The sequence below is a fragment of the Schistocerca cancellata genome, unplaced genomic scaffold, assembly GCF_023864275.1.
Source record: "Schistocerca cancellata isolate TAMUIC-IGC-003103 unplaced genomic scaffold, iqSchCanc2.1 HiC_scaffold_1151, whole genome shotgun sequence".
NCBI lineage: Eukaryota > Metazoa > Arthropoda > Insecta > Orthoptera > Acrididae > Schistocerca > Schistocerca cancellata.
Window position 1 is genome coordinate 4,095,201 of NW_026047150.1, and position 72,089 is coordinate 4,167,289.

Genomic DNA, 72,089 nt, shown 5'->3' on the forward strand with positions numbered 1-72,089 from the left:
AGTAAAAACCTAAGAAAATCTCCCGTTTCCGTCATTTACTATCGAATCGACATAACGCCAGATCGTCACATTGGTCGCTTTTCTCTCTGAAACGGTTACATTTATCGTCTGCAAGCCCTTGTCGCGTGATGCGGTATGCAGACACAGTACAAGCAGCACACTAGAACACAGAATAAGAATCTACGTTGATGCAATCGGCCAGGAAGTAGAGCTACATTTCAAGTTTTAGTTATCGATTAATGAATTATTGGGCGGTTTGGTGCCTTGGACCCGACCGAGAATCTTAAGATTTTGCATGAACCGAGGACTGGCAGCCAGGTAACATGAGAAATTGTGTAAAGTGTTAATATGTAGTAAAAACCTAAGAAAATCTCCCGTTTCCGTCATTTACTATCGAATCGACATGACGCCAGATCGTCACAGTGGTCGCTTTTCTCTCTGAAACGGTTACATTTATCGTCTGCAAGCCCTTGTCGCGTGATGCGGTATGCAGACACAGTACAAGCAGCACACTAGAACACAGAACAAGAATCTACGTTGATGCAATCGGCCAGTAAGAAGAGCTACATTTCAAGTTTTAGTTATCGATTAATGAATTATTGGGCGGTTTGGGGCCTTGGACCAGACCGAGGACCTTACGATTTTGCATGAACCGAGGACTGGCAGCCAGGTAACACGAGAAATTGTGTAAAGTGTTAATATGTAGTAAAAACCTAAGAAAATCTCCCGTTTCCGTCATTTACTATCGAATCGACATAACGCCAGATCGTCACAGTGGTCGCTTTTCTCTCTGAAACGGTTACATTTATCGTCTGCAAGCCCTTGTCGCGTGATGCGGTATGCAGACACAGTACAAGCAGCACACTAGAACACAGAATAAGAATCTACGTTGATGCAATCGGCCAGTAAGAAGAGCTACATTTCAAGTTTTAGTTATCGATTAATGAATTATTGGGCGGTTTGGTGCCTTGGACCAGACCGAGGACCTTAAGATTTTACTTGAACCGAGGACTGGCAACCAGGTAACACGAGAAATTGTGTAAAGTGTTAATATGTAGTAAAAACCTAAGAAAATCTCCCGTTTCCGTCATTTACTATCGAATCGACATAACGCCAGATCCTCACAGTGGTCGCTTTTCTCTCTGAAACGGTTACATTTATCGTCTGCAAGCCCTTGTCGCATGATGCTGTATGCAGAGTCACTACAAGCGGCATAGTAGAACACTGAAGAAGCATCTATGTTTATGCAATCGCCCAGTAAGAAGAGCTACATTTCAAGTTTTAGTTATCGATTAATGAATGATTGGCCGGTTTGGTGCCTTGGACCAGACCGAGGACCTTACGATTTTGCATGAACCGAGGACTGGCAGCCAGGTAACACGAGAAATTGTGTAAAGTGTTAATATGTAGTAAAAACCTAAGAAAATCTCCCGTTTCCGTCATTTACTATCGAATCGACATAACGCCAGATCGTCACATTGGTCGCTTTTCTCTCTGAAACGGTTACATTTATCGTCTGCAAGCCCTTGTCGCGTGATGCGGTATGCAGACACAGTACAAGCAGCACACTAGAACACAGAATAAGAATCTACGTTGATGCAATCGGCCAGGAAGTAGAGCTACATTTCAAGTTTTAGTTATCGATTAATGAATTATTGGGCGGTTTGGTGCCTTGGACCAGACCGAGAATCTTAAGATTTTGCATGAACCGAGGACTGGCAGCCAGGTAACATGAGAAATTGTGTAAAGTGTTAATATGTAGTAAAAACCTAAGAAAATCTCCCGTTTCCGTCATTTACTATCGAATCGACATAACGCCAGATCGTCACAGTGGTCGCTTTTCTCTCTGAAACGGTTACATTTATCGTCTGCAAGCCCTTGTCGCGTGATGCGGTATGCAGACACAGTACAAGCAGCACACTAGAACACAGAATAAGAATCTACGTTGATGCAATCGGCCAGTAAGAAGAGCTACATTTCAAGTTTTAGTTATCGATTAATGAATTATTGGGCGGTTTGGGGCCTTGGACCAGACCGAGGACCTTACGATTTTGCATGAACCGAGGACTGGCAGCCAGGTAACACGAGAAATTGTGTAAAGTGTTAATATGTAGTAAAAACCTAAGAAAATCTCCCGTTTCCGTCATTTACTATCGAATCGACATAACGCCAGATAGTCACATTTGTCGCTTTTCTCTCTGAAACGGTTACATTTATCGTCTGCAAGCCCTTGTCGCGTGATGCGGTATGCAGACACAGTACAAACAGCACACTAGAACACAGAATAAGAATCTACGTTGATGCAATCGGCCAGTAAGAAGAGCTACATTTCAAGTTTTAGTTATCGATTAATGAATTATTGGGCGGTTTGGTGCCTTGGACCAGACCGAGGACCTTAAGATTTTGCATGAACCGAGGACTGGCAGCCAGGTAACACGAGAAATTGTGTAAAGTGTTAATATGTAGTAAAAACCTAAGAAAATCTCCCGTTTCCGTCATTTACTATCGAATCGACATAACGCCAGATCGTCACATTGGTCGCTTTTCTCTCTGAAACGGTTACATTTATCGTCTGCAAGCCCTTGTCGCGTGATGCGGTATGCAGACACAGTACAAGCAGCACACTAGAACACAGAATAAGAATCTACGTTGATGCAATCGGCCAGTAAGAAGAGCTACATTTCATGTTTTAGTTATCGATTAATGAATTATTGGGCGGTTTGGGGCCTTGGACCAGACCGAGGACCTTACGATTTTGCATGAACCGAGGACTGGCAGCCAGGTAACACGAGAAATTGTGTAAAGTGTTAATATGTAGTAAAAACCTAAGAAAATCTCCCGTTTCCGTCATTTACTATCGAATCGACATAACGCCAGATCGACACAGTCGTCGCTTTTCTCTCTGAAACGGTTACATTTAACGTCTGCAAGCTCTTGTCGCGTGATGCGGTATGCAGACACAGTACAAGCAGCACACTAGAACACAGAATAAGAATCTACGTTGATGTAATCGGCCAGTAAGAAGAGCTACATTTCAAGTTTTAGTTATCGATTAATGAATTATTGGGCGGTTTGGTGCCTTGGACCAGACCGAGGACCTTAAGATTTTGCATGAACCGAGGACTGGCAGCCAGGTAACACGAGAAATTGTGTAAAGTGTTAATATGTAGTAAAAACCTAAGAAAATCTCCCGTTTCCGTCATTTACTATCGAATCGACATAACGCCAGATCGTCACAGTGGTCGCTTTTCTCTCTGAAACGGTTACATTTATCGTCTGCAAGCCCTTGTCGCGTGATGCGGTATGCAGAGTCACTACAAGCGGCATAGTAGAACACTGAAGAAGCATCTATGTTTATGCAATCGCCCAGTAAGAAGAGCTACATTTCAAGTTTTAGTTATCGATTAATGAATGATTGGCCGGTTTGGTGCCTTGGACCAGACCGAGGACCTTAAGATTTTGCATGAACCGAGGACTGGCAGCCAGGTAACACGAGAAATTGTGTAAAGTGTTAATATGTAGTAAAAACCTAAGAAAATCTCCCGTTTCCGTCATTTACTATCGAATCGACATAACGCCAGATCGTCACATTGGTCGCTTTTCTCTCTGAAACGGTTACATTTATCGTCTGCAAGCCCTTGCCGCGTGATGCGGTATGCAGACACAGTACAAGCAGCACACTAGAACACAGAATAAGAATCTACGTTGATGCAATCGGCCAGGAAGAAGAGCTACATTTCAAGTTTTAGTTATCGATTAATGAATTATTGGGCGGTTTGGTGCCTTGGACCAGACCGAGGACCTTAAGATTTTGCATGAACCGAGGACTGGCAGCCAGGTAACACGAGAAATTGTGTAAAGTGTTAATATGTAGTAAAAACCTAAGAAAATCTCCCGTTTCCGTCATTTACTATCGAATCGACATAACGCCAGATCGTCACAGTGGTCGCTTTTCTCTCTGAAACGGTTACATTTATCGTCTGCAAGCCCTTGTCGCGTGATGCGGTATGCAGACACAGTACAAGCAGCACACTAGAACACAGAATAAGAATCTACGTTGATGCAATCGGCCAGTAAGAAGAGCTACATTTCAAGTTTTAGTTATCGATTAATGAATTATTGGGCGGTTTGGTGCCTTGGACCAGACCGAGGACCTTAAGATTTTACTTGAACCGAGGACTGGCAACCAGGTAACACGAGAAATTGTGTAAAGTGTTAATATGTAGTAAAAACCTAAGAAAATCTCCCGTTTCCGTCATTTACTATCGAATCGACATAACGCCAGATCCTCACAGTGGTCGCTTTTCTCTCTGAAACGGTTACATTTATCGTCTGCAAGCCCTTGTCGCATGATGCTGTATGCAGAGTCACTACAAGCGGCATAGTAGAACACTGAAGAAGCATCTATGTTTATGCAATCGCCCAGTAAGAAGAGCTACATTTCAAGTTTTAGTTATCGATTAATGAATGATTGGCCGGTTTGGTGCCTTGGACCAGACCGAGGACCTTACGATTTTGCATGAACCGAGGACTGGCAGCCAGGTAACACGAGAAATTGTGTAAAGTGTTAATATGTAGTAAAAACCTAAGAAAATCTCCCGTTTCCGTCATTTACTATCGAATCGACATAACGCCAGATCGTCACATTGGTCGCTTTTCTCTCTGAAACGGTTACATTTATCGTCTGCAAGCCCTTGTCGCGTGATGCGGTATGCAGACACAGTACAAGCAGCACACTAGAACACAGAATAAGAATCTACGTTGATGCAATCGGCCAGGAAGTAGAGCTACATTTCAAGTTTTAGTTATCGATTAATGAATTATTGGGCGGTTTGGTGCCTTGGACCAGACCGAGAATCTTAAGATTTTGCATGAACCGAGGACTGGCAGCCAGGTAACATGAGAAATTGTGTAAAGTGTTAATATGTAGTAAAAACCTAAGAAAATCTCCCGTTTCCGTCATTTACTATCGAATCGACATAACGCCAGATCGTCACAGTGGTCGCTTTTCTCTCTGAAACGGTTACATTTATCGTCTGCAAGCCCTTGTCGCGTGATGCGGTATGCAGACACAGTACAAGCAGCACACTAGAACACAGAATAAGAATCTACGTTGATGCAATCGGCCAGTAAGAAGAGCTACATTTCAAGTTTTAGTTATCGACTAATGAATGATTGGCCGGTTTGGTGCCTTGGACCAGACCGAGGACCTTAAGATTTTGCATGAACCGAGGACTGGCAGCCAGGTAACACGAGAAATTGTGTAAAGTGTTAATATGTAGTAAAAACCTAAGAAAATCTCTCGTTTCCGTCATTTACTATCGAATCGACATAACGCCAGATCGTCACATTGGTCGCTTTTCTCTCTGAAACATTTACATTTATCGTCTGCAAGCCCTTGTCGCGTGATGCGGTATGCAGACACAGTACAAGCAGCACACTAGAACACAGAATAAGAATCTACGTTGATGCAATCGGCCAGTAAGAAGAGCTACATTTCAAGTTTTAGTTATCGATTAATGAATTATTGGGCGGTTTGGGGCCTTGGACCAGACCGAGGACCTTACGATTTTGCATGAACCGAGGACTGGCAGCCAGGTAACACGAGAAATTGTGTAAAGTGTTAATATGTAGTAAAAACCCAAGAAAATCTCCCGTTTCCGTCATTTACTATCGAATCGACATAACGCCAGAACGTCACAGTGGTCGCTTTTCTCTCTGAAACGGTTACATTTATCGTCTGCAAGCCCTTGTCGCGTGATGCGGTATGCAGACACAGTACAAACAGCACACTAGAACACAGAATAAGAATCTACGTTGATGCAATCGGCCAGTAAGAAGAGCTACATTTCAAGTTTTAGTTATCGATTAATGAATTATTGGGCGGTTTGGTGCCTTGGACCAGACCGAGGACCTTACGATTTTGCATGAACCGAGGACTGGCAGCCAGGTAACACGAGAAATTGTGTAAAGTGTTAATATGTAGTAAAAACCTAAGAAAATCTCCCGTTTCCGTCATTTACTATCGAATCGACATAACGCCAGATCGTCACATTGGTCGCTTTTCTCTCTGAAACGGTTACATTTATCGTCTGCAAGCCCTTGTCGCGTGATGCGGTATGCAGACACAGTACAAGCAGCACACTAGAACACAGAATAAGAATCTACGTTGATGCAATCGGCCAGTAAGAAGAGCTACATTTCAAGTTTTAGTTATCGATTAATGAATTATTGGGCGGTTTGGGGCCTTGGACCAGACCGAGGACCTTACGATTTTGCATGAACCGAGGACTGGCAGCCAGGTAACACGAGAAATTGTGTAAAGTGTTAATATGTAGTAAAAACCTAAGAAAATCTCCCGTTTCCGTCATTTACTATCGAATCGACATAACGCCAGATCGACACAGTCGTCGCTTTTCTCTCTGAAACGGTTACATTTATCGTCTGCAAGCCCTTGTCGCGTGATGCGGTATGCAGACACAGTACAAGCAGCACACTAGAACACAGAATAAGAATCTACGTTGATGCAATCGGCCAGTAAGAAGAGCTACATTTCAAGTTTTAGTTATCGATTAATGAATTATTGGGCGGTTTGGTGCCTTGGACCAGACCGAGGACCTTAAGATTTTGCATGAACCGAGGACTGGCAGCCAGGTAACACGAGAAATTGTGTAAAGTGTTAATATGTAGTAAAAACCTAAGAAAATCTCCCGTTTCCGTCATTTACTATCGAATCGACATAACGCCAGATCGTCACAGTGGTCGCTTTTCTCTCTGAAACGGTTACATTTATCGTCTGCAAGCCCTTGTTGCGTGATGCGGTATGCAGACACAGTACAAGCAGCACACTAGAACACAGAATAAGAATCTACGTTGATGCAATCGGCCAGTAAGAAGAGCAACATTTCAAGTTTTAGTTATCGATTAATGAATTATTGGGCGGTTTGGTGCCTTGGACCAGACCGAGGACCTTAAGATTTTACTTGAACCGAGGACTGGCAGCCAGGTAACACGAGAAATTGTGTAAAGTGTTAATATGTAGTAAAAACCTAAGAAAATCTCCCGTTTCCGTCATTTACTATCGAATCGACATAACGCCAGATCCTCACAGTGGTCGCTTTTCTCTCTGAAACGGTTACATTTATCGTCTGCAAACCCTTGTCGCATGATGCGGTATGCAGAGTCACTACAAGCGGCATAGTAGAACACTGAAGAAGCATCTATGTTTATGCAATCGCCCAGTAAGAAGAGCTACATTTCAAGTTTTAGTTATCGATTAATGAATGATTGGCGGATTTGGTGCCTTGGACCAGACCGAGGACCTTAAGATTTTGCATGAACCGAGGACTGGCAGCCAGGTAACACGAGAAATTGTGTAAAGTGTTAATATGTAGTAAAAACCTAAGAAAATCTCCCGTTTCCGTCATTTACTATCGAATCGACATAACGCCAGATCGTCACATTGGTCGCTTTTCTCTCTGAAACGGTTACATTTATCGTCTGCAAGCCCTTGTCGCGTGATGCGGTATGCAGCCACAGTACAAGCAGCACACTAGAACACAGAATAAGAATCTACGTTGATGCAATCGGCCAGGAAGTAGAGCTACATTTCAAGTTTTAGTTATCGATTAATGAATTATTGGGCGGTTTGGTGCCTTGGACCAGACCGAGGACCTTAAGATTTTGCATGAACCGAGGACTGGCAGCCAGGTAACACGAGAAATTGTGTAAAGTGTTAATATGTAGTAAAAACCTAAGAAAATCTCCCGTTTCCGTCATTTACTATCGAATCGACATAACGCCAGATCGTCACAGTGGTCGCTTTTCTCTCTGAAACGGTTACATTTATCGTCTGCAAGCCCTTGTCGCGTGACGCGGTATGCAGACACAGTACAAGCAGCACACTAGAACACAGAATAAGAATCTACGTTGATGCAATCGGCCAGTAAGAAGAGCTACATTTCAAGTTTTAGTTATCGATTAATGAATTATTGGGCGGTTTGGTGCCTTGGACCAGACCGAGGACCTTAAGATTTTACTTGAACCGAGGACTGGCAACCAGGTAACACGAGAAATTGTGTAAAGTGTTAATATGTAGTAAAAACCTAAGAAAATCTCCCGTTTCCGTCATTTACTATCGAATCGACATAACGCCAGATCCTCACAGTGGTCGCATTTCTCTCTGAAACGGTTACATTTATCGTCTGCAAGCCCTTGTCGCATGATGCTGTATGCAGAGTCACTACAAGCGGCATAGTAGAACACTGAAGAAGCATCTATGTTTATGCAATCGCCCAGTAAGAAGAGCTACATTTCAAGTTTTAGTTATCGATTAAAGAATGATTGGCCGGTTTGGTGCCTTGGACCAGACCGAGGACCTTACGATTTTGCATGAACCGAGGACTGGCAGCCAGGTAACACGAGAAATTGTGTAAAGTGTTAATATGTAGTAAAAACCTAAGAAAATCTCCCGTTTCCGTCATTTACTATCGAATCGACATAACGCCAGATCGTCACATTGGTCGCTTTTCTCTCTGAAACGGTTACATTTATCGTCTGCAAGCCCTTGTCGCGTGATGCGGTATGCAGACACAGTACAAGCAGCACACTAGAACACAGAATAAGAATCTACGTTGTGGCAATCGGCCAGGAAGTAGAGCTACATTTCAAGTTTTAGTTATCGATTAATGAATTATTGGGCGGTTTGGTGCCTTGGACCAGACCGAGAATCTTAAGATTTTGCATGAACCGAGGACTGGCAGCCAGGTAACATGAGAAATTGTGTAAAGTGTTAATATGTAGTAAAAACCCAAGAAAATCTCCCGTTTCCGTCATTTACTATCGAATCGACATAACGCCAGATAGTCACATTTGTCGCTTTTCTCTCTGAAACGGTTACATTTATCGTCTGCAAGCCCTTGTCGCGTGATGCGGTATGCAGACACAGTACAAACAGCACACTAGAACACAGAATAAGAATCTACGTTGATGCAATCGGCCAGTAAGAAGAGCTACATTTCAAGTTTTAGTTATCGATTAATGAATTATTGGGCGGTTTGGTGCCTTGGACCAGACCGAGGACCTTAAGATTTTGCATGAACCGAGGACTGGCAGCCAGGTAACACGAGAAATTGTGTAAAGTGTTAATATGTAGTAAAAACCTAAGAAAATCTCCCGTTTCCGTCATTTACTATCGAATCGACATAACGCCAGATCGTCACATTGGTCGCTTTTCTCTCTGAAACGGTTACATTTATCGTCTGCAAGCCCTTGTCGCGTGATGCGGTATGCAGACACAGTACAAGCAGCACACTAGAACACAGAATAAGAATCTACGTTGATGCAATCGGCCAGTAAGAAGAGCTACATTTCAAGTTTTAGTTATCGATTAATGAATTATTGGGCGGTTTGGGGCCTTGGACCAGACCGAGGACCTTACGATTTTGCATGAACCGAAGACTGGCAGCCAGGTAACACGAGAAATTGTGTAAAGTGTTAATATGTAGTAAAAACCTAAGAAAATCTCCCGTTTCCGTCATTTACTATCGAATCGACATAACGCCAGATCGTCACATTGGTCGCTTTTCTCTCTGAAACGGTTACATTTATCGTCTGCAAGCCCTTGCCGCGTGATGCGGTATGCAGACACAGTACAAGCAGCACACTAGAACACAGAATAAGAATCTACGTTGATGCAATCGGCCAGGAAGAAGAGCTACATTTCAAGTTTTAGTTATCGATTAATGAATTATTGGGCGGTTTGGTGCCTTGGACCAGACCGAGGACCTTAAGATTTTGCATGAACCGAGGACTGGCAGCCAGGTAACACGAGAAATTGTGTAAAGTGTTAATATGTAGTAAAAACCTAAGAAAATCTCCCGTTTCCGTCATTTACTATCGAATCGACATAACGCCAGATCGTCACAGTGGTCGCTTTTCTCTCTGAAACGGTTACATTTATCGTCTGCAAGCCCTTGTCGCGTGATGCGGTATGCAGACACAGTACAAGCAGCACACTAGAACACAGAATAAGAATCTACGTTGATGCAATCGGCCAGTAAGAAGAGCTACATTTCAAGTTTTAGTTATCGATTAATGAATTATTGGGCGGTTTGGTGCCTTGGACCAGACCGAGGACCTTAAGATTTTACTTGAACCGAGGACTGGCAGCCAGGTAACACGAGAAATTGTGTAAAGTGTTAATATGTAGTAAAAACCTAAGAAAATCTCCCGTTTCCGTCATTTACTATCGAATCGACATAACGCCAGATCCTCACAGTGGTCGCTTTTCGCTCTGAAACGGTTACATTTATCGTCTGCAAGCCCTTGTCGCATGATGCTGTATGCAGAGTCACTACAAGCGGCATAGTAGAACACTGAAGAAGCATCTATGTTTATGCAATCGCCCAGTAAGAAGAGCTACATTTCAAGTTTTAGTTATCGATTAATGAATGATTAGCCGGTTTGGTGCCTTGGACCAGACCGAGGACCTTAAGATTTTGCATGAACCGAGGACTGGCAGCCAGGTAACACGAGAAATTGTGTAAAGTGTTAATATGTAGTAAAAACCTAAGAAAATCTCCCATTTCCGTCATTTACTATCGAATCGACATAACGCCAGATCGTCACATTGGTCGCTTTTCTCTCTGAAACGGTTACATTTATCGTCTGCAAGCCCTTGTCGCGTGATGCGGTATGCAGACACAGTACAAGCAGCACACTAGAACACAGAATAAGAATCTACGTTGATGCAATCGGCCAGGAAGTAGAGCTACATTTCAAGTTTTAGTTATCGATTAATGAATTATTGGGCGGTTTGGTGCCTTGGACCAGACCGAGAATCTTAAGATTTTGCATGAACCGAGGACTGGCAGCCAGGTAACATGAGAAATTGTGTAAAGTGTTAATATGTAGTAAAAACCTAAGAAAATCTCCCGTTTCCGTCATTTACTATCGAATCGACATAACGCCAGATCGTCACAGTGGTCGCTTTTCTCTCTGAAACGGTTACATTTATCGTCTGCAAGCCCTTGTCGCGTGATGCGGTATGCAGACACAGTACAAGCAGCACACTAGAACACAGAATAAGAATCTACGTTGATGCAATCGGCCAGTAAGAAGAGCTACATTTCAAGTTTTAGTTATCGATTAATGAATTATTGGGCGGTTTGGTGCCTTGGACCAGACCGAGGACCTTACGATTTTGCATGAACCGAGGACTGGCAGCCAGGTAACACGAGAAATTGTGTAAAGTGTTAATATGTAGTAAAAACCCAAGAAAATCTCCCGTTTCCGTCATTTACTATCGAATCGACATAACGCCAGATAGTCACATTTGTCGCTTTTCTCTCTGAAACGGTTACATTTATCGTCTGCAAGCCCTTGTCGCGTGATGCGGTATGCAGACACAGTACAAACAGCACACTAGAACACAGAATAAGAATCTACGTTGATGCAATCGGCCAGTAAGAAGAGCTACATTTCAAGTTTTAGTTATCGATTAATGAATTATTGGGCGGTTTGGTGCCTTGGACCAGACCGAGGACCTTAAGATTTTGCATGAACCGAGGACTGGCAGCCAGGTAACACGAGAAATTGTGTAAAGTGTTAATATGTAGTAAAAACCTAAGAAAATCTCCCGTTTCCGTCATTTACTATCGAATCGACATAACGCCAGATCGTCACATTGGTCGCTTTTCTCTCTGAAACGGTTACATTTATCGTCTGCAAGCCCTTGTCGCGTGATGCGGTATGCAGACACAGTACAAGCAGCACACTAGAACACAGAATAAGAATCTACGTTGATGCAATCGGCCAGTAAGAAGAGCTACATTTCAAGTTTTAGTTATCGATTAATGAATTATTGGGCGGTTTGGGGCCTTGGACCAGACCGAGGACCTTACGATTTTGCATGAACCGAGGACTGGCAGCCAGGTAACACGAGAAATTGTGTAAAGTGTTAATATGTAGTAAAAACCTAAGAAAATATCCCGTTTCCGTCATTTACTATCGAATCGACATAACGCCAGATCGACACAGTCGTCGCTTTTCTCTCTGAAACGGTTACATTTAACGTCTGCAAGCTCTTGTCGCGTGATGCGGTATGCAGACACAGTACAAGCAGCACACTAGAACACAGAATAAGAATCTACGTTGATGTAATCGGCCAGTAAGAAGAGCTACATTTCAAGTTTTAGTTATCGATTAATGAATTATTGGGCGGTTTGGTGCCTTGGACCAGACCGAGGACCTTAAGATTTTGCATGAACCGAGGACTGGCAGCCAGGTAACACGAGAAATTGTGTAAAGTGTTAATATGTAGTAAAAACCTAAGAAAATCTCCCGTTTCCGTCATTTACTATCGAATCGACATAACGCCAGATCGTCACAGTGGTCGCTTTTCTCTCTGAAACGGTTACATTTATCGTCTGCAAGCCCTTGTCGCGTGATGCGGTATGCAGAGTCACTACAAGCGGCATAGTAGAACACTGAAGAAGCATCTATGTTTATGCAATCGCCCAGTAAGAAGAGCTACATTTCAAGTTTTAGTTATCGATTAATGAATGATTGGCCGGTTTGGTGCCTTGGACCAGACCGAGGACCTTAAGATTTTGCATGAACCGAGGACTGGCAGCCAGGTAACACGAGAAATTGTGTAAAGTGTTAATATGTAGTAAAAACCTAAGAAAATCTCCCGTTTCCGTCATTTACTATCGAATCGACATAACGCCAGATCGTCACATTGGTCGCTTTTCTCTCTGAAACGGTTACATTTATCGTCTGCAAGCCCTTGCCGCGTGATGCGGTATGCAGACACAGTACAAGCAGCACACTAGAACACAGAATAAGAATCTACGTTGATGCAATCGGCCAGGAAGAAGAGCTACATTTCAAGTTTTAGTTATCGATTAATGAATTATTGGGCGGTTTGGTGCCTTGGACCAGACCGAGGACCTTAAGATTTTGCATGAACCGAGGACTGGCAGCCAGGTAACACGAGAAATTGTGTAAAGTGTTAATATGTAGTAAAAACCTAAGAAAATCTCCCGTTTCCGTCATTTACTATCGAATCGACATTACGCCAGATCGTCACAGTGGTCGCTTTTCTCTCTGAAACGGTTACATTTATCGTCTGCAAGCCCTTGTCGCGTGATGCGGTATGCAGACACAGTACAAGCAGCACACTAGAACACAGAATAAGAATCTACGTTGATGCAATCGGCCAGTAAGAAGAGCTACATTTCAAGTTTTAGTTATCGATTAATGAATTATTGGGCGGTTTGGTGCCTTGGACCAGACCGAGGACCTTAAGATTTTACTTGAACCGAGGACTGGCAGCCAGGTAACACGAGAAATTGTGTAAAGTGTTAATATGTAGTAAAAACCTAAGAAAATCTCCCGTTTCCGTCATTTACTATCGAATCGACATAACGCCAGATCCTCACAGTGGTCGCTTTTCGCTCTGAAACGGTTACATTTATCGTCTGCAAGCCCTTGTCGCATGATGCTGTATGCAGAGTCACTACAAGCGGCATAGTAGAACACTGAAGAAGCATCTATGTTTATGCAATCGCCCAGTAAGAAGAGCTACATTTCAAGTTTTAGTTATCGATTAATGAATGATTAGCCGGTTTGGTGCCTTGGACCAGACCGAGGACCTTAAGATTTTGCATGAACCGAGGACTGGCAGCCAGGTAACACGAGAAATTGTGTAAAGTGTTAATATGTAGTAAAAACCTAAGAAAATCTCCCATTTCCGTCATTTACTATCGAATCGACATAACGCCAGATCGTCACATTGGTCGCTTTTCTCTCTGAAACGGTTACATTTATCGTCTGCAAGCCCTTGTCGCGTGATGCGGTATGCAGACACAGTACAAGCAGCACACTAGAACACAGAATAAGAATCTACGTTGATGCAATCGGCCAGGAAGTAGAGCTACATTTCAAGTTTTAGTTATCGATTAATGAATAATTGGGCGGTTTGGTGCCTTGTACCAGACCGAGGATCTTAAGATTTTGCATGAACCGAGGACTGGCAGCCAGGTAACATGAGAAATTGTGTAAAGTGTTAATATGTAGTAAAAACCTAAGATAATCTCCCGTTTCCGTCATTTACTATCGAATCGACATAACGCCAAATCGTCACAGTGGTCGCTTTTCTCTCTGAAACGGTTACATTTATCGTCTGCAAGCCCTTGTCGCGTGATGCGGTATGCAGACACAGTACAAGCAGCACACTAGAACACAGAATAAGAATCTACGTTGATGCAATCGGCCAGTAAGAAGAGCTACATTTCAAGTTTTCGTTATCGATTAATGAATGATTGGCCGGTTTGGTGCCTTGGACCAGACCGAGGACCTTAAGATTTTGCATGAACCGAGGACTGGCAGCCAGGTAACACGAGAAATTGTGTAAAGTGTTAATATGTAGTAAAAACCTAAGAAAATCTCCCGTATCCGTCATTTACTATCGAATCGACATAACGCCAGATCGTCACAGTGGTCGCTTTTCTCTCTGAAACGGTTACATTTATCGTCTGCAAGCCCTTGTCGCGTGATGCGGTATGCAGACACAGTACAAGCAGCACACTAGAACACAGAATAAGAATCTACGTTGATGCAATCGGCCAGTAAGAAGAGCTACATTTCAAGTTTTAGTTATCGATTAATGAATTATTGGGCGGTTTGGTGCCTTGGACCAGACCGAGGACCTTAAGATTTTGCATGAACCGAGGACTGGCAGCCAGGTAACACGAGAAATTGTGTAAAGTGTTAATATGTAGTAAAAACCTAAGAAAATCTCCCGTTTCCGTCATTTATATGCCGCCGTTGGATAAGCAGCTGCAGCAGCAAGTCGTATACTCCTAGCTCACTCATTTGTTACATAGTTTAATTCTTAATTTCTTTGCGTGTTTTTGGTACTTGCATTGTTTAATTCATAAATTTCGGGCGTATTATAGTATTTGAGAGTTGTAGCATCGCGTTTTAGTACTCGAATAGTGTGAAATCGCGTAGTCTCCTTCCGCCGCCGAGCAGTGTGTCAGCAGTGCACAAGTGGCAGCATTACTGCATTTACTAGGCAATCTTGTATTTTAATAACCGTTTCAATTTTGTGTCGTTTTGTTTGCGCTCTCTGTAGATTAGTTCAGACGTTCTTTGCACAACAGTTTTTAGCATGGATAGGGACTGCAACTGCTGTGTTCGGATGCAGGCTGAGTTGGCATCCCTTCGCTCCCAGCTTCAGGCAGTGTTGGCTTCGGTCACACAGCTTGAGGCTGTTGCCAATGGGCATCACTGTGGGGGTCCGGATGGGGGTTTGTCGGGGACGGCCAGCTCGTCCCACGCATCCCCCGATCGGACTACGACTGTGGTTGCCCGGGATACTGCCCGCATTGAGGCTGATCCCTCACCTGTGGTAGAGTGGGAGGTCGTTTCAAGGTGTGGCAGGGGGCGAAAGACATTCCGGAGGGCTGAACGGAAGGCCTCTCCAGTTTGTCTGACGAACCGGTTTCAGGCTCTGTCTCAGGCTGATACTGATCTTCGGCCTGACATGGCTGCTTGTCCTGTTCCAGAGGTTGCCCCTCAGTCTGCAAGATCCGGGCAGTCGCAGAGGGTGGGCTTACTGGTAGTTGGGAGCTCCAACGTCAGGCGCGTAATGGGGCCCCTTAGGGATATGGCAGCAAGGGAGGGGAAGAAAACCAAAGTGCACTCAGTGTGCATACCGGGGGGAGTCATTCCAGATGTGGAAAGGGTCCTTCCGGATGCCATGAAGGGTACAGGGTGCACCCATCTGCAGGTGGTCGCTCATGTCGGCACCAATGATGTGTGTCGCTATGGATCGGAGGAAATCCTCTCTGGCTTCCGGCGGCTATCTGATTTGGTGAAGACTGCCAGTCTCGCTAGCGGGATGAAAGCAGAGCTCACCATCTGCAGCATCGTCGACAGGACTGACTGCGGACCTTTGGTACAGAGCCGAGTGGAGGGTCTGAATCAGAGGCTGAGACGGTTCTGCGACCATGTGGGCTGCAGATTCCTCGACTTGCGCCATAGGGTGGTGGGGTTTCGGGTTCCGCTGGATAGGTCAGGAGTCCACTACACGCAACAAGCGGCTACACGGGTAGCAGGGGTTGTGTGGCGTGGGCTGGGCGGTTTTTTAGGTTAGATGGCCTCGGGCAAGTGCAGAAAGGGCAACAGCCTCAACGGGTGCGGGGCAAAGTCAGGACATGCGAGGACCAAGCAGCAATCGGTATTGTAATTGTAAACTGTCGAAGCTGTGTTGGTAAAGTACCGGAACTTCAAGCGCTGATAGAAAGCACCGAAGCTGAAATCGTTATAGGTACAGAAAGCTGGCTGAAGCCAGAGATAAATTCTGCCGAAATTTTTACAAAGGCACAAACGGTGTTTAGAAAGGATAGATTGCATGCAACCGGTGGTGGAGTGTTCGTCGCTGTTAGTAGTAGTTTATCCTGTAGTGAAGTAGAAGTGGACAGTTCCTGTGAATTATTATGGGTGGAGGTTACACTCAACAACCGAGCTAGGTTAATAATTGGCTCCTTTTACCGACCCCCCGACTCAGCAGCATTAGTGGCAGAACAACTGAGAGAAAATTTGGAATACATTTCACATAAATTTTCTCAGCATGTTATGGTCTTAGGTGGAGATTTCAATTTACCAGATATAGACTGGGACACTCAGATGTTTAGGACGGGTGGTAGGGACAGAGCATCGAGTGACATTATACTGAGTGCACTATCCGAAAATTACCTCGAGCAATTAAACAGAGAACCGACTCGTGGAGATAACATCTTGGACCTACTGATAACAAACAGACCTGAACTTTTCGACTCTGTAAGTGCAGAACAGGGAATCAGTGATCATAAGGCCGTTGCAGCATCCCTGAATATGGAAGTTAATAGGAATATAAAAAAAGGGAGGAAGGTTTATCTGTTTAGCAAGAGTAATAGAAGGCAGATTTCAGACTACCTAACAGATCAAAACGAAAATTTCTGTTCCGACGCTGACAATGTTGAGTGTTTATGGAAAAAGTTCAAGACAATCGTAAAATGCGTTTTAGACAGGTACGTGCCGAGTAAAACTGTGAGGGACGGGAAAAACCCACCGTGGTACAACAACAAAGTTAGAAAACTACTGCGAAAGCAAAGAGAGCTTCACTCCAAGTTTAAACGCAGCCAAAACCTCTCAGACAAACAGAAGCTAAACGATGTCAAAGTTAGCGTAAGGAGGGCTATGCGTGAAGCGTTCAGTGAATTCGAAAGTAAAATACTAGGTACCGACTTGACAGAAAATCCTAGGAAGTTCTGGTCTTACGTTAAATCAGTAAGTGGCTCGAAACATCATGTCCAGACACTCCGGGATGATGATGGCATTGAAACAGAGGATGACAAGCGTAAAGCTGAAATACTAAACACCTTTTTCCAAAGCTGTTTCACAGAGGAAGACTGCACTGCAGTTCCTTCTCTAAATCCTCGCACCAACGAAAAAATGGCTGACATCGAAATAAGTGTCCAAGGAATAGAAAAGCAACTGGAATCACTCAACAGAGGGAAGTCCACTGGACCTGACGGGATACCAATTCGATTCTACACAGAGTACGCGAAAGAACTTGCCCCCCTTCTAACAGCCGTGTACCGCAAGTCTCTAGAGGAACAGAAGGTTCCAAATGATTGGAAAAGAGCACAGGTAGTCCCAGTCTTCAAGAAGGGTCGTCGAGCAGATGCGCAAAACTATAGACCTATATCTCTGACGTCGATCTGTTGTAGAATTTTAGAACATGTCTTTTGCTCGAGTATCATGTCGTTTTTGGAAACTCAGAATCTACTATGTAGGAATCAACATGGATTCCGGAAACAGCGATCGTGTGAAACCCAACTCGCTTTATTTGTTCATGAGACCCAGAAAATATTAGATACAGGCTCCCAGGTAGATGCTATTTTTCTTGACTTCCGGAAGGCGTTCGATACAGTTCCGCACTGTCGCCTGATAAACAAAGTAAGAGCCTACGGAATATCAGACCAGCTGTGTGGCTGGATTGAAGAGTTTTTAGCGAACAGAACACAGCATGTTGTTATCAACGGAGAGACGTCTACAGACATTAAAGTAACCTCTGGCGTGCCACAGGGGAGTGTTATGGGACCATTGCTTTTCACAATATATATAAATGACCTAGTAGATAGTGTCGGAAGTTCCATGCGGCTTTTCGCGGATGATGCTGTAGTATACAGAGAAGTTGCAGCATTAGAAAATTGTAGCGAAATGCAGGAAGATCTGCAGCGGATAGGCACTTGGTGCAGGGAGTGGCAACTGACCCTTAACATAGACAAATGTAATGTATTGCGAATACACAGAAAGAAGGATCCTTTATTGTATGATTATATGATAGCGGAACAAACACTGGTAGCAGTTACTTCTGTAAAATATCTGGGAGTATGCGTGCGGAACGATTTGAAGTGGAATGATCATATAAAATTAATTGTTGGTAAGGCGGGTACCAGGTTGAGATTCATTGGGAGAGTCCTTAGAAAATGTAGTCCATCAACAAAGGAGGTGGCTTACAAAACACTCGTTCGACCTATACTTGAGTATTGCTCATCAGTGTGGGATCCGTACCAGATCGGGTTGACAGAGGACATAGAGAAGATCCAAAGAAGAGCGGCGCGTTTCGTCACAGGGTTATTTGGTAACCGTGATAGCGTTACGGAGATGTTTAACAAACTCAAGTGGCAGACTCTGCAAGAGAGGCGCTCTGCATCGCGGTGTAGCTTGCTCGCCAGGTTTCGAGAGGGTGCGTTTCTGGATGAGGTATCGAATATATTGCTTCCCCCTACTTATACCTCCCGAGGAGATCACGAATGTAAAATTAGAGAGATTAGAGCGCGCACAGAGGCTTTCAGACAGTCGTTCTTCCCGCGAACCATACGCGACTGGAACAGGAAAGGGAGATAATGACAGTGGCACGTAAAGTGCCCTCCGCCACACACCGTTGGGTGGCTTGCGGAGTATAAATGTAGATGTAGATGTAGATGTAGATTTACTATCGAATCGACATAACGCCAGATAGTCACATTGGTCGCTTTTCTCTCTGAAACGGTTACATTTATCGTCTGCAAGCCCTTGTCGCGTGATGCGGTATGCAGACACAGTACAAGCAGCACACTAGAACACAGAATAAGAATCTACGTTGATGCAATCGGCCAGTAAGAAGAGCTACATTTCAAGTTTTAGTTATCGATTAATGAATTATTGGGCGGTTTGGGGCCTTGGACCAGACCGAGGACCTTACGATTTTGCATGAACCGAGGACTGGCAGCCAGGTAAAACGAGAAATTGTGTAAAGTGTTAATATGTAGTAAAAACCTAAGAAAATCTCCCGTTTCCGTCATTTACTATCGAATCGACATAACGCCAGATCGACACAGTCGTCGCTTTTCTCTCTGAAACGGTTACATTTAACGTCTGCAAGCTCTTGTCGCGTGATGCGGTATGCAGACACAGTACAAGCAGCACACTAGAACACTGAATAAGAATCTACGTTGATGTAATTGGCCAGTAAGAAGAGCTACATTTCAAGTTTAAGTTATCGATTAATGAATTATTGGGCGGTTTGGTGCCTTGGACCAGACCGAGGACCTTAAGATTTTGCATGAACCGAGGACTGGCAGCCAGGTAACACGAGAAATTGTGTAAAGTGTTAATATGTAGTAAAAACCTAAGAAAATCTCCCGTTTCCGTCATTTACTATCGAATCGACATAACGCCAGATCGTCACAGTGGTCGCTTTTCTCTCTGAAACGGTTACATTTATCGTCTGCAAGCCCTTGTCGCGTGATGCGGTATGCAGAGTCACTACAAGCGGCATAGTAGAACACTGAAGAAGCATCTATGTTTATGCAATCGCCCAGTAAGAAGAGCTACATTTCAAGTTTTAGTTATCGATTAATGAATGATTGGCCGGTTTGGTGCCTTGGACCAGACCGAGGACCTTAAGATTTTGCATGAACCGAGGACTGGCAGCCAGGTAACACGAGAAATTGTGTAAAGTGTTAATATGTAGTAAAAACCTAAGAAAATCTCCCGTTTCCGTCATTTACTATCGAATCGACATAACGCCAGATCGTCACATTGGTCGCTTTTCTCTCTGAAACGGTTACATTTATCGTCTGCAAGCCCTTGCCGCGTGATGCGGTATGCAGACACAGTACAAGCAGCACACTAGAACACAGAATAAAAATCTACGTTGATGCAATCGGCCAGTAAGAAGACCTACATTTCAAGTTTTAGTTATCGATTAATGAATTATTGGGCGGTTTGGGGCCTTGGACCAGACCGAGGACCTTACGATTTTGCATGAACCGAGGACTGGCAGCCAGGTAACACGAGAAATTGTGTAAAGTGTTAATATGTAGTAAAAACCCAAGAAAATCTCCCGTTTCCGTCATTTACTATCGAATCGACATAACGCCAGTTAGTCACATTTGTCGCATTTCTCTCTGAAACGGTTACATTTATCGTCTGCAAGCCCTTGTCGCGTGATGCGGTATGCAGACACAGTACAAACAGCACACTAGAACACAGAATAAGAATCTACGTTGATGCAATCGGCCAGTAAGAAGAGCTACATTTCAAGTTTTAGTTATCGATTAATGAATTATTGGGCGGTTTGGTGCCTTGGACCAGACCGAGGACCTTAAGATTTTGCATGAACCGAGGACTGGCAGCCAGGTAACACGAGAAATTGTGTAAAGTGTTAATATGTAGTAAAAACCTAAGAAAATCTCCCGTTTCCGTCATTTACTATCGAATCGACATAACGCCAGATCGTCACATTGGTCGCTTTTCTCTCTGAAACGGTTACATTTATCGTCTGCAAGCCCTTGTCGCGTGATGCGGTATGCAGACACAGTACAAGCAGCACACTAGAACACAGAATAAGAATCTACGTTGATGCAATCGGCCAGTAAGAAGAGCTACATTTCAAGATTTAGTTATCGATTAATGAATTATTGGGCGGTTTGGGGCCTTGGACCAGACCGAGGACATTACGATTTTGCATGAACCGAGGACTGGCAACCAGGTAACACGAGAAATTGTGTAAAGTGTTAATATGTAGTAAAAACCTAAGAAAATCTCCCGTTTCCGTCATTTACTATCGAATCGACATAACGCCAGATCGACACAGTCGTCGCTTTTCTCTCTGAAACGGTTACATTTATCGTCTGCAAGCCCTTGTCGCGTGATGCGGTATGCAGAGTCACTACAAGCGGCATAGTAGAACACTGAAGAAGCATCTATGTTTATGCAATCGCCCAGTAAGAAGAGCTACATTTCAAGTTTTAGTTATCGATTAATGAATGATTGGCCGGTTTGGTGCCTTGGACCAGACCGAGGACCTTAAGATTTTGCGTGAACCGGGGACTGGCAGCCAGGCAACACGAGAAATTGTGTAAAGTGTTAATATGTAGTAAAAACCTAAGAAAATCTCCCGTTTCCGTCATTTACTATCGAATCGACATTACGCCAGATCGTCACAGTGGTCGCTTTTCTCTCTGAAACGGTTACATTTATCGTCTGCAAGCCCTTGTCGCGTGATGCGGTATGCAGACACAGTACAAGCAGCACACTAGAACACAGAATAAGAATCTACGTAGATGCAATCGGCCAGTAAGAAGAGCTACATTTCAAGTTTTAGTTATCGATTAATGAATTATTGGGCGGTTTGGTGCCTTGGACCAGACCGAGGACCTTAAGATTTTACTTGAACCGAGGACTGGCAGCCAGGTAACACGAGAAATTGTGTAAAGAGTTAATATGTAGTAAAAACCTAAGAAAATCTCCCGTTTCCGTCATTTACTATCGAATCGACATAACGCCAGATCCTCACAGTGGTCGCTTTTCGCTCTGAAACGGTTACATTTATCGTCTGCAAGCCCTTGTCGCATGATGCTGTATGCAGAGTCACTACAAGCGGCATAGTAGAACACTGAAGAAGCATCTATGTTTATGCAATCGCCCAGTAAGAAGAGCTACATTTCAAGTTTTAGTTATCGATTAATGAATGATTAGCCGGTTTGGTGCCTTGGACCAGACCGAGGACCTTAAGATTTTGCATGAACCGAGGACTGGCAGCCAGGTAACACGAGAAATTGTGTAAAGTGTTAATATGTAGTAAAAACCTAAGAAAATCTCCCATTTCCGTCATTTACTATCGAATCGACATAACGCCAGATCGTCACATTGGTCGCTTTTCTCTCTGAAACGGTTACATTTATCGTCTGCAAGCCCTTGTCGCGTGATGCGGTATGCAGACACAGTACAAGCAGCACACTAGAACACAGAATAAGAATCTACGTTGATGCAATCGGCCAGGAAGTAGAGCTACATTTCAAGTTTTAGTTATCGATTAATGAATTATTGGGCGGTTTGGTGCCTTGTACCAGACCGAGGATCTTAAGATTTTGCATGAACCGAGGACTGGCAGCCAGGTAACATGAGAAATTGTGTAAAGTGTTAATATGTAGTAAAAACCTAAGAAAATCTCCCGTTTCCGTCATTTACTATCGAATCGACATAACGCCAGATCGTCACAGTGGTCGCTTTTCTCTCTGAAACGGTTACATTTATCTTCTGCAAGCCCTTGTCGCCTGATGCGGTATGCAGACACAGTACAAGCAGCACACTAGAACACAGAATAAGAATCTACGTTGATGCAATCGGCCAGTAAGAAGAGCTACATTTCAAGTTTTAGTTATCGATTAATGAATGATTGGCCGGTTTGGTGCCTTGGACCAGAGCGAGGACCTTAAGATTTTGCATGAACCGAGGACTGGCAGCCAGGTAACACGAGAAATTGTGTAAAGTGTTAATATGTAGTAAAAACCTAAGAAAATCTCCCGTATCCGTCATTTACTATCGAATCGACATAACGCCAGATCGTCACAGTGGTCGCCTTTCTCTCTGAAACGGTTACATTTATCGTCTGCAAGCCCTTGTCGCGTGATGCGGTATGCAGACACAGTACAAGCAGCACACTAGAACACAGAATAAGAATCTACGTTGATGCAATCGGCCAGTAAGAAGTGCTACATTTCAAGTTTTAGTTATCGATTAATGAATTATTGGGCGGTTTGGTGCCTTGGACCAGACCGAGGACCTTAAGATTTTGCATGAACCGAGGACTGGCAGCCAGGTAACACGAGAAATTGTGTAAAGTGTTAATATGTAGTAAAAACCTAAGAAAATCTCCCGTTTCCGTCATTTACTATCGAATCGACATAACGCCAGATAGTCACATTGGTCGCTTTTCTCTCTGAAACGGTTACATTTATCGTCTGCAAGCCCTTGTCGCGTGATGCGGTATGCAGACACAGTACAAGCAGCACACTAGAACACAGAATAAGAATCTACGTTGATGCAATCGGCCAGTAAGAAGAGCTACATTTCAAGTTTTAGTTATCGATTAATGAATTATTGGGCGGTTTGGGGCCTTGGACCAGACCGAGGACCTTACGATTTTGCATGAACCGAGGACTGGCAGCCAGGTAAAACGAGAAATTGTGTAAAGTGTTAATATGTAGTAAAAACCTAAGAAAATCTCCCGTTTCCGTCATTTACTATCGAATCGACATAACGCCAGATCGACACAGTCGTCGCTTTTCTCTCTGAAACGGTTACATTTAACGTCTGCAAGCTCTTGTCGCGTGATGCGGTATGCAGACACAGTACAAGCAGCACACTAGAACACTGAATAAGAATCTACGTTGATGTAATTGGCCAGTAAGAAGAGCTACATTTCAAGTTTAAGTTATCGATTAATGAATTATTGGGCGGTTTGGTGCCTTGGACCAGACCGAGGACCTTAAGATTTTGCATGAACCGAGGACTGGCAGCCAGGTAACACGAGAAATTGTGTAAAGTGTTAATATGTAGTAAAAACCTAAGAAAATCTCCCGTTTCCGTCATTTACTATCGAATCGACATAACGCCAGATCGTCACAGTGGTCGCTTTTCTCTCTGAAACGGTTACATTTATCGTCTGCAAGCCCTTGTCGCGTGATGCGGTATGCAGAGTCACTACAAGCGGCATAGTAGAACACTGAAGAAGCATCTATGTTTATGCAATCGCCCAGTAAGAAGAGCTACATTTCAAGTTTTAGTTATCGATTAATGAATGATTGGCCGGTTTGGTGCCTTGGACCAGACCGAGGACCTTAAGAATTTGCATGAACCGAGGACTGGCAGCCAGGTAACACGAGAAATTGTGTAAAGTGTTAATATGTAGTAAAAACCTAAGAAAATCTCCCGTTTCCGTCATTTACTATCGAATCGACATAACGCCAGATCGTCACATTGGTCGCTTTTCTCTCTGAAACGGTTACATTTATCGTCTGCAAGCCCTTGCCGCGTGATGCGGTATGCAGACACAGTACAAGCAGCACACTAGAACACAGAATAAGAATCTACGTTGATGCAATCGGCCAGGAAGAAGAGCTACATTTCAAGTTTTAGTTATCGATTAATGAATTATTGGGCGGTTTGGTGCCTTGGACCAGACCGAGGACCTTAAGATTTTGCATGAACCGAGGACTGGCAGCCAGGTAACACGAGAAATTGTGTAAAGTGTTAATATGTAGTAAAAACCTAAGAAAATCTACCGTTTCCGTCATTTACTATCGAATCGACATAACGCCAGATCGTCACAGTGGTCGCTTTTCTCTCTGAAACGGTTACATTTATCGTCTGCAAGCCCTTGTCGCGTGATGCGGTATGCAGACACAGTACAAGCAGCACACTAGAACACAGAATAAGAATCTACGTTGATGCAATCGGCCAGTAAGAAGAGCTACATTTCAAGTTTTAGTTATCGATTAATGAATTATTGGGCGGTTTGGTGCCTTGGACCAGACCGAGGACCTTAAGATTTTACTTGAACCGAGGACTGGCAACCAGGTAACACGAGAAATTGTGTAAAGTGTTAATATGTAGTAAAAACCTAAGAAAATCTCCCGTTTCCGTCATTTACTATCGAATCGACATAACGCCAGATCCTCACAGTGGTCGCTTTTCTCTCTGAAACGGTTACATTTATCGTCTGCAAGCCCTTGTCGCATGATGCTGTATGCAGAGTCACTACAAGGGGCATAGTAGAACACTGAAGAAGCATCTATGTTTATGCAATCGCCCAGTAAGAAGAGCTACATTTCAAGTTTTAGTTATCGATTAATGAATGATTGGCCGGTTTGGTGCCTTGGACCAGACCGAGGACCTTACGATTTTGCATGAACGGAGGACTGGCAGCCAGGTAACACGAGAAATTGTGTAAAGTGTTAATATGTAGTAAAAACCTAAGAAAATCTCCCGTTTCCGTCATTTACTATCGAATCGACATAACGCCAGATCCTCACAGTGGTCGCTTTTCTCTCTGAAACGGTTACATTTATCGTCTGCAAGCCCTTGTCGCGTGATGCGGTATGCAGACACAGTACAAACAGCACACTAGAACACAGAATAAGAATCTACGTTGATGCAATCGGCCAGTAAGAAGAGCTACATTTCAAGTTTTAGTTATCGATTAATGAATTATTGGGCGGTTTGGTGCCTTGGACCAGACCGAGGACCTTAAGATTTTGCATGAACCGAGGACTGGCAGCCAGGTAACACGAGAAATTGTGTAAAGTGTTAATATGTAGTAAAAACCTAAGAAAATCTCCCGTTTCCGTCATTTACTATCGAATCGACATAACGCCAGATCGTCACATTGGTCGCTTTTCTCTCTGAAACGGTTACATTTATCGTCTGCAAGCCCTTGTCGCGTGATGCGGTATGCAGACACAGTACAAGCAGCACACTAGAACACAGAATAAGAATCTACGTTGATGCAATCGGCCAGTAAGAAGAGCTACATTTCAAGTTTTAGTTATCGATTAATGAATTATTGGGCGGTTTGGGGCCTTGGACCAGACCGAGGACCTTACGATTTTGCATGAACCGAGGACTGGCAGCCAGGTAACACGAGAAATTGTGTAAAGTGTTAATATGTAGTAAAAACCTAAGAAAATCTCCCGTTTCCGTCATTTACTATCGAATCGACATAACGCCAGATCGTCACAGTGGTCGCTTTTCTCTCTGAAACGGTTACATTTAACGTCTGCAAGCTCTTGTCGCGTGATGCGGTATGCAGACACAGTACAAGCAGCACACTAGAACACAGAATAAGAATCTACGTTGATGCAATCGGCCAGTAAGAAGAGCTACATTTCAAGTTTTAGTTATCGATTAATGAATTATTGGGCGGTTTGGTGCCTTGGACCAGACCGAGGACCTTAAGATTTTGCATGAACCGAGGACTGGCAGCCAGGTAACACGAGAAATTGTGTAAAGTGTTAATATGTAGTAAAAACCTAAGAAAATCTCCCGTTTCCGTCATTTACTATCGAATCGACATAACGCCAGATCGTCACAGTGGTCGCTTTTCTCTCTGAAACGGTTACATTTATCGTCTGCAAGCCCTTGTCGCGTGATGCGGTATGCAGAGTCACTACAAGCGGCATAGTAGAACACTGAAGAAGCATCTATGTTTATGCAATCGCCCAATAAGAAGAGCTACATTTCAAGTTTTAGTTATCGATTAATGAATGATTGGCCGGTTTGGTGCCTTGGACCAGACCGAGGACCTTAAGATTTTGCATGAACCGAGGACTGGCAGCCAGGTAACACGAGAAATTGTGTAAAGTGTTAATATGTAGTAAAAACCTAAGAAAATCTCCCGTTTCCGTCATTTACTATCGAATCGACATAACGCCAGATCGTCACATTGGTCGCTTTTCTCTCTGAAACGGTTACATTTATCGTCTGCAAGCCCTTGCCGCGTGATGCGGTATGCAGACACAGTACAAGCGGCACACTAGAACACAGAATAAGAATCTACGTTGATGCAATCGGCCAGGAAGAAGAGCTACATTTCAAGTTTTAGTTATCGATTAATGAATTATTGGGCGGTTTGGTGCCTTGGACCAGACCGAGGACCTTAAGATTTTGCATGAACCGAGGACTGGCAGCCAGGTAACACGAGAAATTGTGTAAAGTGTTAATATGTAGTAAAAACCTAAGAAAATCTCCCGTTTCCGTCATTTACTATCGAATCGACATAACGCCAGATCGTCACAGTGGTCGCTTTTCTCTCTGAAACGGTTACATTTATCGTCTGCAAGCCCTTGTCGCGTGATGCGGTATGCAGACACAGTACAAGCAGCACACTAGAACACAGAATAAGAATCTACGTTGATGCAATCGGCCAGTAAGAAGAGCTACATTTCAAGTTTTAGTTATCGATTAATGAATTATTGGGCGGTTTGGTGCCTTGGACCAGACCGAGGACCTTAAGATTTTACTTGAACCGAGGACTGGCAGCCAGGTAACACGAGAAATTGTGTAAAGTGTTAATATGTAGTAAAAACCTAAGAAAATCTCCCGTTTCCGTCATTTACTATCGAATCGACATAACGCCAGATCCTCACAGTGGTCGCTTTTCGCTCTGAAACGGTTACATTTATCGTCTGCAAGCCCTTGTCGCATGATGCTGTATGCAGAGTCACTACAAGCGGCATAGTAGAACACTGAAGAAGCATCTATGTTTATGCAATCGCCCAGTAAGAAGAGCTACATTTCAAGTTTTAGTTATCGATTAATGAATGATTAGCCGGTTTGGTGCCTTGGACCAGACCGAGGACCTTAAGATTTTGCATGAACCGAGGACTGGCAGCCAGGTAACACGAGAAATTGTGTAAAGTGTTAATATGTAGTAAAAACCTAAGAAAATCTCCCATTTCCGTCATTTACTATCGAATCGACATAACGCCAGATCGTCACATTGGTCGCTTTTCTCTCTGAAACGGTTACATTTATCGTCTGCAAGCCCTTGTCGCGTGATGCGGTATGCAGACACAGTACAAGCAGCACATTAGAACACAGAATAAGAATCTACGTTGATGCAATCGGCCAGGAAGTAGAGCTACATTTCAAGTTTTAGTTATCGATTAATGAATTATTGGGCGGTTTGGTGCCTTGGACCAGACCGAGAATCTTAAGTTTTTGCATGAACCGAGGACTGGCAGCCAGGTAACATGAGAAATTGTGTAAAGTGTTAATATGTAGTAAAAACCTAAGAAAATCTCCCGTTTCCGTCATTTACTATCGAATCGACATAACGCCAGATCGTCACAGTGGTCGCTTTTCTCTCTGAAACGGTTACATTTATCGTCTGCAAGCCCTTGTCGCGTGATGCGGTATGCAGACACAGTACAAGCAGCACACTAGAACACAGAATAAGAATCTACGTTGATGCAATCGGCCAGTAAGAAGAGCTACATTTCAAGTTTTAGTTATCGACTAATGAATGATTGGCCGGTTTGGTGCCTTGGACCAGACCGAGGACCTTAAGATTTTGCATGAACCGAGGACTGGCAGCCAGGTAAAACGAGAAATTGTGTAAAGTGTTAATATGTAGTAAAAACCTAAGAAAATCTCTCGTTTCCGTCATTTACTATCGAATCGACATAACGCCAGATCGTCACATTGGTCGCTTTTCTCTCTGAAACGGTTACATTTATCGTCTGCAAGCCCTTGTCGCGTGATGCGGTATGCAGACACAGTACAAGCAGCACACTAGAACACAGAATAAGAATCTACGTTGATGCAATCGGCCAGTAAGAAGAGCTACATTTCAAGTTTTAGTTATCGATTAATGAATTATTGGGCGGTTTGGGGCCTTGGACCAGACCGAGGACCTTACGATTTTGCATGAACCGAGGACTGGCAGCCAGGTAACACGAGAAATTGTGTAAAGTGTTAATATGTAGTAAAAACCCAAGAAAATCTCCCGTTTCCGTCATTTACTATCGAATCGACATAACGCCAGATAGTCACATTTGTCGCTTTTCTCTCTGAAACGGTTACATTTATCGTCTGCAAGCCCTTGTCGCGTGATGCGGTATGCAGACACAGTACAAACAGCACACTAGAACACAGAATAAGAATCTACGTTGATGCAATCGGCCAGTAAGAAGAGCTACATTTCAAGTTTTAGTTATCGATTAATGAATTATTGGGCGGTTTGGTGCCTTGGACCAGACCGAGGACCTTAAGATTTTGCATGAACCGAGGACTGGCAGCCAGGTAACACGAGAAATTGTGTAAAGTGTTAATATGTAGTAAAAACCTAAGAAAATCTCCCGTTTCCGTCATTTACTATCGAATCGACATAACGCCAGATCGTCACATTGGTCGCTTTTCTCTCTGAAACGGTTACATTTATCGTCTGCAAGCCCTTGTCGCGTGATGCGGTATGCAGACACAGTACAAGCAGCACACTAGAACACAGAATAAGAATCTACGTTGATGCAATCGGCCAGTAAGAAGAGCTACATTTCAAGCTTTAGTTATCGATTAATGAATTATTGGGCGGTTTGGGGCCTTGGACCAGACCGAGGACCTTACGATTTTGCATGAACCGAGGACTGGCAGCCAGGTAACACGAGAAATTGTGTAAAGTGTTAATATGTAGTAAAAACCTAAGAAAATCTCCCGTTTCCGTCATTTACTATCGAATCGACATAACGCCAGATCGACACAGTCGTCGCTTTTCTCTCTGAAACGGTTACATTTAACGTCTGCAAGCTCTTGTCGCGTGATGCGGTATGCAGACACAGTACAAGCAGCACACTAGAACACAGAATAAGAATCTACGTTGATGCAATCGGCCAGTAAGAAGAGCTACATTTCAAGTTTTAGTTATCGATTAATGAATTATTGGGCGGTTTGGTGCCTTGGACCAGACCGAGGACCTTAAGATTTTGCATGAACCGAGGATTGGCAGCCAGGTAACACGAGAAATTGTGTAAAGTGTTAATATGTAGTAAAAACCTAAGAAAATCTCCCGTTTCCGTCATTTACTATCGAATCGACATAACGCCAGATCGTCACAGTGGTCGCTTTTCTCTCTGAAACGGTTACATTTATCGTCTGCAAGCCCTTGTCGCGTGATGCGGTATGCAGAGTCACTACAAGCGGCATAGTAGAACACTGAAGAAGCATCTATGTTTATGCAATCGCCCAGTAAGAAGAGCTACATTTCAAGTTTTAGTTATCGATTAATGAATGATTGGCCGGTTTGGTGCCTTGGACCAGACCGAGGACCTTAAGATTTTGCATGAACCGAGGACTGGCAGCCAGGTAACACGAGAAATTGTGTAAAGTGTTAATATGTAGTAAAAACCTAAGAAAATCTCCCGTTTCCGTCATTTACTATCGAATCGACATAACGCCAGATCGTCACATTGGTCGCTTTTCTCTCTGAAACGGTTACATTTATCGTCTGCAAGCCCTTGCCGCGTGATGCGGTATGCAGACACAGTACAAGCAGCACACTAGAACACAGAATAAGAATCTACGTTGATGCAATCGGCCAGGAAGAAGAGCTACATTTCAAGTTTTAGTTATCGATTAATGAATTATTGGGCGGTTTGGTGCCTTGGACCAGACCGAGGACCTTAAGATTTTGCATGAACCGAGGACTGGCAGCCAGGTAACACGAGAAATTGTGTAAAGTGTTAATATGTAGTAAAAACCTAAGAAAATCTCCCGTTTCCGTCATTTACTATCGAATCGACATAACGCCAGATCGTCACAGTGGTCGCTTTTCTCTCTGAAACGGTTACATTTATCGTCTGCAAGCCCTTGTCGCGTGATGCGGTATGCAGACACAGTACAAGCAGCACACTAGAACACAGAATAAGAATCTACGTTGATGCAATCGGCCAGTAAGAAGAGCTACATTTCAAGTTTTAGTTATCGATTAATGAATTATTGGGCGGTTTGGTGCCTTGGACCAGACCGAGGACCTTAAGATTTTACTTGAACCGAGGACTGGCAGCCAGGTAACACGAGAAATTGTGTAAAGTGTTAATATGTAGTAAAAACCTAAGAAAATCTCCCGTTTCCGTCATTTACTATCGAATCGACATAACGCCAGATCCTCACAGTGGTCGCTTTTCGCTCTGAAACGGTTACATTTATCGTCTGCAAGCCCTTGTCGCATGATGCTGTATGCAGAGTCACTACAAGCGGCATAGTAGAACACTGAAGAAGCATCTATGTTTATGCAATCGCCCAGTAAGAAGAGCTACATTTCAAGTTTTAGTTATCGATTAATGAATGATTAGCCGGTTTGGTGCCTTGGACCAGACCGAGGACCTTAAGATTTTGCATGAACCGAGGACTGGCAGCCAGGTAACACGAGAAATTGTGTAAAGTGTTAATATGTAGTAAAAACCTAAGAAAATCTCCCATTTCCGTCATTTACTATCGAATCGACATAACGCCAGATCGTCAAATTGGTCGCTTTTCTCTCTGAAACGGTTACATTTATCGTCTGCAAGCCCTTGTCGCGTGATGCGGTATGCAGACACAGTACAAGCAGCACACTAGAACACAGAATAAGAATCTACGTTGATGCAATCGGCCAGGAAGTAGAGCTACATTTCAAGTTTTAGTTATCGATTAATGAATTATTGGGCGGTTTGGTGCCTTGGACCAGACCGAGGATCTTAAGATTTTGCATGAACCGAGGACTGGCAGCCAGGTAACATGAGAAATTGTGTAAAGTGTTAATATGTAGTAAAAACCTAAGAAAATCTCCCGTTTCCGTCATTTACTATCGAATCGACATAACGCCAGATCGTCACAGTGGTCGCTTTTCTCTCTGAAACGGTTACATTTATCGTCTGCAAGCCCTTGTCGCGTGATGCGGTATGCAGACACAGTACAAGCAGCACACTAGAACACAGAATAAGAATCTACGTTGATGCAATCGGCCAGTAAGAAGAGCTACATTTCAAGTTTTAGTTATCGATTAATGAATGATTGGCCGGTTTGGTGCCTTGGACCAGACCGAGGACCTTAAGATTTTGCATGAACCGAGGACTGGCAGCCAGGTAACACGAGAAATTGTGTAAAGTGTTAATATGTAGTAAAAACCTAAGAAAATCTCTCGTTTCCGTCATTTACTATCGAATCGACATAACGCCAGATCGTCACATTGGTCGCTTTTCTCTCTGAAACGGTTACATTTATCGTCTGCAAGCCCTTGTCGCGTGATGCGGTATGCAGACACAGTACAAGCAGCACACTAGAACACAGAATAAGAATCTACGTTGATGCAATCGGCCAGTAAGAAGAGCTACATTTCAAGTTTTAGTTATCGATTAATGAATTATTGGGCGGTTTGGGGCCTTGGACCAGACCGAGGACCTTACGATTTTGCATGAACCGAGGACTGGCAGCCAGGTAACACGAGAAATTGTGTAAAGTGTTAATATGTAGTAAAAACCCAAGAAAATCTCCCGTTTCCGTCATTTACTATCGAATCGACATAACGCCAGATAGTCACATTTGTCGCTTTTCTCTCTGAAACGGTTACATTTATCGTCTGCAAGCCCTTGTCGCGTGATGCGGTATGCAGACACAGTACAAACAGCACACTAGAACACAGAATAAGAATCTACGTTGATGCAATCGGCCAGTAAGAAGAGCTACATTTCAAGTTTTAGTTATCGATTAATGAATTATTGGGCGGTTTGGGGCCTTGGACCAGACCGAGGACCTTAAGATTTTGCATGAACCGAGGACTGGCAGCCAGGTAACACGAGAAATTGTGTAAAGTGTTAATATGTAGTAAAAACCCAAGAAAATCTCCCGTTTCCGTCATTTACTATCGAATCGACATAACGCCAGATAGTCACATTGGTCGCTTTTCTCTCTGAAACGGTTACATTTATCGTCTGCAAGCCCTTGTCGCGTGATGCGGTATGCAGACACAGTACAAACAGCACACTAGAACACAGAATAAGAATCTACGTTGATGCAATCGGCCAGTAAGAAGAGCTACATTTCAAGTTTTAGTTATCGATTAATGAATTATTGGGCGGTTTGGTGCCTTGGACCAGACCGAGGACCTTAAGATTTTGCATGAACCGAGGACTGGCAGCCAGGTAACACGAGAAATTGTGTAAAGTGTTAATATGTAGTAAAAACCTAAGAAAATCTCCCGTATCCGTCATTTATACGAATCGACATAACGCCAGATCGTCACAGTGGTCGCTTTTCTCTCTGAAACGGTTACATTTATCGTCTGCAAGACCTTGTCGCGTGATGCGGTATGCAGAGTCACTACAAGCGCCATAGTAGAACACTGAAGAAGCATCTAAGTTTATGCAATCGCCCAGTAAGAAGAGCTACATTTCTAGTTTTAGTTATCGATTAATGAATTATTGGGCGGTTTGGTGCCTTGGACCAGACCGAGGACCTTAAGATTTTGCATGAACCGAGGACTGGCAGGCAGGCAACACGAGAAATTGTGTAAAGTGTTAATATGTAGTAAAAACCTAAGAAAATCTCCCGTTTCCGTCATTTACTATCGAATCGACATAACGCCAGATAGTCACATTGGTCGCTTTTCTCTCTGAAACGGTTACATTTATCGTCTGCAAGCCCTTGTCGCGTGATGCAGTATGCAGACACAGTACAAGCAGCACACTAGAACACAGAATAAGAATCTACGTTGATGCAATCGGCCAGTAAGAAGAGCTACATTTCAAGTTTTAGTTATCGATTAATGAATTATTGGGTGGTTTGGTGCCTTGGACCAGACCGAGGACCTTAAGATTTTGCATGAACCGAGGACTGGCAGCCAGGTAACACGAGAAATTGTGTAAAGTGTTAATATGTAGTAAAAACCTAAGAAAATCTCCCGTTTCCGTCATTTACTATCGAATCGACATAACGCCAGATCGTCACATTGGTCGCTTTTCTCCCTGAAACGGTTACATTTATCGTCTGCAAGCCCTTGTCGCGTGATGCGGTATGCAGACACAGTACAAGCAGCACACTAGAACACAGAATAAGAATCTACGTTGATGCAATCGGCCAGTAAGAAGAGCTACATTTCAAGTTTTAGTTATCGATTAATGAATTATTGGGTGGTTTGGTGCCTTGGACCAGACCGAGGACCTTAAGATTTTGCATGAACCGAGGACTGGCAGCCAGGTAACACGAGAAATTGTGTAAAGTGTTAATATGTAGTAAAAACCTAAGAAAATCTCCCGTTTCCGTCATTTACTATCGAATCGACATAACGCCAGATCGTCACATTGGTCGCTTTTCTCTCTGAAACGGTTACATTTATCGTCTGCAAGCCCTTGTCGCGTGATGCGGTATGCAGACACAGTACAAGCAGCACACTAGAACACAGAATAAGAATCTACGTTGATGCAATCGGCCAGTAAGAAGAGCTACATTTCAAGTTTTAGTTACCGATTAATGAATTATTGGGCGGTTTGGTGCCTTGGACTAGACCGAGGACCTTAAGATTTTGCATGAACCGAGGACTGGCAGCCAGGTAACACGAGAAATTGTGTAAAGTGTTAATATGTAGTAAAAACCTAAGAAAATCTCCCGTTTCCGTCATTTACTATCGAATCGACATAACGCCAGATCGTCACAGTGGTCGCTTTTCTCTCTGAAACGGTTACATTTATCGTCTGCAAGCCCTTGTCGCGTGATGCGGCATGCAGAGTCACTACAAGCGGCATAGTAGAACACTGAAGAAGCATCTAAGTTTATGCAATCGCACAGTAAGAAGAGCTACATTTCAAGTTTTAGTTATCGATTAATGAATTATTCTGCGGTTTGGTGCCTTGGACCAGACCGAGGACCTTAAGATTTTGCATGAACCGAGGACTGGCAGCCAGGTAACACGAGAAATTGTGTAAAGTGTTAATATGTAGTAAAAACCCAAGAAAATCTCCCGTTTCCATCATTTACTATCGAATCGACATAACGCCAGATAGTCACATTTGTCGCTTTTCTCTCTGAAACGGTTACATTTATCGTCTGCAAGCCCTTGTCGCGTGATGCGGTATGCAGACACAGTACAAACAGCACACTAGAACACAGAATAAGAATCTACGTTGATGCAATCGGCCAGTAAGAAGAGCTACATTTCAAGTTTTAGTTATCGATTAATGAATTGTTGGGCGGTTTGGTGCCTTGGACCAGACCGAAGACCTTAAGATTTTGCATGAACCGAGGACTGGCAGCCAGGTAACACGAGAAATTGTGTAAAGTGTTAATATGTAGTAAAAACCTAAGAAAATCTCCCGTTTCCGTCATTTACTATCGAATCGACATAACGCCAGATCGTCACAGTGGTCGCTTTTCTCTCTGAAACGGTTACATTTATCGTCTGCAAGCCCTTGTCGCGTGATGCGGTATGCAGACACAGTACAAGCAGCACACTAGAACACAGAATAAGAATCTACGTTGATGCAATCGGCCAGTAAGAAGAGCTACATTTCAAGTTTTAGTTACCGATTAATGAATTATTGGGCGGTTTGGTGCCTTGGACCAGACCGAGGACCTTAAGATTTTGCATGAACCGAGGACTGGCAGCCAGGTAACACGAGAAATTGTGTAAAGTGTTAATATGTAGTAAAAACCTAAGAAAATCTCCCGTTTCCGTCATTTACTATCGAATCGACATAACTCCAGATCGTCACAGTGGTCGCTTTTCTCTCTGAAACGGTTACATTTATCGCCTGCAAGCCCTTGTCGCGTGATGCGGTATGCAGAGTCACTATAAAAGGCATAGTAGAACATTGAAGAAGCATCTAAGTATATACAATCGCCCAGTAAGAAGAGCTACATTTCAAGTTTTAGTTATCGATTAATGAATTATTGGGCGGTTTGGTGCCTTGGAACAGACCGAGGACCTTAAGATTTTGCATGATCCGAGGACTGGCAGCCAGGTAACACGAGAAATTGTGTAAAGTGCTAATATGTAGTAAAAACCTAAGAAAATCTCCCGTTTCCGTCATTTACTATCGAATCGACATAACGAGATCGTCACAGTGGTCGCTTTTCTCTCTGAAACGGTTACATTTATCGTCTGCAAGCCCTTCTCGCTTGATGCGGTATGCAGAGTCACTACAAGCGGCATAGTAGAACACTGAAGAAGCATCTAAGTTTATGCAATCGCCCAGTAAGAAGAGCTACATTTCAAGTTTTAGTTATCGATTAATGAATTATTGGGCGGTTTGGTGCCTTGGACCAGACCGAGGACCTTAAGATTTTGCATGAACCGAGGACTGGCAGCCAGGTAACACGAGAAATTGTGTAAAGTGTTAATATGTAGTAAAAACCTAAGAAAATCTCCCGTTTCCGTCATTTACTATCGAATCGACATAACGCCAGATAGTCACATTGGTCGCTTTTCTCTCTGAAACGGTTACATTTATCGTCTGCAAGCCCTTGTCGCGTGATGCAGTATGCAGACACAGTACAAGCAGCACACTAGAACACAGAATAAGAATCTACGTTGATGCAATCGGCCAGTAAGAAGAGCTACATTTCAAGTTTTAGTTATCGATTAATGAATTATTGGGTGGTTTGGTGCCTTGGACCAGACCGAGGACCTTAAGATTTTGCATGAACCGAGGACTGGCAGCCAGGTAACACGAGAAATTGTGTAAAGTGTTAATATGTAGTAAAAACCTAAGAAAATCTCCCGTTTCCGTCATTTACTATCGAATCGACATAACGCCAGATCGTCACATTGGTCGCTTTTCTCTCTGAAACGGTTACATTTATCGTCTGCAAGCCCTTGTCGCGTGATGCGGTATGCAGACACAGTACAAGCAGCACACTAGAACACAGAATAAGAATCTACGTTGATGCAATCGGCCAGTAAGAAGAGCTACATTTCAAGTTTTAGTTACCGATTAATGAATTATTGGGCGGTTTGGTGCCTTGGACCAGACCGAGGACCTTAAGATTTTGCATGAACCGAGGACTGGCAGCCAGGTAACACGAGAAATTGTGTAAAGTGTTAATATGTAGTAAAAACCTAAGAAAATCTCCCGTTTCCGTCATTTACTATCGAATCGACATAACGCCAGATCGTCACAGTGGTCGCTTTTCTCTCTGAAACGGTTACATTTATCGTCTGCAAGCCCTTGTCGCGTGATGCGGTATGCAGACACAGTACAAGCAGCACACTAGAACACAGAATAAGAATCTACGTTGATGCAATCGGCCAGGAAGAAGAGCTACATTTCAAGTTTTAGAAATCGATTAATGAATTATTGGGCGGTTTGGTGCCTTGGACAAGACCGAGGACCTTAAGATTTTGCATGAACCGAGGACTGGCAGCCAAGTAACACGAGAAATTGTGTAAAGTGTTAATATGTAGTAAAAACCCAAGAAAATCTCCCGTTTCCGTCATTTACTATCGAATCGACATAACGCCAGATCGTCACAGTGGTCGCTTTTCTCTCTGAAACGGTTACATTTATCGTCTGCAAGCCCTTGTCGCGTGATGCGGCATGCAGAGTCACTACAAGCGGCATAGTAGAACACTGAAGAAGCATCTAAGTTTATGCAATCGCACAGTAAGAAGAGCTACATTTCAAGTTTTAGTTATCGATTAATGAATTATTCTGCGGTTTGGTGCCTTGGACCAGACCGAGGACCTTAAGATTTTGCATGAACCGAGGACTGGCAGCCAGGTAACACGAGAAATTGTGTAAAGTGTTAATATGTAGTAAAAACCTAAGAAAATCTCCCGTTTCCGTCATTTACTATCGAATCGACATAACGCCAGATCGTCACAGTGGTCGCTTTTCTCTCTGAAACGGTTACATTTATCGTCTGCAAGCCCTTGTCGCGTGATGCGGTATGCAGAGTCACTACAAGCGGCATAGTAGAACACTGAAGAAGCATCTAAGTTTATGCAATCGCCCAGTAAGAAGAGCTACATTTCAAGTTTTAGTTATCGATTAATGAATTATTGGGCGGTTTGGTGCCTTGGACCAGACCGAGGACCTTAAGATTTTGCATGAACCGAGGACTGGCAGCCAGGTAACACGAGAAATTGTGCAAAGTGTTAATATGTAGTAAAAACCTAAGAAAATCTCCCGTTTCCGTCATTTACTATCGAATCGACATAACGCCAGATCGTCACAGTGGTCGCTTTTCTCTCTGAAACGGTTACATTTATCGTCTGCAAGCCCTTGTCGCGTGATGCGGTATGCAGACACAGTACAAGCAGCACACTAGAACACAGAATAAGAATCTACGTTGATGCAATCGACCAGGAAGAAGAGCTACATTTCAAGTTTTAGTTATCGATTAATAAATTATTGGGCGGTTTGGTGCCTTGGACCAGACCGAGGACCTTAAGATTTTGCATGAACCGAGGACTGGCAGCCAGGTAACACGAGAAATTGTGTAAAGTATTAATATGTAGTAAAAACCCAAGAAAATCTCCCGTTTCCGTCATTTACTATCGAATCGACATAACGCCAGATCGTCACAGTGGTCGCTTTTCTCTCTGAAACGGTTACATTTATCGTCTGCAAGCCCTTGTCGCCTGATGCGGTATGCAGAGTCACTACAAGCGGCATAGTAGAACACTGAAGAAGCATCTAAGATTATGCAATCGCCCAGTAAGAAGAGCTACATTTCAAGTTTTACTTATCGATTAATGAATTATTGGGCGGTTTGGTGCCTTGGACCAGACCGAGGACTTTAAGATTTTGCATGAACCGAGGACTGGCAGCCAGGTAACACGAGAAATTGTGTAAAGTGTTAATATGTAGTAAAAACCTAAGAAAATCTCCCGTTTCCGTCATTTACTATCGAATCGACATAACGCCAGATCGTCACAGTGGTCGCTTTTCTCTCTGAAACGGTTACATTTATCGTCTGCAAGCCCTTGTCGCGTGATGCGGTATGCAGACACAGTACAAGCAGCACACTAGAACACAGAATAAGAATCTACGTTGATGCAATCGGCCAGTAAGAAGAGCTACATTTCAAGTTTTAGTTATCGATTAATGAATTATTGGGCGGTTTGGTGCCTTGGACCAGACCGAGGACCTTAAGATTTTGCATGAACCGAGGACTGGCAGCCAGGTAACACGAGAAATTGTGTAAAGTGTTAATATGTAGTAAAAACCTAAGAAATTCTCCCGTTTCCGTCATTTACTATCGAATCGACATAACGCCAGATCGTCACAGTGGTCGCTTTTCTCTCTGAAACGGTTACATCTATCGTCTGCAAGCCCTTGTCGCGTGATGCGGTATGCAGACACAGTACAAGCAGCACACTAGAACACAGAATAAGAATCTACGTTGATGCAATCGGCCAGGAAGAAGAGCTACATTTCAAGTTTTAGTTATCGATTAATGAATTATTGGGCGGTTTGGTGCCTTGGAAAAGTCCGAGGACCTTAAGATTTTGCATGAACCGAGGACTGGCAGCCAGGTAACACGAGAAATTGTGTAAAGTGTTAATATGTAGTAAAAACCTAAGAAAATCTCCCGTTTCCGTCATTAACTATCGAATCGACATAACGCCAGATCGTCACAGTGGTCGCTTTTCTCTCTGAAACGGTTACATTTATCGTCTGCAAGCCCTTGTCGCGTGATGCGGTATGCAGAGTCACTACAAGCGGCATAGTAGAACACTGAAGAAGCATCTAAGTTTATGCAATCGCCCAGTAAGAAGAGCTACATTTCAAGTTTTAGTTATCGATTAATGAATTATTGGGCGGTTTGGTGCCTTGGACCAGACCGAGGACCTTAAGATTTTGCATGAACCGAGGACTGGCAGCCAGGTAACACGAGAAATTGTGTAAAGTGTTAATATGTAGTAAAAACCTAAGAAAATCTCCCGTTTCCGTCATTTACTATCGAATCGACATTACGCCAGATCGTCACAGTGGTCGCTTTTCTCTCTGAAACGGTTACATTTATCGTCTGCAAGCCCTTGTCGCGAGATGCGGTATGCAGACACAGTACAAGCAGCACACTAGAACACAGAATAAGAATCTACGTTGATGCAATCAGCCAGGAAGAAGAGCTACATTTCAAATTTTAGTTATCGATTAATGAATTATTGGGCGGTTTGGTGCCTTGGAAAAGACCGAGGCCCTTAAGATTTTGCATGAACCGAGGACTGGCAGCCAGGTAACACGAGAAATTGTGTAAAGTGTTAATATGTAGTAAAAACCTAAGAAAATCTCCCGTTTCCGTCATTTACTATCGAATCGACATAACGCCAGATCGTCACAGTGGTCGCTTTTCTCTCTGAAACGGTTACATTTATCGTCTGCAAGCCCTTGTCGCGAGATGCGGTATGCAGACACAGTACAAGCAGCACACTAGAACACAGAATAAGAATCTACGTTGATGCAATCGGCCAGGAAGAAGAGCTACATTTCAAGTTTTAGTTATCGATTAATGAATTATTGGGCGGTTTGGTGCCTTGGACCAGACCGAGGACCTTAAGATTTTGCATGAACCGAGGACTGGCAGCCAGGTAACACGAGAAATTGTGTAAAGTGTTAATATGTAGTAAAAACCCAAGAAAATCTCCCGTTTCCGTCATTTACTATCGAATCGACATAACGCCAGATCGTCACACTGGTCGCTTTTTTCTCTGAAACGGTTACATTTATCGTCTGCAAGCCCTTGTCGCGTGATGCGGTATGCGGAGTCACTACAAGCGGCATAGTAGAACACTGAGGAAGCATCTAAGTTTATGCAATCGCCCAGTAGGAAGAGCTACATTTCAAGTTTTAGTTATCGATTAATGAATTATTGGGCGGTTTGGTGCCTTGGACCAGACCGAGGACCTTAAGATTTTGCATGAACCGAAGACTGGCAGCCAGGTAACACGAGAAATTGTGTAAAGTATTAATATGTAGTAAAAACCTAAGAAAATCTCCCGTTTCCGTCATTTACTATCGAATCGACATAACGCCAGATCGTCACAGTGGTCGCTTTTCTCTCTGAAACGGTTACATTTATCGTCTGCAAGCCCTTGTCGCGTGATGCGGTATGCTGACACAGTACAAGCAGCACACTAGAACACAGAATAAGAATCTACGTTGATGCAATCGGCCAAAAAGAAGAGATACAATTCAAATTTTAGTTATCGAAAATTGAATTATTGGCCGGTTTAATGCCATTGACATGACCGTGGACCTTAAAATTTTGCATGAACCGAGGACTGGCAGCCAGGTAACACGAGAAATTGTGTAAAGTGTTAATATGTAGTAAAAACCTAAGAAAATCTCCCGTTTCCGTCATTTACTATCGAATCGACATAACGCCAGATCGTCACAGTGGTCGCTTTTCTCTCTGAAACGGTTACATTTATCGTCTGCAAGCCCTTGTCGCGTGATGCGGTATGCAGACACAGTACAAGCAGCACACTAGAACACAGAATAAGAATCTACGTTGATGCAATCGGCCAGTAAGAAGAGCTACATTTCAAGTTTTAGTTATCGATTAATGAATTATTGGGCGGTTTGGTGCCTTGGACCAGACCGAGGACCTTAAGATTTTGCATGAACCGAGGACTGGCAGCCAGGTAACACGAGAAATTGTGTAAAGTGTTAATATGTAGTAAAAACCTAAGAAAATCTCCCGTTTCCGTTATTTACTATCGAATCGACATAACGCCAGATCGTCACAGTGGTCGCTTTTCTCTCTGAAACGGTTACATTTATCGTCTGCAAGCCCTTGTCGCGTGATGCGGTATGCAGACACAGTACAAGCAGCACACTAGAACACAGAATAAGAATCTACGTTGATGCAATCGGCCAGGAAGAAGAGCTACATTTCAAGTTTTAGTTATCGATTAATGAATTATTGGGCGGTTTGGTGCCTTGGACCAGACCGAGGACCTTAAGATTTTGCATGAACCGAGGACTGGCAGCCAGGTAACACGAGAAATTGTGTAAAGTGTTAATATGTAGTAAAAACCCAAGAAAATCTCCCGTTTCCGTCATTTACTATCGAATCGACATAACGCCAGATCGTCACAGTGGTCGCTTTTCTCTCTGAAACGGTTACATTTATCGTCTGCAAGCCCTTGTCGCGTGATGCGGTATGCAGAGTCACTACAAGCAGCATAGTAGAACACTGAAGAAGCATCTAAGTTTATGCAATCGCCCAGTAAGAAGAGCTACATTTCAAGTTTTAGTTATCGATTAATGAATTATTGGGCGGTTTGGTGCCTTGGACCAGACCGAGGACCTTAAGATTTTGCATGAACCGAGGACTGGCAGCCAGGTAACACGAGAAATTGTGTAAAGTGTTAATATGTAGTAAAAACCTAAGAAAATCTCCCGTTTCCGTCATTTATACGAATCGACATAACGCCAGATCGTCACAGTGGTCGCTTTTCTCTCTGAAACGGTTACATTTATCGTCTGCGAGCCCTTGTCGCGTGATGCGGTATGCAGAGTCACTACAAGCGGCATAGTAGAACACTGAAGAGGCATCTAAGTTAATGCAATCGCCCAGTAAGAAGAGCTACATTTCAAGTTTTAGTTATCGATTAATGAATTATTGGGCGGTTTGGTGCCTTGGACCAGACCGAGGACCTTAAGATTTTGCATGAACCGACGACTGGCAGCCAGGTAACACGAGAAATTGTGTAAAGTGTTAATATGTAGTAAAAACCTAAGAAAATCTCCCGTTTCCGTTATTTACTATCGAATCGACATAACGCCAGATCGTCACAGTGGTCGCTTTTCTCTCTGAAACGGTTACATTTATCGTCTGCAAGCCCTTGTCGCGTGATGCGGTATGCAGACACAGTACAAGCAGCACACTAGAACACAGAATAAGAATCTACGTTGATGCAATCGGCCAGGAAGAAGAGCTACATTTCAAGTTTTAGTTATCGATTAATGAATTATTGGGCGGTTTGGTGCCTTGGACCAGACCGAGGACCTTAAGATTTTGCATGAACCGAGGACTGGCAGCCAGGTAACACGAGAAATTGTGTAAAGTGTTAATATGTAGTAAAAACCCAAGAAAATCTCCCGTTTCCGTCATTTACTATCGAATCGACATAACGCCAGATCGTCACAGTGGTCGCTTTTCTCTCTGAAACGGTTACATTTATCGTCTGCAAGCCCTTGTCGCGTGATGCGGTATGCAGAGTCACTACAAGCGGCATAGTAGAACACTGAAGAAGCATCTAAGTTTATGCAATCGCCCAGTAAGAAGAGCTACATTTCAAGTATTAGTTATCGATTAATGAATTATTGGGCGGTTTGGTGCCTTGGACCAGACCGAGGACCTTAAGATTTTGCATGAACCGAGGACTGGCAGCCAGGTAACACGAGAAATTGTGTAAAGTGTTAATATGTAGTAAAAACCTAAGAAAATCTCCCGTTTCCGTCATTTACTATCGAATCGACATAACGCCAGATCGTCACAGTGGTCGCTTTTCTCTCTGAAACGGTTACATTTATCGTCTGCGAGCCCTTGTCGCGTGATGCGGTATGCAGAGTCACTACAAGCGGCATAGTAGAACACTGAAGAAGCATCTAAGTTTATGCAATCGCCCAGTAAGAAGAGCTACATTTCAAGTTTTAGTTATCGATTAATGAATTATTGGGCGGTTTGGTGCCTTGGACCAGACCGAGGACCTTAAGATTTTGCATGAACCGACGACTGGCAGCCAGGTAACACGAGAAATTGTGTAAAGTGTTAATATGTAGTAAAAACCTAAGAAAATCTCCCGTTTCCGTCATTTACTATCGAATGGACATAACGCCAGATCGTCACAGTGGTCGCTTTTCTCTCTGAAACGGTTACATTTATCGTCTGCAAGCCCTTGTCGCGTGATGCGGTATGCAGAGTCACTACAAGCGGCATAGTAGAACAATGAAGAAGCATCTAAGTTTATGCAATCGGCCAGTAAGAAGAGCTACATTTCAAGTTTTAGTTATCGATTAATGAATTATTGGGCGGTTTGGTGCCTTGGACCAGACCGAGGACCTTAAGATTTTGAATGAACCGAGGACTGGCAGCCAGGTAACACGAGAAATTGTGTAAAGTGTTAATATGTAGTAAAAACCTAAGAAAATCTCCCGTTTCCGTTATTTACTATCGAATCGACATAACGCCAGATCGTCACAGTGGTCGCTTTTCTCTCTGAAACGGTTACATTTATCGTCTGCAAGCCCTTGTCGCGTGATGCGGTATGCAGACACAGTACAAGCAGCACACTAGAACACAGAATAAGAATCTACGTTGATGCAATCGGCCAGTAAGAAGAGCTACATTTCAAGTTTTAGTTATCGATTAATGAATTATTGGGCGGTTTGGTGCCTTGGACCAGACCGAGGACCTTAAGATTTTGCATGAACCGAGGACTGGCAGCCAGGTAACACGAGAAATTGTGTAAAGTGTTAATATGTAGTAAAAACCTAAGAAAATCTCCCGTTTCCGTTATTTACTATCGAATCGACATAACGCCAGATCGTCACAGTGGTCGCTTTTCTCTCTGAAACGGTTACATTTATCGTCTGCAAGCCCTTGTCGCGTGATGCGGTATGCAGAGTCACTACATGCGGCATAGTAGAACACTGAAGAAGCATCTAAGTTTATGCAATCGCCCAGTAGGAAGAGCTACATTTCAAGTTTTAGTTATCGATTAATGAATTATTGGGCGGTTTGGTGCCTTGGACCAGACCGAGGACCTTAAGATTTTGCATGAACCGAAGACTGGCAGCCAGGTAACACGAGAAATTGTGTAAAGTATTAATATGTAGTAAAAACCTAAGAAAATCTCCCGTTTCCGTCATTTACTATAGAATCGACATAACGCCAGATCGTCACAGTGGTCGCTTTTCTCTCTGAAACGGTTACATTTATCGTCTGCAAGCCCTTGTCGCGTGATGCGGTATGCTGACACAGTACAAGCAGCACACTAGAACACAGAATAAGAATCTACGTTGATGCAATCGGCCAAAAAGAAGAGATACACTTCAAATTTTAGTTATCGAAAATTGAATTATTGGCCGGTTTAATGCCATTGACATGACCGTGGCCCTTAAGATTTTGCATGAACCGAGGACTGGCAGCCAGGTAACACGAGAAATTGTGTAAAGTGTTAATATGTAGTAAAAACCTAAGAAAATCTCCCGTTTCCGTCATTTACTATCGAATCGACATAACGCCAGATCGTCACAGTGGTCGCTTTTCTCTCTGAAACGGTTACATTTATCGTCTGCAAGCCCTTGTCGCGTGATGCGGTATGCAGACACAGTACAAGCAGCACACTAGAACACAGAATAAGAATCTACGTTGATGCAATCGGCCAGTAAGAAGAGCTACATTTCAAGTTTTAGTTATCGATTAATGAATTATTGGGCGGTTTGGTGCCTTGGACCAGACCGAGGACCTTAAGATTTTGCATGAACCGAGGACTGGCAGCCAGGTAACACGAGAAATTGTGTAAAGTGTTAATATGTAGTAAAAACCTAAGAAAATCTCCCGTTTCCGTCATTTACTATCGAATCGACATAACGCCAGATCGTCACAGTGGTCGCTTTTCTCTCAGAAACGGTTACATTTATCGTCTGCAAGCCCTTGTCGCGTGATGCGGTATGCAGAGTCACTACAAGCGGCATAGTAGAACACTGAAGAAGCATCTAAGTTTATGCAATCGCCCAGTAAGAAGAGCTACATTTCAAGTTTTACTTATCGATTAATGAATTATTGGGCGGTTTGGTGCCTTGGACCAGACCGAGGACCTTAAGATTTTGCATGAACCGAGGACTGGCAGCCAGGTAACACGAGAAATTGTGTAAAGTGTTAATATGTAGTACAAACCTAAGAAGATCTCCCGTTTCCGTCATTTACTATCGAATCGACATAACGCCAGATCGTCACAGTGGTCGCTTTTCTCTCTGAAACGGTTACATTTATCGTCTGCAAGCCCTTGTCGCGTGATGCGGTATGCTGACACAGTACAAGCAGCACACTAGAACACAGAATAAGAATCTACGTTGATGCAATCGGCCAAAAAGAAGAGCTACACTTCAAATTTTAGTTATCGAAAATTGAATTATTGGCCGGTTTAATGCCATTGACATGACTGTGGACCTTAAGATTTTGCATGAACCGAGGACTGGCAGCCAGGTAACACGAGAAATTGTGTAAAGTGTTAATATGTAGTAAAAACCTAAGAAAATCTCCCGTTTCCGTCATTTACTATCGAATCGACATAACGCCAGATCGTCACAGTGGTCGCTTTTCTCTCAGAAACGGTTACATTTATCGTCTGCAAGCCCTTGTCGCGTGATGCGGTATGCAGAGTCACTACAAGCGGCATAGTAGAACACTGAAGAAGCATCTAAGTTTATGCAATCGCCCAGTAAGAAGAGCTACATTTCAAGTTTTACTTATCGATTAATGAATTATTGGGCGGTTTGGTGCCTTGGACCAGACCGAGGACCTTAAGATTTTGCATGAACCGAGGACTGGCAGCCAGGTAACACGAGAAATTGTGTAAAGTGTTAATATGTAGTACAAACCTAAGAAGATCTCCCGTTTCCGTCATTTACTATCGAATCGACATAACGCCAGATTGTCACAGTGGTCGCTTTTCTCTCTGAAACGGTTACATTTATCGTCTGCAAGCCCTTGTCGCGTGATGCGGTACGCAGAGTCACTACAAGCGGCATAGTAGAACACTGAAGAAGCAACTAAGTTTATGCAATCGCCCAGTAAGAAGAGCTACATTTCAAGTTTTAGTTATCGATTAATGAATTATTGGGTGGTTTGGTGCCTTGGACCAGACCGAGGACCTTAAGATTTTGCATGAACCGAGGACTGGCAGCCAGGTAACACGAGAAATTGTGTAAAGTGTTAATATGTAGTAAAAACCTAAGAACATTTCCCGTTTCCTTCATTTACTATCGAATCGACATAACGCCAGATCGTCACAGTGGTCGCTTTTCTCTCTGAAACGGTTACATTTATCGTCTGCAAGCCCTTGTCGCGTGATGCGGTATGCTGACACAGTACAAGCAGCACACTAGAACACAGAATAAGAATCTACGTTGATGCAATCGGCCAAAAAGAAGAGATACACTTCAAATTTTAGTTATCGAAAATTGAATTATTGGCCGGTTTAATGCCATTGACATGACCGTGGACCTTAAGATTTTGCATGAACCGAGGACTGGCAGCCAGGTAACACGAGAAATTGTGTAAAGTGTTAATATGTAGTAAAAACCTAAGAAAATCTCCCGTTTCCGTCATTTACTATCGAATCGACATAACGCCAGATCGTCACAGTGGTCGCTTTTCTCTCTGAAACGGTTACATTTATCGTCTGCAAGCCCTTGTCGCGTGATGCGGTATGCAGACACAGTACAAGCAGCACACTAGAACACAGAATAAGAATCTACGTTGATGCAATCGGCCAGTAAGAAGAGCTACATTTCAAGTTTTAGTTATCGATTAATGAATTATTGGGCGGTTTGGTGCCTTGGACCAGACCGAGGACCTTAAGATTTTGCATGAACCGAGGACTGGCAGCCAGGTAACACGAGAAATTGTGTAAAGTGTTAATATGTAGTAAAAACCTAGAAAATCTCCTCTTTCCGTCATTTACTATCGAATCGACATAACGCCAGATCGTCACATTGGTCGCTTTTCTCTCTGAAACGGTTATATTTATCGCCTGCAAGCCCTTGTCGCGTGATGCGGTATGCAGACACAGTACAAGCAGCACACTAGAACACAGAATAAGAATCTACGTTGATGCAATCGGCCAGTAAGAAGAGCTACATTTCAAGTTTTAGTTATCGATTAATGAATTATTGGGCGGTTTGGTGCCTTGGACCAGACCGAGGACCTTAAGATTTTGCATGAACCGACGACTGGCAGCCAGGTAACACGAGAAATTGTGTAAAGTGTTAATATGTAGTAAAAACCTAGGTAATCTCCCGTTTCCGTCATTTACTATCGAATCGACATAACGCCAGATCGTACAGTGGTCGCTTTTCTCTCTGAAACGGTTACATTTATCGTCTGCAAGCCCTTGTCGCGTGATGCGGTATGCAGACACAGTACAAGCAGCACACTAGAACACAGAATAAGAATCTACGTTGATGCAATCGACCAGGAAGAAGAGCTACATTTCAAGTTTTAGTTATCGATTAATGAATTATTGGGCGGTTTGGTGCCTTGGACCAGACCGAGGACCTTAAGATTTTGCATGAACCGAGGACTGGCAGCCAGGTAACACGAGAAATTGTGTAAAGTATTAATATGTAGTAAAAACCCAAGAAAATCTCCCGTTTCCGTCATTTACTATCGAATCGACATAACGCCAGATCGTCACAGTGGTCGCTTTTCTCTCTGAAACGGTTACATTTATCGTCTGCAAGCCATTGTCGCCTGATGCGGTATGCAGAGTCACTACAAGCGGCATAGTAGAACACTGAAGAAGCATCTAAGTTTATGCAATCGGCCAGTAAGAAGAGCTACATTTCAAGTTTTACTTATCGATTAATGAATTATTGGGCGGTTTGGTGCCTTGGACCAGATCAAGGACCTTAAGATTTTGCATGAACCGAGGACTGGCAGCCAGGTAACACGAGAAATTGTGTAAAGTGTTAATATGTAGTAAAAACCCAAGAAAATCTCCCGTTTCCGTCATTTACTATCGAATCGACATAACGCCAGATCGTCACAGTGGTCGCTTTTCTCTCTGAAACGGTTACATTTATCGTCTGCAAGCCCTTGTCGCGTGATGCGGTATGCTGACACAGTACAAGCAGCACACTAGAACACAGAATAAGAATCTACGTTGATGCAATCGGCCAAAAAGAAGAGCTACACTTCAAATTTTAGTTATCGAAAATTGAATTATTGGCCGGTTTAATGTCATTGACATGACTGTGGACCTTAAGATTTTGCATGAACCGAGGACTGGCAGCCAGGTAACACGAGAAATTGTGTAAAGTGTTAATATGTAGTAAAAACCTAAGAAAATCTCCCGTTTCCGTCATTTACTAACGAATCGACATAACGCCAGATCGTCACAGTGGTCGCTTTTCTCTCTGAAACGGTTACATTTATCGTCTGCAAGCCCTTGTCGCGTGATGCGGTATGCAGACACAGTACAAGCAGCACACTAGAACACAGAATAAGAATCTACGTTGATGCAATCGGCCAGTAAGAAGAGCTACATTTCAAGTTTTAGTTATCGATTAATGAATTATTGGGCGGTTTGGTGCCTTGGACCAGACCGAGGACCTTAAGATTTTGCATGAACCGAGGACTGGCAGCCAGGTAACACGAGAAATTGTGTAAAGTGTTAATATGTAGTAAAAACCTAGAAAATCTCCTGTTTCCGTCATTTACTATCGAATCGACATAACGCCAGATCGTCACAGTGGTCGCTTTTCTCTCTGAAACGGTTACATTTATCGTCTGCAAGCCCTTGTCGCGTGATGCGGTATGCAGACACAGTACAAGCAGCACACTAGAACACAGAATAAGAATCTACGTTGATGGTGGTGGTTGTTGGGATGTTTAAGGGGGACTAAACAGCGAAGGTCATCAGTCCCCCATTCCAAAATCAGGCGAGCCGAAAATCCACGGAGCAGGTAAAAACCAAAGGGGGAGGAGACGTCCCCCCAGGCGCTAAAAGAACACAAATGGAGCAACAAACATTACAGATAAGAACAGGACAGAGGAACACCAGACGGAAAGAAACAGAAGAAAGGAAGACGGCCGGAGACTGGTTGAGTGACCACGAGAACAAAAAAAAAGGGAAAGATCCAACCATCTCACGGCACACCAGAACAGCAACAGACACAAGGACAAAAGACACAGAAAAGGAAAGGTGCAAGACCTCCCTAAATCGAACCATACAACGGACTACCACGGATAAAATTTAAAACGGCATCAGCCATGGAGGCATCGTCAGATAAAATCAAAGCCAAAGTGCCCGGGAGATTAAAAGATTGCCGGAGTGTGCGCAGTCGAGGACACTCCAGCAAAATGTGGCCGACCGTCAGCCGGGACCCACACCGACACAAGGGGGGATCCTCCTGACGCAACAGATGGCCGTGCGTCAGGTATGTATGGCCGATGCGCAGCCGACACAGGACTACCGAGTCCCTGCGAGAAGCCCGCAGGGAGGAACGCCACACATCGGTCGTCCCCTTGACAGCCCGCAGTTTATTCGGGGCTGTCATGCCACGCCACTCAGCAGCCCACATCCCAATCAGCTTACGGCGCAACACCATCTGCTGGTCGCGAGCCGTAAGGCCGACCTCCAAAGCCGGGGCGTCGATCGCCCCTTTGGCCAGCCTGTCTACACGTTCGTTCCCTGGGATGCCAACATGACCGGGCGTCCAAACCAGGACCACCGAACGACCAGAACGGGCAATGGCGGAAACACTCCCCTGAATGGAGGACACCAGAGGAGAGGAGGGATAACAGCGGTCGATGGCCTGAAGGCTGCTCAGGGAGTCACTGCAGATGATGACAGACCTACCTGAGCAGAAACGCATATGCTCAAGAGCGCGCAATATGGCCACCAGCTCTGCAGTAAAAACACTGCAGCCAGCCGGCAAGGAGCGCTGCTCAACATGAGCAGCATGAGCAAAAGAGTAGGCAGTGCGACCATCAACCAGGGAACCATCAGTGTAGACAGTCTCACAGTCCGAAAATGAGGCGAGGAGAGCAAGAAAACGGCGACGGAGGGCCACAGGCGGAACCGAGTCCTTGGGTCCCTGTGCCAAGTCCAGACGGACGGACGGACGGGACAAACACCAGGGAGGCGTAGGTGCACGGACCCGGAAGGGAGGCGGAAGAGGGAATGAACCCAATTCCGACAGCAGGGACTGAACGCGGACAGCGACGGAAAGCCCAGACCTAGGTCGCCGTTCGAGCAGATGGAGGACCATAGCAGGGAAAAGCAGGCGACGATTGGGATGATCTGGCGAGCAATGAACGTGGACAGCATAGTCGACGAGCAGACGATGGCGGCGAATCCGCAGCGGGGGAACCCCGGCCTCCACCAGGAGACTATCCACGGGGCTGGTGCGAAAAGCGCCAGTGGCAAGCCTAACCCCACAGTGGTGTATGGGGTCTAACAACTTCAACACTGAGGGGGACGCAGACCCATAGGCCAGGCTCCCATAATCAAGCCGGGACTGCACAAGGGCTCGGTACAACCGCAGCAGCATGCAGCGATCTGCACCCCAAGACGTGTGGCTAAGGCAGCGGAGGGCGTTGAGGTGCCGCCAGCATTTTTGCTTCAGCTGGATAACATGAGGAACCCATGTGAGTCGGGCATCAAACACGAGTCCCAAGAAGCGGCAAGTGTCCACCACTTCAAGCAGGTGGCCGTCGAGGTAAAGTTCAGGATGAGGGTGGACCGTCCGACGCCTGCATATCTCGAGTCTTGGGTGCAGAGAACTGAAAACCGTGAGTCAGAGCCCATGATGCTGCCTTGCGAACGGCGACTTGCAGCCTGCGTTCGGCGACTCCCGTAGTCGTGGAGCTAAATGAGATGCAGAAGTCGTCGGCATACAAAGAAGGAGACACCGACGACCCCACTGCTGCTGCCAGACCATTAATGGCCACTAAAAATAAGGAGACGCTCAACACCGAGCCCTGCGGGACCCCATTTTCCTGTATGTAAGAGGAACTAGAGGTGGCACCGACTTGCACCCGGAAAGAGCGGTGCAATAAAAAGCTTTGAAGAAAAGCCGGGAGTCGACCACGAAGACCCCACTCATGCAATGTGGCGAGGATGTGATGCCTCCATGTGGTGTCATACGCCTTCCGCAGATCGAAAAACACGGCAACGAGATGCTGACGTCGGGCAAAGGCCGTACGGACAGCAGATTCCAGCCGTACCAAATTGTCCACTGCAGACCGGCCCCGGCGGAAGCCACCCTGGGATGGAGCGAGGAGACCGCGCGACTCAAGGACCCAACACAAACGCCGCCCCACCATACGTTCGAGCAATTTGCACAAAACGTTGGTGAGGGTAATGGGACGATAGCTGTCCACCGCCAGTGGGTCCGCACCGGGCTTCAAGATGGGGACAATAACACCCTCTCGCCATTGCGACGGGAACACGCCTTCGCTCCAAATGCGATTAAATATCGCGAGAATGTGTCTCTGGCAGTCACCGGAGAGATGCTTCAGCATCTGTGCGTGGATGCAGTCCGGTCCTGGTGCTGTATCAGGGCAATCGGCGAGGGCAGCGAGGAATTCCCTCTCGCTGAAAGGAGCATTGTATGTTTCATAACGACGCGTGTGGAATGAGAACGGCGTCCGCTCGGCTCGCTCCTTTAGAGAGCGAAAGGCGGGGGGATAGGAAGCAGTCGCAGAGCTCTGAGCAAAGTGTGCGGCTAGCCGTTCAGCAATGGCGGCAGCGTCCGTGCAGACAGCGCCGTCCAAGGAGAGCCCAGGGACACCCATAGGGGTCTGGGAGCCATAAATCCGCCGGATCCGGGACCACACGTGCGAGGACGAGACACGGGAGCCCAGGGAGGAGACGTACCTCTCCCAGCACTCCTGCTTACGCCGTGCAATAAGACGGCGGGCGAAGGCACGGAGCCTCTTAAAGGCGATGAGGGTCTCCAGAGACGGGTGCCGCCTATGACGCTGGAGAGCCCGCCTACGGTCGCGAATAGCCTCAGCAATCTCCGGCGACCACCAGGGGACAGTCTTCCTCCGAGGGAGGCCAGAAGAACGGGGGATGGAAGCCTCGGCCGCTGAAATGATGGACGTGGTTAAAACACGAACCACCTCGTCAATGTCACCCTGTGGGGGAGACTCAATGGTTGCAGCGGAAGTAAAAGCTGGCCAGTCAGCCCTGTGGAGAGCCCAGCGGGGCAAGCGCCCAGAAGAATGACACTGGGGCAGTGACAAATAGATGGGAAAATGGTCACTACCACACAGGTCAGGGTGCACTCTCCAGTGGAGGGATGGGACAAGGCCAGGGCTGCAAATAGAGAGATCGATGGCCGAGAACGAGCCATGGGCCACACTGAAATGCGTGGGAGCACCGGTGTTCAAGAGGCTAAGGTCGAGCTGAGCCAACACATGCTCCACGGCCCGACCGCGAACATCGGAGACAGTCCCACCCCATAGAGGGTTGTGGGCATTGAAATCACCCAGCAGCAAAAAAGGTGGCGGCAGTTCGGCTATCAGAGCAGCCAGGACATGCTGTGCGACAACACCATCAGGTGGAAGGTAAATACTGCAGACGGTGATAGCCTGTGGCGTCCACACCCGAACAGCGACAGCCTCTAAAGCTGTTTGTAGAGGTACAAACTCGCTGTGAAGAGAGTTAAGGACATAGATGCAGACGCCACCAGACACCCTTTCATAAGCTGCTCGGTTCTTAAAATAACCCCGATAGCCACGGAGGGCGGGGGTTCGCATTGCTGGAAACCAAGTTTCCTGCAGAGCAATGCAAAGGAAAGGATGACGGCTGAGAAGTTGGCGGAGCTCAGCTAGATGGTGGAAGAAACCGCTGCAGTTCCACTGGAGGATGGTATTAGCCATGGATGGGAAAGGCGTGAAGGGACTGGGGGGGGCAGATTACGCCTCCGGGGCCCCTGCTGCTACTGAGTCACCACCTGGACAACAGCTATCCACTGCATCCGAGGGACTGGCGAGATCCATGTCCGCAGCGGACGCCAGGATCTCCACCTCATCTTTGGACGCAGAGGGAGAAGGTTGCGGTGGGACAGGTGCCACCGCAATTTCAGGATGCTTGGGAGCCTTTTTCTTTGACTGCTTTGCGCGCTGAGCCTTAGGTGGTTCTGGCTGGGAGGGCCTCACTGGGTCAGTCTCTGGGACTGAAGACGAACGTGACGCCCTACGACCAGCGACCGGTGGTTGTTTGACAACCTTGCGGGTGTCCACTTTGGCACTGGGCAAAGCCTGGGATGGGAGGGCCCCAAGGGACCCCTTCCGAGCGGGAGGAGCCGAAGAAGGCTCACGCTTCTCCGGCTGTGAAGGGGGAACAGATGTCCCCGGTGGTTGGGGTGGTGTTGCTCCTGAAGTAGATGGACCAGGAGCAACAGGGAGGGAAGTGCCCCCCACAACCAAGGGGGCCGGTGAACGCTGACCGAGCTGAGATCGAACTGGTGTTGCAGCAGCGGCATAACTAGTTGGCATTGGCACAGGATGTAGCCGCTCAAATTTCCGCCTTGCCTCGGTGTAGGACAGGCGGTCCAGGGTCTTATATTCCATTATCTTCCTTTCTTTCTGGAAGATCCTACAGTCCGGCGAGCAGGGGGAATGGTGTTCTCCGCAGTTAACACAGATAGGAGGCGGGGCACATGGAGTATCAGGATGCGAAGGACGTCCACAATCCCGACACGTGATGCTGGAAGTACAGCGAGATGACATGTGCCCGAACTTCCAGCATTTAAAACACCGCATCGGAGGAGGGATATATGGCTTCACATCACAACGGTAAACCATCACCTTAAGGTCAAACCCGAGAGGGGACCATCACATAAGGCCGAAACATGTGAGACTCCTTTTAGTCGCCTCTTACGACAGGCAGGAATACCGCGGGCCTATTCTAACCCCCGAACCCGCAGGGGGTCTACGTTGATGCAATCGGCCAGTAAGAAGAGCTACATTTCAAGTTTTAGTTATCGATTAATGAATTATTGGGCGGTTTGGTGCCTTGGACCAGACCGAGGACCTTAAGATTTTGCATGAACCGAGGACTGGCAGCCAGGTAACACGAGAAATTGTGTAAAGTGTTAATATGTAGTAAAAACCTAAGAAAATCTCCCGTTTCCGTCATTTACTATCGAATCGACATAACGCCAGATCGTCACAGTGGTCGCTTTTCTCTCTGAAACGGTTACATTTATCGTCTGCAAGCCCTTGTCGCGTGATGCGGTATGCAGACACAGTACAAGCAGCACACTAGAACACAGAATAAGAATCTACGTTGATGCAATCGACCAGGAAGAAGAGCTACATTTCAAGTTTTAGTTATCGATTAATGAATTATTGGGCGGTTTGGTGCCTTGGACCAGACCGAGGACCTTAAGATTTTGCATGAACCGAGGACTGGCAGCCAGGTAACACGAGAAATTGTGTAAAGTGTTAATATGTAGTAAAAACCTAAGAAAATCTCCCATTTCCGTCATTTACTATCGAATCGACATAACGCCAGATCGTCACAGTGGTCGCTTTTCTCTCTGAAACGGTTACATTTATCGTCTGCAAGCCCTTGTCGCGTGATGCGGTATGCTGACACAGTACAAGCAGCACACTAGAACACAGAATAAGAATCTACGTTGATGCAATCGGCCAGGAAGAAGAGCTACACTTCAAATTTTAGTTATCGAAAATTGAATTATTGGCCGGTTTATGCCATTGACATGACCGTGGACCTTAAGATTTTGCATGAACCGAGGACTGGCAGCCAGGTAACACGAGAAATTGTGTAAAGTGTTAATATGTAGTAAAAACCTAAGAAAATCTCCCGTTTCCGTCATTTACTATCGAATCGACATAACGCCAGATCGTCACAGTGGTCGCTTTTCTCTCTGAAACGGTTACATTTATCGTCTGCAAGCCCTTGTCGCGTGATGCGGTATGCAGACACAGTACAAGCAGCACACTAGAACACAGAATAGGAATCTACGTTGATGCAATCGGCCAGTAAGAAGAGCTACATTTCAAGTTTTAGTTATCGATTAATGAATTATTGGGCGGTTTGGTGCCTTGGACCAGACCGAGGACCTTAAGATTTTGCATGAACCGAGGACTGGCAGCCAGGTAACACGAGAAATTGTGTAAAGTGTTAATATGTAGTAAAAACCTAAGAAAATCTCCCGTTTCCGTCATTTACTATCGAATCGACATAACGCCAGATCGTCACAGTGGTCGCTTTTCTCTCTGAAACGGTTACATTTATCGTCTGCAAGCCCTTGTCGCGTGATGCGGTATGCAGACACAGTACAAGCAGCACACTAGAACACAGAATAAGAATCTACGTTGAAGCAATCGACCAGGAAGAAGAGCTACATTTCAAGTTTTAGTTATCGATTAATGAATTATTGGGCGGTTTGGTGCCTTGGACCAGACCGAGGAACTTAAGATTTTGCATGAACCGAGGACTGGCAGCCAGGTAACACGAGAAATTGTGTAAAGTGTTAATATGTAGTAAAAACCCAAGAAAATCTCCCGTTTCCGTCATTTACTATCGAATCGACATAACGCCAGATCGTCACAGTGGTCGCTTTTCTCTCTGAAACGGTTACATTTATCGTCTGCAAGCCCTTGTCGCGTGATGCGGTATGCAGAGTCACTACAAGCGGCATAGTAGAACACTGAAGAAGCATCTAAGTTTATGCAATCGCCCAGTAAGAAGAGCTACAATTCAAGTTTTAGTTATCGATTAATGAATTATTGGGCGGTTTGGTGCCTTGGACCAGACCGAGGACCTTAAGATTTTGCATGAACCGAGGACTGGCAGCCAGGTAACACGAGAAATTGTGTAAAGTGTTAATATGTAGTAAAAACCTAAGAAAATCTCCCGTTTCCGTCATTTACTATCGAATCGACATAACGCCAGATCGTCACATTGGTCGCTTTTCTCTCTGAAACGGTTACATTTATCGTCTGCAAGCCCTTGTCGCGTGATGCGGTATGCAGACACAGTACAAGCAGCACACTAGAACACAGAATAAGAATCTACGTTGATGCAATCGGCCAGGAAGAAGAGCTACATTTCAAGTTTTAGATATCGATTAATGAATTATTGGGAGGTTTGGTGCCTTGGACCAGACCGAGGACCTTAAGATTTTGCATGAACCGAGGACTGGCAGCCAGGTAACACGAGAAATTGTGTAAAGTGTTAATATGTAGTAAAACCTAAGAAAATCTCCCGTTTCCGTCATTTACTATCGAATCGACATAACGCCAGATCGTCACATTGGTCGCTTTTCTCTCCGAAACGGTTACATTTATCGTCTGCAAGCCCTTGTCGCGTGATGCGGTATGCAGACACAGTACAAGCAGCACACTAGAACACAGAATAAGAATCTACGTTGATGCAATCGGCCAGTAAGAAGAGCTACATTTCAAGTTTTAGTTATCGATTAATGAATTATTGGGCGGTTTGGTGCCTTGGACCAGACCGAGGACCTTAAGATTTTGCATGAACCGAGGACTGGCAGCCAGGTAACACGAGAAATTGTGTAATGTGTTAATATGTAGTAAAAACCTAAGAAAATCTCCCGTTTCCGTCATTTACTATCGAATCGACATAACGCCAGATCGTCACATTGGTCGCTTTTCTCTCTGAAACGGTTACATTTATCGTCTGCAAGCCCTTGTCGCGTGATGCGGTATGCAGACACAGTACAAGCAGCACACTAGAACACAGAATAAGAATCTACGTTGATGCAATCGGCCAGTAAGAAGAGCTACATTTCAAGTTTTAGTTATCGATTAATGAATTATTGGGCGGTTTGGTGCCTTGGACCAGACCGAGGACCTTAAGATTTTGCATGAACCGAGGACTGGCAGCCAGGTAACACGAGAAATTGTGTAAAGTGTTAATATGTAGTAAAAACGTAAGAAAATCTACCGTTTCCGTCATTTACTATCGAATCGACATAACGCCAGATCGTCACATTGGTCGCTTTTCTCTCTGAAACGGTTACATTTATCGTCTGCAAGCCCTTGTCACGTGATGCGGTATGCAGACAAAGTACAAGCAGCACACTAGAACACAGAATAAGAATCTACGTTGATGCAATCGGCCAGTAAGAAGAGCTACATTTCAAGTTTTAGTTATCGATTAATGAATTATTGGGCGGTTTGGTGCCTTGGACCAGACCGAGGACCTTAAGATTTTGCATGAACCGAGGACTGGCAGCCAGGTAACACGAGAAATTGTGTAAAGTGTTAATATGTAGTAAAATCCTAAGAAAATCTCCCGTTTCCGTCATTTACTATCGAATCGACATAACGCCAGATCGTCACATTGGTCGCTTTTCTCTCTGAAACGGTTACATTTATCGTCTGCAAGTCCTTGTCGCGTGATGCGGTATGCAGACACAGTACAAGCAGCACACTAGAACACAGAATAAGAATCTACGTTGATGCAATCGGCCAGTAAGAAGAGCTACATTTCAAGTTTTAGTTATCGATTAATGAATTATTGGGCGGTTTGGTGCCTTGGACCAGACCGAGGACCTTAAGATTTTGCATGAACCGAGGACTGGCAGCTTGGTAACACGAGAAATTGTGTAAAGTGTTAATTTGTAGTAAAAACCCAAGAAAATCTCCCGTTTCCGTCATTTACTATCGAATCGACATAACGCCAGATCGTCACAGTGGTCGCTTTTCTCTCTGAAACGGTTACATTTATCGTCTGCAAGCCCTTGTCGCGTGATGCGGTATGCAGACACAGTACAAGCAGCACACTAGAACACAGAATAAGAATCTACGTTGATGCAATCGGCCAGTAAGAAGAGCTACATTTCAAGTTTTAGTTATCGATTAATGAATTATTGGGCGGTTTGGTGCCTTGGACCAGACCGAGGACCTTAAGATTTTGCATGAACCGAGGACTGGCAGCCAGGTAACACGAGAAATTGTGTAAAGTGTTAATATGTAGTAAAAACCTAAGAAAATCTCCCGTTTCCGTCATTTACTATCGAATCGACATAACGCCAGATCGTCACATTGGTCGCTTTACTCTCTGAAACGGTTACATTTATCGTCTGCAAGCCCTTGTCGCGTGATGCGGTATGCAGACACAGTACAAGCAGCACACTAAAACACAGAATAAGAATCTACGTTGATGCAATCGGCCAGTAAGAAGAGCTACATTTCAAGTTTTAGTTATCGATTAATGAATTATTGGGCGGTTTGGTGCCTTGGACCAGACCGAGGACCTTAAGATTTTGCATGAACCGAGGACTGGCAGCCAGGTAACACGAGAAATTGTGTAAACTGATAATATGTAGTAAAAACCTAAGAAAATCTACCGTTTCCGTCAATTACTATCGAATCGACATAACGCCAGATCGTCACATTGGTCGCTTTTCTCTCTGAAACGGTTACATTTACCGTCTGCAAGCCCTTGTCGCGTGATGCGGTATGCAGATACAGTACAAGCAGCACACTAGAACACAGAATAAGAATCTACGTTGATGCAATCGGCCAGTAAGAAGAGCTACATTTCAAGTTTTAGTTATCGATTAATGAATTATTGGGCGGTTTGGTGCCTTGGACCAGACCGAGGTCCTTAAGATTTTGCATGAACCGAGGACTGGCAGCCAGGTAACACGAGAAATTGTGTAAAGTGTTAATATGTAGTAAAAACCTAAGAAAATCTCCCGTTTCCGTCATTTACTATCGAATCGACATAACGCCAGATCGTCACAGTGGTCGCTTTTCTCTCTGAAACGGTTACAATTATCGTCTGCAAGCCCTTGTCGCGTGATGCGGTATGCAGACACAGTACAAGCAGCACACTAGAACACAGAATTAGAATCTACGTTGATGCAATCGGCCAGTAAGAAGAGCTACATTTCAAGTTTTAGTTATCGATTAATGAATTATTGGGCGGTTTGGTGCCTTGGACCAGACCGAGGACCTTAAGATTTTGCATGAACCGAGGACTGGCAGCCAGGTAACACGAGAAATTGTGTAAAGTGTTAATATGTAGTAAAAACCTAAGAAAATCTCCCGTTTCCGTCATTTACTATCGAATCGACATAACGCCAGATCGTCACAGTGGTCGCTTTTCTCTCTGAAACGGTTACATTTATCGTCTGCAAGCCCTTGTCGCGTGATGCGGTATGCAGACACAGTACAAGCAGCACACTAGAACACAGAATAAGAATCTACGTTGATGCAATCGGCCAGTAAGAAGAGCTACATTTCAAGTTTTAGTTATCGATTAATGAATTATTGGGCGGTTTGGTGCCTTGGACCAGACCGAGGACCTTAAGATTTTGCATGAACCGAGGACTGGCAGCCAGGTAACACGAGAAATTGTGTAAAGTGTTAATTTGTAGTAAAAACCCAAGAAAATCTCCCGTTTCCGTCATTTACTATCGAATCGACATAACGCCAGATCGTCACAGTGGTCGCTTTTCTCTCTGAAACGGTTACATTTATCGTCTGCAAGCCCTTGTCGCGTGATGCGGTATGCAGACACAGTACAAGCAGCACACTAGAACACAGAATAAGAATCTACGTTGATGCAATCGGCCAGTAAGAAGAGCTACATTTCAAGTTTTAGTTATCGATTAATGAATTATTGGGCGGTTTGGTGCCTTGGACCAGACCGAGGACCTTAAGATTTTGCATGAACCGAGGACTGGCAGCCAGGTAACACGAGAAATTGTGTAAAGTGTTAATATGTAGTAAAAACCTAAGAAAATCTCCCGTTTCCGTCATTTACTATCGAATCGACATAACGCCAGATCGTCACATTGGTCGCTTTACTCTCTGAAACGGTTACATTTATCGTCTGCAAGCCCTTGTCGCGTGATGCGGTATGCAGACACAGTACAAGCAGCACACTAGAACACAGAATAAGAATCTACGTTGATGCAATCGGCCAGTAAGAAGAGCTACATTTCAAGTTTTAGTTATCGATTAATGAATTATTGGGCGGTTTGGTGCCTTGGACCAGACCGAGGACCTTAAGATTTTGCATGAACCGAGGACTGGCAGCCAGGTAACACGAGAAATTGTGTAAACTGATAATATGTAGTAAAAACGTAAGAAAATCTCCCGTTTCCGTCAATTACTATCGAATCGACATAACGCCAGATCGTCACATTGGTCGCTTTTCTCTCTGAAACGGTTACATTTATCGTCTGCAAGCCCTTGTCGCGTGATGCGGTATGCAGATACAGTACAAGCAGCACACTAGAACACAGAATAAGAATCTACGTTGATGCAATCGGCCAGTAAGAAGAGCTACATTTCAAGTTTTAGTTATCGATTAATGAATTATTGGGCGGTTTGGTGCCTTGGACCAGACCGAGGTCCTTAAGATTTTGCATGAACCGAGGACTGGCAGCCAGGTAACACGAGAAATTGTGTAAAGTGTTAATATGTAGTAAAAACCTAAGAAAATCTCCCGTTTCCGTCATTTACTATCGAATCGACATAACGCCAGATCGTCACAGTGGTCGCTTTTCTCTCTGAAACGGTTACATTTATCGTCTGCAAACCCTTGTCGCGTGATGCGGTATGCAGAGTCACTACAAGCGGCATAGTAGAACACTGAAGAAGCATCTAAGTTTATGCAATCGGCCAGTAAGAAGAGCTACATTTCAAGTTTTAGTTATCGATTAATGAATTATTGGGCGGTTTGGTGCCTTGGACCAGACCGAGGACCTTAAGATTTTGCATGAACCGAGGACTGGCAGCCAGGTAACACGAGAAATTGTGTAAAGTGTTAATATGTAGTAAAAACCTAAGAAAATCTCCCGTTTCCGTCATTTACTATCGAATCGACATAACGCCAGATCGTCACAGTGGTCGCTTTTCTCTCTGAAACGGTTACATTTATCGTCTGCAAGCCCTTGTCGCGTGATGCGGTATGCAGACACAGTACAAGCAGCACACTAGAACACAGAATAAGAATCTACGTTGATGCAATCGGCCAGGAAGTAGAGCTACATTTCAAGTTTTAGTTATCGATTAATGAATTATTGGGCGGTTTGGTGCCTTGGACCAGACCGAGGATCTTAAGATTTTGCATGAACCAAGGACTGGCAGCCAGGTAACATGAGAAATTGTGTAAAGTGTTAATATGTAGTAAAAACCTAAGAAAATCTACCGTTTCCGTCATTTACTATCGAATCGACATAACGCCAGATCGTCACAGTGGTCGCTTTTCTCTCTGAAACGGTTACATTTATCGTCTACAAGCCCTTGTCGCGTGAAGCGGTATGCAGACACAGTACAAGCAGCACACTAGAACACAGAATAAGAATCTACGTTGATGCAATCGGCCAGTAAGAAGAGCTACATTTCAAGTTTTAGTTATCGATTAATGAATTATTGGGCGGTTTGGTGCCTTGGACCAGACCGAGGACCTTAAGATTTTGCATGAACCGAGGACTGGCAGCCAGGTAACACGAGAAATTGTGTAAAGTGTTAATATGTAGTAAAAACCTAAGAAAATCTCCCGTTTCCGTCATTTACTATCGAATCGACATAACGCCAGATCGTCACAGTGGTCGCTTTTCTCTATGAAACGGTTACATTTATCGTCTGCAAGCCCTTGTCGCGTGATGCGGCATGCAGAGTCACTACAAGCGGCATAATAGAACACTGAAGAAGCATCTAAGTTTATGCAATCGCCCAGTAAGAAGAGCTACATTTCAAGTTTTAGTTATCGATTAATGAATTATTGGGCGGTTTGGTGCCTTGGACCAGACCGAGGACCTTAAGATTTTGCGTGAACCGAGGACTGGCAGCCAGGTAACACGAGAAATTGTGTAAAGTGTTAATATGTAGTAAAAACCTAAGAAAATCTCCCGTTTCCGTCATTTACTATCGAATCGACATAACGCCAGATCGTCACAGAGGTCGCTTTTCTCTCTGAAACGGTTACATTTATCGTCTGCAAGCCCTTGTCGCGTGATGCGGTATGCAGACACAGTACAAGCAGCACACTAGAACACAGAATTAGAATCTACGTTGATGCAATCGGCCAGTAAGAAGAGCTACATTTCAAGTTTTAGTTATCGATTAATGAATTATTGTGCGGTTTGGTGCCTTGGACCAGACCGAGGACCTTAAGATTTTGCATGAACCGAGGAACACGAGAAATTGTGTAAAGTGTTAATATGTAGTAAAAACCTAAGAAAATCTCCCGTTTCCGTCATTTACTATCGAATCGACATAACGCCAGATCGTCACAGTGGTCGCTTTTCTCTCTGAAACGGTTACATTTATCGTCTGCAAGCCCTTGTCGCGTGATGCGGTATGCAGAGTCACTACAAGCGGCATAGTAGAACACTGAAGAAGCATCTAAGTTTATGCAATCGCCCAGTAAGAAGAGCTACATTTCAAGTTTTAGTTATCGATTAATGAATTATTGGGCGGTTTGGTGCCTTGGACCAGACCGAGGACCTTAAGATTTTGCATGAACCGAGGACTGGCAGCCAGGTAACACGAGAAATTGTGTAAACTGATAATATGTAGTAAAAACGTAAGAAAATCTCCCGTTTCCGTCATTTACTATCGAATCGACATAACGCCAGATCGTCACATTGGTCGCTTTTCTCTCTGAAACGGTTACATTTATCGTCTGCAAGCCCTTGTCGCGTGATGCGGTATGCAGATACAGTACAAGCAGCACACTAGAACACAGAATAAGAATCTACGTTGATGCAATCGGCCAGTAAGAAGAGCTACATTTCAAGTTTTAGTTATCGATTAATGAATTATTGGGCGGTTTGGTGCCTTGGACCAGACCGAGGTCCTTAAGATTTTGCATGAACCGAGGACTGGCAGCCAGGTAACACGAGAAATTGTGTAAAGTGTTAATATGTAGTAAAAACCTAAGAAAATCTCCCGTTTCCGTCATTTACTATCGAATCGACATAACGCCAGATCGTCACAGTGGTCGCTTTTCTCTCTGAAACGGTTACATTTATCGTCTGCAAACCCTTGTCGCGTGATGCGGTATGCAGAGTCACTACAAGCGGCATAGTAGAACACTGAAGAAGCATCTAAGTTTATGCAATCGGCCAGTAAGAAGAGCTACATTTCAAGTTTTAGTTATCGATTAATGAATTATTGGGCGGTTTGGTGCCTTGGACCAGACCGAGGACCTTAAGATTTTGCATGAACCGAGGACTGGCAGCCAGGTAACACGAGAAATTGTGTAAAGTGTTAATATGTAGTAAAAACCTAAGAAAATCTCCCGTTTCCGTCATTTACTATCGAATCGACATAACGCCAGATCGTCACAGTGGTCGCTTTTCTCTCTGAAACGGTTACATTTATCGTCTGCAAGCCCTTGTCGCGTGATGCGGTATGCAGACACAGTACAAGCAGCACACTAGAACACAGAATAAGAATCTACGTTGATGCAATCGGCCAGGAAGTAGAGCTACATTTCAAGTTTTAGTTATCGATTAATGAATTATTGGGCGGTTTGGTGCCTTGGACCAGACCGAGGATCTTAAGATTTTGCATGAACCGAGGACTGGCAGCCAGGTAACATGAGAAATTGTGTAAAGTGTTAATATGTAGTAAAAACCTAAGAAAATCTACCGTTTCCGTCATTTAATATCGAATCGACATATCGCCAGATCGTCACAGTGGTCGCTTTTCTCTCTGAAACGGTTACATTTATCGTCTACAAGCCCTTGTCGCGTGAAGCGGTATGCAGACACAGTACAAGCAGCACACTAGAACACAGAATAAGAATCTACGTTGATGCAATCGGCCAGTAAGAAGAGCTACATTTCAAGTTTTAGTTATCGATTAATGAATTATTGGGCGGTTTGGTGCCTTGGACCAGACCGAGGACCTTAAGATTTTGCATGAACCGCGGACTGGCAGCCAGGTAACACGAGAAATTGTGTAAAGTGTTAATATGTAGTAAAAACCTAAGAAAATCTCCCGTTTCCGTCATTTACTATCGAATCGACATAACGCCAGATCGTCACAGTGGTCGCTTTTCTCTATGAAACGGTTACATTTATCGTCTGCAAGCCCTTGTCGCGTGATGCGGCATGCAGAGTCACTACAAGCGGCATAATAGAACACTGAAGAAGCATCTAAGTTTATGCAATCGCCCAGTAAGAAGAGCTACATTTCAAGTTTTAGTTATCGATTAATGAATTATTGGGCGGTTTGGTGCCTTGGACCAGACCGAGGACCTTAAGATTTTGCGTGAACCGAGGACTGGCAGCCAGGTAACACGAGAAATTGTGTAAAGTGTTAATATGTAGTAAAAACCTAAGAAAATCTCCCGTTTCCGTCATTTACTATCGAATCGACATAACGCCAGATCGTCACAGAGGTCGCTTTTCTCTCTGAAACGGTTACATTTATCGTCTGCAAGCCCTTGTCGCGTGATGCGGTATGCAGACACAGTACAAGCAGCACACTAGAACACAGAATTAGAATCTACGTTGATGCAATCGGCCAGTAAGAAGAGCTACATTTCAAGTTTTAGTTATCGATTAATGAATTATTGTGCGGTTTGGTGCCTTGGACCAGACCGAGGACCTTAAGATTTTGCATGAACCGAGGAACACGAGAAATTGTGTAAAGTGTTAATATGTAGTAAAAACCTAAGAAAATCTCCCGTTTCCGTCATTTACTATCGAATCGACATAACGCCAGATCGTCACAGTGGTCGCTTTTCTCTCTGAAACGGTTACGTTTATCGTCTGCAAGCCCTTGTCGCGTGATGCGGTATGCAGACACAGTACAAGCAGCACACTAGAACACAGAATAAGAATCTACGTTGATGCAATCGGCCAGTAAGAAGAGCTACATTTCAAGTTTTAGTTATCGATTAATGAATTATTGGGCGGTTTGGTGCCTTGGACCAGACCGAGGACCTTAAGATTTTGCATGAACCGAGGACTGGCAGCCAGGTAACACGAGAAATTGTGTAAAGTGTTAATATGTAGTAAAAACCTAAGAAAATCTCCCGTTTCCGTCATTTACTATCGAATCGACATAACGCCAGATCGTCACAATGGTCGCTTTTCTCTCTGAAACGGTTACATTTATCGTCTGCAAGCCCTTGTCGCGTGATGCGGTATGCAGACACAGTACAAGCAGCACACTAGAACACAGAATAAGAATCTACGTTGATGCAATCGGCCAGTAAGAAGAGCTACATTTCAAGTTTTAGTTATCGATTAATGAATTATTGGGCGGTTTGGTGCCTTGGACCAGACCGAGGACCTCAAGATTTTGCATGAACCGAGGACTGGCAGCCAGGTAACACGAGAAATTGTGTAAAGTGTTAATATGTAGTAAAAACCTAAGAAAATCTCCCGTTTCCGTCATCAATTATCGAATCGACATAACGCCAGATCGTCACAGTGGTCGCTTTTCTCTCTGAAACGGTTACATTTATCGTCTGCAAGCCCTTGTCGCATGATGCGGTATACAGACACAGTACAAGCAGCACACTAGAACACAGAATAAGAATCTACGTTGATGCAATCGGCCAGTAAGAAGAGCTACATTTCAAGTTTTAGTTATCGATTAATGAATTATTGGGCGGTTTGGTGCCTTGGACCAGACCGAGGACCTTAAGATTTTGCATGAACCGAGGACTGGCAGCCAGGTAACACGAGAAATTGTGTAAAGTGTTAATATGTAGTAAAAACCTAAGAAAATCTCCCGTTTCCGTCATTTACTATCGAATCGACATAACGCCAGATCGTCACAGTGGTCGCTTTTCTCTCTGAAACGGTTACATTTATCGTCTGCAAGCCCTTGTCGCGTGATGCGGTATGCAGACACAGTACAAGCAGCACACTAGAACACAGAATAAGAATCTACGTTGATGCAATCGGCCAGTAAGAAGAGCTACATTTCAAGTTTTAGTTATCGATTAATGAATTATTGTGCGGTTTGGTGCCTTGGACCAGACCGAGGACCTTAAGATTTTGCATGAACCGAGGAACACGAGAAATTGTGTAAAGTGTTAATATGTAGTAAAAACCTAAGAAAATCTCCCGTTTCCGTCATTTACTATCGAATCGACATAACGCCAGATCGTCACAGTGGTCGCTTTTCTCTCTGAAACGGTTACATTTATCGTCTGCAAGCCCTTGTCGCGTGATGCGGTATGCAGAGTCACTACAAGCGGCATAGTAGAACACTGAAGAAGCATCTAAGTTTATGCAATCGCCCAGTAAGAAGAGCTACATTTCAAGTTTTAGTTATCGATTAATGAATTATTGGGCGGTTTGGTGCCTTGGACCAGACCGAGGACCTTAAGATTTTGCATGAACCGAGGACTGGCAGCCAGGTAACACGAGAAATTGTGTAAACTGATAATATGTAGTAAAAACGTAAGAAAATCTCCCGTTTCCGTCATTTACTATCGAATCGACATAACGCCAGATCGTCACATTGGTCGCTTTTCTCTCTGAAACGGTTACATTTATCGTCTGCAAGCCCTTGTCGCGTGATGCGGTATGCAGATACAGTACAAGCAGCACACTAGAACACAGAATAAGAATCTACGTTGATGCAATCGGCCAGTAAGAAGAGCTACATTTCAAGTTTTAGTTATCGATTAATGAATTATTGGGCGGTTTGGTGCCTTGGACCAGACCGAGGTCCTTAAGATTTTGCATGAACCGAGGACTGGCAGCCAGGTAACACGAGAAATTGTGTAAAGTGTTAATATGTAGTAAAAACCTAAGAAAATCTCCCGTTTCCGTCATTTACTATCGAATCGACATAACGCCAGATCGTCACAGTGGTCGCTTTTCTCTCTGAAACGGTTACATTTATCGTCTGCAAACCCTTGTCGCGTGATGCGGTATGCAGAGTCACTACAAGCGGCATAGTAGAACACTGAAGAAGCATCTAAGTTTATGCAATCGGCCAGTAAGAAGAGCTACATTTCAAGTTTTAGTTATCGATTAATGAATTATTGGGCGGTTTGGTGCCTTGGACCAGACCGAGGACCTTAAGATTTTGCATGAACCGAGGACTGGCAGCCAGGTAACACGAGAAATTGTGTAAAGTGTTAATATGTAGTAAAAACCTAAGAAAATCTCCCGTTTCCGTCATTTACTATCGAATCGACATAACGCCAGATCGTCACAGTGGTCGCTTTTCTCTCTGAAACGGTTACATTTATCGTCTGCAAGCCCTTGTCGCGTGATGCGGTATGCAGACACAGTACAAGCAGCACACTAGAACACAGAATAAGAATCTACGTTGATGCAATCGGCCAGGAAGTAGAGCTACATTTCAAGTTTTAGTTATCGATTAATGAATTATTGGGCGGTTTGGTGCCTTGGACCAGACCGAGGATCTTAAGATTTTGCATGAACCGAGGACTGGCAGCCAGGTAACATGAGAAATTGTGTAAAGTGTTAATATGTAGTAAAAACCTAAGAAAATCTACCGTTTCCGTCATTTACTATCGAATCGACATATCGCCAGATCGTCACAGTGGTCGCTTTTCTCTCTGAAACGGTTACATTTATCGTCTACAAGCCCTTGTCGCGTGAAGCGGTATGCAGACACAGTACAAGCAGCACACTAGAACACAGAATAAGAATCTACGTTGATGCAATCGGCCAGTAAGAAGAGCTACATTTCAAGTTTTAGTTATCGATTAATGAATTATTGGGCGGTTTGGTGCCTTGGACCAGACCGAGGACCTTAAGATTTTGCATGAACCGAGGACTGGCAGCCAGGTAACACGAGAAATTGTGTAAAGTGTTAATATGTAGTAAAAACCTAAGAAAATCTCCCGTTTCCGTCATTTACTATCGAATCGACATAACGCCAGATCGTCACAGTGGTCGCTTTTCTCTATGAAACGGTTACATTTATCGTCTGCAAGCCCTTGTCGCGTGATGCGGCATGCAGAGTCACTACAAGCGGCATAATAGAACACTGAAGAAGCATCTAAGTTTATGCAATCGCCCAGTAAGAAGAGCTACATTTCAAGTTTTAGTTATCGATTAATGAATTATTGGGCGGTTTGGTGCCTTGGACCAGACCGAGGACCTTAAGATTTTGCGTGAACCGAGGACTGGCAGCCAGGTAACACGAGAAATTGTGTAAAGTGTTAATATGTAGTAAAAACATAAGAAAATCTCCCGTTTCCGTCATTTACTATCGAATCGACATAACGCCAGATCGTCACAGAGGTCGCTTTTCTCTCTGAAACGGTTACATTTATCGTCTGCAAGCCCTTGTCGCGTGATGCGGTATGCAGACACAGTACAAGCAGCACACTAGAACACAGAATTAGAATCTACGTTGATGCAATCGGCCAGTAAGAAGAGCTACATTTCAAGTTTTAGTTATCGATTAATGAATTATTGTGCGGTTTGGTGCCTTGGACCAGACCGAGGACCTTAAGATTTTGCATGAACCGAGGAACACGAGAAATTGTGTAAAGTGTTAATATGTAGTAAAAACCTAAGAAAATCTCCCGTTTCCGTCATTTACTATCGAATCGACATAACGCCAGATCGTCACAGTGGTCGCTTTTCTCTCTGAAACGGTTACGTTTATCGTCTGCAAGCCCTTGTCGCGTGATGCGGTATGCAGACACAGTACAAGCAGCACACTAGAACACAGAATAAGAATCTACGTTGATGCAATCGGCCAGTAAGAAGAGCTACATTTCAAGTTTTAGTTATCGATTAATGAATTATTGGGCGGTTTGGTGCCTTGGACCAGACCGAGGACCTTAAGATTTTGCATGAACCGAGGACTGGCAGCCAGGTAACACGAGAAATTGTGTAAAGTGTTAATATGTAGTAAAAACCTAAGAAAATCTCCCGTTTCCGTCATTTACTATCGAATCGACATAACGCCAGATCGTCACAATGGTCGCTTTTCTCTCTGAAACGGTTACATTTATCGTCTGCAAGCCCTTGTCGCGTGATGCGGTATGCAGACACAGTACAAGCAGCACACTAGAACACAGAATAAGAATCTACGTTGATGCAATCGGCCAGTAAGAAGAGCTACATTTCAAGTTTTAGTTATCGATTAATGAATTATTGGGCGGTTTGGTGCCTTGGACCAGACCGAGGACCTCAAGATTTTGCATGAACCGAGGACTGGCAGCCAGGTAACACGAGAAATTGTGTAAAGTGTTAATATGTAGTAAAAACCTAAGAAAATCTCCCGTTTCCGTCATCAATTATCGAATCGACATAACGCCAGATCGTCACAGTGGTCGCTTTTCTCTCTGAAACGGTTACATTTATCGTCTGCAAGCCCTTGTCGCATGATGCGGTATACAGACACAGTACAAGCAGCACACTAGAACACAGAATAAGAATCTACGTTGATGCAATCGGCCAGTAAGAAGAGCTACATTTCAAGTTTTAGTTATCGATTAATGAATTATTGGGCGGTTTGGTGCCTTGGACCAGACCGAGGACCTTAAGATTTTGCATGAACCGAGGACTGGCAGCCAGGTAACACGAGAAATTGTGTAAAGTGTTAATATGTAGTAAAAACCTAAGAAAATCTCCCGTTTCCGTCATTTACTATCGAATCGACATAACGCCAGATCGTCACAGTGGTCGCTTTTCTCTCTGAAACGGTTACATTTATCGTCTGCAAGCCCTTGTCGCGTGATGCGGTATGCAGACACAGTACAAGCAGCACACTAGAACACAGAATAAGAATCTACGTTGATGCAATCGGCCAGTAAGAAGAGCTACATTTCAAGTTTTAGTTATCGATTAATGAATTATTGGGCGGTTTGGTGCCTTGGACCAGACCGAGGACCTTAAGATTTTGCATGAACCGTGGACTGGCAGCCAGGTAACACGAGAAATTGTGTAATGTGTTAATATGTAGTAAAAACCTAAGAGAATCTCCCGTTTCCGTCATTTACTATCGAATCGACATAACGCCAGATCGTCACATTGGTCGCTTTTCTCTCTGAAACGGTTACATTTATCGTCTGCAAGCCCTTGTCGCGTGATGCGGTATGCAGACACAGTACAAGCAGCACACTAGAACACAGAATAAGAATCTACGTTGATGCAATCGGCCAGTAAGAAGAGCTACATTTCAAGTTTTAGTTATCGATTAATGAATTATTGGGCGGTTTGGTGCCTTGGACCAGACCGAGGACCTTAAGATTTTGCATGAACCGAGGACTAGCAGCCAGGTAACACGAGAAATTGTGTAAAGTGTTAATATGTAGTAAAAACCTAAGAAAATCTCCCGTTTCCGTCATTTACTATCGAATCGACATAACGCCAGATCGTCACAGTGGTCGCTTTTCTCTCTGAAACGGTTACATTTATCGTCTGCAAGCCCTTGTCGCGTGATGCGGTATGCAGAGTCACTACAAGCGGCATAGTAGAACACTGAAGAAGCATCTAAGTTTATGCAATCGCCCAGTAAGAGGAGCTGCAGTTCAAGTTTTAGTTATCGATTAATGAATTATTGGGCGGTTTGGTGCCTTGGACCAGACCGAATACCTTAAGATTTTGCATGAACCGAGGACTGGCTGCCAGGTAACACGAGAAATTGTGTAAAGTGTTAATATGTAGTAAAAACCTAAGAAAATCTCCCGTTTCCGTCATTTACTATCGAATCGACATAACGCCAGATTGTCACAGTGGTCGCTTTTCTCTCTGAAACGGTTACATTTATCGTCTGCAAGCCCTTGTCGCGTGATGCGGTATGCAGAGTCACTACAAGCGGCATAGTAGAACACTGAAGAAGCATCTAAGTTTATGCAATCGCCCAGTAAGAAGAGCTACATTTCAAGTATTAGTTATCGATTAATGAATCATTGGGCGGTTTGGTGCCTTGGACCAGACCGAGGACCTTAAGATTTTGCATGAACCGAGGACTGGCAGCCAGGTAACACGAGAAATTGTGTAAAGTGTTAATATGTAGTAAAAACCTAAGAAAATCTCCCGTTTCCGTCATTTACTATCGAATCGACATAACGCCAGATCGTCACATTGGTCGCTTTTCTCTCTGAAACGGTTACATTTATCGTCTGCAAGCCCTTGTCGCGTGATGCGGTATGCAGACACAGTACAAGCAGCACACTAGAACACAGAATAAGAATCTACGTTGATGCAATCGGCCAGTAAGAAGAGCTACATTTCAAGTTTTAGTTATCGATTAATGTATTATTGGGCGGTTTGGTGCCTTGGACCAGACAGAGGACCTTAAGATTTTGCATGAACCGAGGACTGGCAGCCAGGTAACACAAGAAATTGTGTAAAGTGTTAATATGTAGTAAAAACCTAAGTAAATCTCCCGTTTCCGTCATTTACTATCGAATCGACATAACGCCAGATCGTCACAGTGGTCGCTTTTCTCTCTGAAACGGTTACATTTATCGTCTGCAAGCCCTTGTCGCGTGATGCGGTATGCAGACACAGTACAAGCAGCACACTAGAACACAGAATAAGAATCTA